The following is a 72,089-nucleotide window of genomic DNA, read 5'->3' on the forward strand; positions in this document are numbered from 1 at the left end:
CAGGTTTTAAATGCTTTAAATTAATTAAACTTGGCACTATTGGCACCTTAACAAGGGATGATTCATTCTTTGCACGTTCGGTCCTTTCCAGAACAGAAAGCTGACCATGGCTGCTTCAGTCCTTTCTCCAGGACACATAGCCTCATCTTGCAGCTCCACGATTCCGCTTATTCTTCCTGCGATACAATTTTCACTTCCCTCTTCATGAGTCCTGGCTTACTAAATTCATGATACGATTTGTCCAGCTTCTATACAATGGCAACTTCTCCTGCATTCTATTCACTACATATAGCCAGCTTCTATGATGACTTGCATTTCAGCACCTGTATCATTATTGAACAGTTGATTTTCTGCAGCACTTTGTGCACTTGTAATCTCCTTTTTCGCATTTAAAAGTCCACTTGATTCTTTACTTCGTCATAGTCTCTTCAGGATCTATACATCTTCTTCTGCCAGCATCTTGAGACTTTTTACATACTCTTTTGTGATGTCACTGCCTTCTTTTCTCTGCTCCTTCTCATACTCCTTCAGGGTTTTCCTCCCTCAAGTTGTCATCATTTCGGGGATACATTCAGTAGGGTTGTCTCAATGGGTATCTTCTCTCAAGCACATGCTGCAGTATTGGCACAACTGCTGGTGTCAAACACAGCACAATCTCAGGTGTCCAACATATGAGAGATATGGGGCAGGGCTTCCTGCAGAGGCATGCAGCTGCTCATCTACATTCCCCCCTCTGGTCGAGTCCTCGACCACCTCCTCGATCGTTTCCACATCCTGGTATTTTCTCTTAAAAAAGTGTTTCTTTGGTGTCTATATCTTCATCACCCCCCTCATGGTGCATGCTGATTTGACATGTTCATCTATAATCCAGGTCATGTTATTACATTGTCCACTTGGGGTACAATAGACCCATCTTCCCAATTACTTCCTATGATTCTTTGGGTACAGAAACTTGGTTCCTTCAGGTGCTACGATGCTAGCCTCTATGTATTTTCTAATGGCGTCATCAGTCAACTCCCTGGTGTTCGGTTCAGGTTTGACATTGATCATGATCTTCATCCCTAGCACCTTCTTTGCCGTTTTCTTGGATTGGGAAATCACCATTCTGACCATACAGAATCCAAACATTACTAACACCAGTATTACAACAAGAACCTTGAGTATATTTGCCAACCACTGTGAAATCCATGAAAACAAAGAGACAAACCAGCTGTCATCTTCAATGTCATCTGTCTCATCTTCCATCTTGGCGTGCAGGTCTATCAACAGCGTTATGGCCTATGGCCTCTATCAAGGTTCCATTGTGGTCATTGTGAGAAGGTATAAATGTGCAACATGATGGCCTGATTTTGGTGCAAACTCTCCCTTCCATTGCTGTGATCATATCAAGAACATATATATTCTGGAGGGTCATCAGTTGTATGGCCCTCATCTCTTCTTTAATAGCATTGAATCCCTTTATGGTAGCATTGATCATCTGCAAAAGCTCCCATCTGGTAATTTGCAGCCATTTGGCATTCAACACTGTTTGGATCCCAGGCATGAATACAACTGTCCTTATCATAGTAGTCTTGCTGAACAACATGAACTTCCTCAGGAATGGTATCATACGCTGTTATCGACTTGCTGAGAAATAATTTCCTTTTTTTGTCCATCAGAGAAGTTCAAACAACCTTCTTTTTCTCAAATGGTCATCCACTTTTGGAAATTCACTAATGTTTAGATCGCTCTGAGGAATCATTAATACTGGAACATGGATGAGCACCGGGGAACACACCGCCCCAATCCTTGGGCAACTTCATATAGGCTCTAGATCCACAAGCCCAATATCAATCCATAAGGATGGCTGTCCCGTCTCTCATCCCAGGAAAGTCAATTGTGGCTTTGCATTCTTTGTTATATCCCACATGGTGCTTCCCATGATTTTGGAAACATGGTGTTGCATTAATCAATGGGACTACAACTACAGGGGCTGATTCATCTTCTACCCATGGCAAAAATTTGGCCCATGACTTTAAGCATCCATCCTTCACTTTCTGCACTTCTTGTACATAGTCCGTTTTCAGAAGATGAGCTGCACAGGACACCATTCCTTATTCCCATCCTTTCTTATTATGCACTCGTCCATAGATCAACATTTTAGTTCATTCCCAACATCCAGGTGATTCTGCTATTTCTGTCACATCAGAACAATTCATTCTCTTCATTTCTTCAATGATCACCTCATCCTGTCCTGCAACAGGATATACAAGCATTTTGCTTTTCCATCCAGACTCCTTCTCCATTTGTGTGGTTTTGATATAGTCATCCTGGTATGGAAATGACCATTTTGATCTCCATCGCAAGGTCGCCCAACTTCCTTGATACTCAAGTAGTACATGCTGCAAGATGGCTTAGGCATTTCACATTGTGTGCTGAAACCTCCTTTAAAATGAAAGTCCTTACTGTATTCATGGCATAGGGGATGAGAGAGCAGACATAGCAACTCCCATCAGATGATCTTTCCCCCACCTTTTTCATGTGTTGATACCACATGTTATTTCCCAGGTGAGCTGTATTATATAGATATTTATTTATCCCTTCATTAGCTTCCTCTGCATCTCTTTTATGTCTCCCAATATACTTATAGAGATCAAGGAACCTTTCATTATTCTTTTTCATAGTTGGGAGAATCATAGGAACTCTTTCTTCGATAGAAACATTAAGATGACAGAAACTCTGAAAGATAAGGAACAAAAAGACAACAAGAACAATCATGCATATAAATTATGCATAGAAATCTGGCCAGCCATTTTTTGTGCCATCCTACTGCTTACTGAACTCGTGTTCTTTCTACAATCGTATTGTCTTCTTCATTAATCGTTTCTAATACAATCATCAAGTTTCGTTTATGTCTGTAACTGTACAATTTATTCAATTATTTTTTTTTTTTATTTTTTTTTATTGAAACACCAGTCTGACATGTCTCAATGCAAGCATTGTGACATCAGACTTTTATTACAATGTGGTCCTATGTATCCAAAAAGAAGGAAGAAGAAGAAAAAGAGAAGAGGACTTCTCCAAAACAAGCAAAGGTCCATCAGACTATTACCGTCCGCTCGAGCCACTTCTGAAAATCCTGGATGAAACGTTGTTTCAAATAAAGTTTGTGTCGAGACGTAGAGAGTCCAAGTAGTCAACTACGGCACAGCTTAATTTTATACAGTGTCCGGCTGCCGCATATGACCACCAATCTCGACTAATACAGTCCACAGGAATGAAGTCTCCCAGATGCGTCATCCGTTTGGCGGTGGTATCTTTGCATCTAGTGAGGAGATGTTCAGAAGTTTCGGTTTCACAGTGACAGAAACGACATATATTGTTACTCATTTCTTTAAAGTGACGACTCCACATCATTTCTTTCGTTTTTATGGCATTTAAACGAAACCTTAGGAACTGCTCACGATGATGATATTCAATTATAGCAATAAGGAGTCTTCTTATTACTGGGCCGTTTTTAGTATTCTCTATAAAGGTGTGAATATTATATCTTCTAACAAGAGCAGGGTAAGATTGAAGTATGAACACAAAGACAGATAGGGAGAGTGAACCCCAGAGGCGTTGCAGAGGCGTTGCTGGGGAGGGGGGCTAAGGCGGCTATAGCCCCCGGTCTTTTGGTTGTAGCCCCGGATAGAATCTGAAGGGCTACAACCAAAAGGCTAGCTAGCCCCGAGTCTATATGAATATATGTCTATATTTATACTATGTGACATTGTATGATGTCTTTTATTTGTGCAATTGTTGAATAAAATATGCCTTACCTTTGGATGACACAGAGTAGTTGTGAGATGACCTGTCTACAAAATGTCTGAATAATTTAGGCAGTAGACGGTACACTGACCAACAGAGCCCGGCAGTAGACGGTACACTGACCAACACAGCCCAGCAGAGGTTCCCGTGGAGAAAGAGGAAGCGAGCGCGCCGAGGGACAGGGCCTGCCTGACCCCGTCCCAACAAGTGCCTGACTTGCCCATGCCGGGCGCATCGCGGCACGAAAGCGAGGCTAAACCTCGTTTTCATTGCAGGAACCGCCGGCAGGCGGATCGCCGGCCAACCCAAAGGCCATCCTAAGGCCTGTTGTGTGCCACACACCCCCCCACTCCTAACATCCATCCTGAGGGGTGAGGGCAGGAGCCCCCCCAGCACCCCAGCCCAGCAGAGGTTCCCGTGGAGAAAGAGGAAGCGAGCGCGCCGAGGGACAGGGCCTGCCTGACCCCGTCCCAACAAGTGCCTGACTTGCCCATGCCGGGCGCATCGCGGCACGAAAGCGAGGCTAAACCTCGTTTTCACTGCAGGAACCGCCGGCAGGCGGATCGCCGGCCAACCCAAAGGCCATCCTAAGGCCTGTTGTGTGCCACACACCCCCCCACTCCTAACATCCATCCTGAGGGGTGAGGGCAGGAGCCCCCCCAGCACCCCAGCCCAGCAGAGGTTCCCGTGGAGAAAGAGGAAGCGAGCGCGCCGAGGGACAGGGCCTGCCTGACCCCGTCCCAACAAGTGCCTGACTTGCCCATGCCGGGCGCATCGCGGCACGAAAGCGAGGCTAAACCTCGTTTTCACTGCAGGAACCGCCGGCAGGCGGATCGCCGGCCAACCCAAAGGCCATCCTAAGGCCTGTTGTGTGCCTGTTTGGAGCCTCAGGAGCCAGGGGCCACAAACTCTGCCCGTGCTGCTCCAGGCATCACAAACACCTTGTGTAATCACCTTGTTTGCCTCCGGAGCCTCGGAGCCAGTGTCTACTCGGACCTTTAATCTTTTGTGAGTAAAGGGGATACCCTCAGTTTACACTATTGTGCTTTCTGGTATGTCTTCTGCTATTCCGCATTCATAAACATTTGAACTCGGTTTCTTTCACCTTCGATAACTGTTTGCTACATACGCTTATGCTTCCAACTCCGCCGCCTCTATGCGTTACTGCTGCCACCTCTTTAATAGTACAGTCATTTTCAGCCCCTAGTGCTTTATGCCTCAAGACTGCTATTGGCCGTGCCCTTTGGTCGCTAACGGACCACTGCACTGTATTGTGCCTTATGGTCGCCCAGAGACCACTGTATTATTGTGTAGTGCCTTATGGTCGCCCAGAGACCACTGTATTATTGTGTAGTGCCTTATGGTCGCCCAGAGACCACTGTAGTATTGTATAGTGCCTTATGGTCGCCCAGAGACCACTATATTATTGTGTAATGCCTTATGGTCGCCCAGAGACCACTGTATTATTGTGTAGTGCCTTATGGTCGCCCAGAGACCACTGTAGTATTGTATAGTGCCTTATGGTCGCCCAGAGACCACTATATTATTGTGTAATGCCTTATGGTCGCCCAGAGACCACTGTATTATTGTGTAGTGCCTTATGGTCGCCCAGAGACCACTGTAGTATTGTGTAGTGCCTTATGGTCGCCCAGAGACCACTGTAGTATTGTGTAGTGCCTTATGGTCGCCCAGAGACCACTGTAGTATTGTATAGTGCCTTATGGTCGCCCAGAGACCACTATATTATTGTGTAGTGCCTTATGGTCGCCCAGAGACCACTGTATTATTGTGTAGTGCCTTATGGTCGCCCAGAGACCACTGTAGTATTGTGTAGTGCCTTATGGTCGCCCAGAGACCACTATATTATTGTGTAGTGCCTTATGGTCGCCCAGAGACCACTGTAGCATTGTGTAGTGCCTTATGGTCGCCCAGAGACCACTGTACTATCACTCTCAGCCCAGTATCTGACCTCGGTTTTTAGACCTACATCTGACCGTCGCACTTAGCCCAGTATCTGACTGCTACTCTTAGACTAGTACGTCACTGCTGCATTAATCTCGCCAAGTATTTGAGAACTGTACTCTGCCAACTCTGCCCCGTATCCATCCACGGCAACTAATTCCAGCCCACCTAGCTCAGCTAGTAGTAACAGTATGTACTTCCACATGCCCAACCCAGTTCACCTTGCACAATTCTCCAAACTGACAATTATCCTTACCATCATCTACACGACCATGCCTACAGTTCTGCCTACAGAGGGCCTTGGTGCCCACATACAACTCATCTCTAAACCCTGCAACTTAGAACAAAGGAAGCTTAGACTCCGGGCTCGACTACCTAAAATATTCGAACCTATTACTAAATATAACATTAACCTAGAACACCTCCGACCCAAAATATGCCGACCACTGGTAACCACCGCCCCTCTCAGACACCAACCACACCATAAAATCAATAAACTTATAGCCAAACCCCCGCTCACAGCACAGCTAGAACCTGAACTAAAAGCTGCTCTAATCAATGCCAGATCATTAGTCGCCCATGCCACTGACATAGCAGATATCATACGGGATAATAGCCTTGACTTCATTGCCATTACTGAATCTTGGCTCCACGATGCAGCAGGTCCGGCTCTCACTCTGGCAGTCCCAGAGAATTATACCATTCTCAGAGCTGACAGACCAGACTCGCGCGGTGGAGGAATTGCAATTATCGCCAAATCTAATCTCTCTATGAGAATCACACCCACACCCTCCCTCAAATCCTGCGAGCTTCTCTCTATCAAATTACCGACTGCAAACTCCCAAACACTAAATATCCACCTTATCTATAGACCCCCTGGCCCCGTCAGCACCTTCACTGAAGACATCACCACTGTTATCTCTGAGAAGCTAAAAGAATCCTCCCAAACACTAGTACTAGGAGATTTCAATCTAGGGCTCAACGATATCAACGACCATCATGCTACTGCCACAGGCAATACTCTGTCAGTGCTAGGCTTCACGCAGTTCGTGAATACTTCCACACATATCAAGGGAAGAACACTAGACTGGATTGCCAGTCACAACTGCTACCCCTCTATAACAGCCATCACCCCCCAAATATGGTCTGACCATTACCTTATCTCTTTCACCCTCAACACCAAAAGACCCATAGTCTTAACACCCACGCCAGCCACACCCACCTTAACGAGAAACAAGAAAAACATTACAGCCGACAATATTCTGCCCCACATCCTACCCAAACTAAATTCCCTACCTGACCACTCTGACCCAGGCATCCTAGTGGATGCATTCAACGCAGCCATGTGCTCTGCTCTTGACAGTATTGCTCCATTTAAACTTCGGATCAGTAAACCCAAAAAGCATTTGAACTCATGGTTTACACCCCACCTAAAAAACTTAAGACTACAGAAGAGAAAATGCGAAACAGCTTGGAACCGACTTCCGACCGCTGAAAATAAAACTAACTTAATTAACATCTCCTCGCAATACAAAAGAGACATCATCCTGGCCAAACAAGAAACCTATAATAATAGGATCTCCCAATCCAACTCCAGCATGAAGGAGCTATTCTCCATCCTAAAGGAACTGGAAACCCCTATCACAGTACAGGATGACTCCATCAAAGACAAAACTTGGTGCACAGACATACAACTGGCACTAACCAACAAAGTATCCAACCTCCAAACAAAAATTGCCCTAAAGAAAGCCTCTCTGCCAACTCAACCTCTGATAGTCAAAATTCCCACATCCAACAACCCAGAATCCACCCAATTCCGTTTCTCCAAGGTCTCAGTAATTGAGGTAGAGAAGACCATTTTGACTCTCAAACCTTCTAATTGCAAAGGCGACCAATGCCCCGCACAACTGATCAAGGATGCGGCTAGGGATTTAGCCCCCTTTATCACAAAACTTATCAATGCCTCCTTTACTACGGGCACCATCCCCCGCAACCTAAAGGAATCTTGGGTACTCCCCCTCCTAAAAAAGCAAACATTGGACCCCAACATTCCTACTAACTACAGGCCCATCACCACGGTTCCCTTCCTACTAAAAATATTAGACAAGGTAGCATACACCCAAATCCAGAACTTCCTTGAGATGAACCATCTCCTCGGCACCCGCCAATCCGGTTTCCATCCGCAACACAGCACAGAGACTGCCCTTATCGACCTAAAAGCCCAAATAGATTCACTCAGAGACGAGGGAAAACTAGCTCTCCTCCTCCTTCTAGACCTCTCAGCCGCCTTTGATCTGGTGGATCATAAAGTCCTATGTAATCACCTGGACTCGGCTGCCCACTTCTCAGAGGAGGCTATAGTCTGGATTCAATCATTTCTCAGTGACAGGACTATGAGGGTGTTCTCCCCCGCAGCGGCAGCAGACCCTATCCCAATCACCTGCGGAGTGCCCCAGGGATCCTGCGTCTCGCCGACACTCTATAACATCTTCACCAAGCCACTCTTTGACGATCTTGATAATCTGGGTCTCACCTACACTAACTATGCAGATGATACTCAGATTCTCTTACCACTTACTGGGGATTACGTCGAAGATCTGGCTCTGGTGAATAGAGTCTATAGCATCGTTCAGGCATGGATGGCCAACCATGGCCTATGCTTGAACGATGACAAAACAGAGCTCATCATCCTGGGCACGGCAGCCCGTATCTCCAAACTTAACCAAAACTACTCCGCCTTCATCATCGATGGTAACACTATCAAGGTCGCCAGAGAAGTAAAAACCCTAGGTTTTTACCTTGATGCGACACTATCTTTCACCAAACAGGTGAACTCACTGTCATCATCCACTGCCTATACATGCAAGTTAATACGAGCTGGGAAACCATTCCTTTCAGAGGACAGCTGTCTTATTCTAGCTAGAGCCCTCATTTTATCGAAATTAGATTATTGCAACGCCCTCTACATAGGGACTACCAAACAAATCATCCACAGAATCCAAGTGCTCCAAAACAATGCACTTAGAGCGGCCCTAAGTATCCCCAGAAGTGCACACATTTCAGAAATAAGACGAAAACACAAATGGCTTTCCACCCAAGAAAAAATCAACCTTAAATCTGCGTCCCTTATCCACAAATGCCTAAACAACAAAGCTCCCCGATACCTCTCAGAACGCTTCAACAGGAAAAATCCAACGAGACTCACAAGGACAGCCAGCCCCAACTGCCTCCTAGTGCCCAGATTCAAACTAGCCACCATTGGAGGTTCCAGCTTCCCAGTTAAGGCAGCACAGTTATGGAACTCCCTACCCCGTGCACTCAGATCTGACCAAACCTTCAATAACTTCAGAAAGAACACCATAAAATGGCTTATTGAGAATGCGACATAGCGTATGTCACTTTATACGTAACGTCTTCTTATAATGTTTGTACTAACCTGCTTTTACTGTTTGATCGCCATAGATTTGACTGTTTAGCTACGCCTTATCTGCACTTGCACTTGCCCTACCCTGCAGATTCGAAATGTCCACTATGCCTGTAACCTGTAACGTTAACTAATCTGTAACCTGTAAACGTTAACTAAGCTGTAAACCTCCTTGTTCTCTTGCGCCCTGCTACCCTAGGGTCTGGTGCGCACAATAAATAAATAAACAAACAAACAAACAAACAAGTTGAATCAAGAGTGGGGTAACTGCCTTTCATGTTCGCTCTCCCTATCTGTTTCTAACCCTACGAAATGCTGTACCCCAAAAACAAAAAATAGGGTCTACCCATTCATGCCTAACTGAACACAAAGACAGCAACCACAAGCCGATGAACATCACTGTCGGCAGGTATCATGCGTTTTTATTACTTAAAACAAATATTCTCCACTAAATGAATCTGGATACTGATCTCTTTTCCAATTTATGATCAGGAACTAACGTTTAGGCATGACTCTGGTGCATTATTTCCTGCTTCAATATTTTTCTAAAAGTTATTTTCAAACTTTGGAATTCTCTTCAAGTCCTTGCACTCTCTGCTAATATATATATAAGGAGTGTCTATTGAATTCCAGTCCAAATAAAGTATGTGTTAATCACTCGTTGCTTTATCGTCCTTCTTCTTAGTCATCGGTCGGGTCTGCACACCCAGAAATTCTTCTTCTTGTCTTACTTCTGGATCAGCAACGGTGAGAGGTAGGGTCTCACCTTTATAAATCTTCACGTCATTTAGATGCAACCAAGCTCTTCTTCCTTGAACCTTAACAGCTAAAGGGGACAATTCTTCAACACAGAATGGGCCATTAAAGCGAGGCTCATGTCACTTCCGGGTAAAGTTCTTGATCAGGATCAGGTCCCCAACATATCATTTAGTTGGTGGTAATAGTTCACTTGGATTGATTGCCGAATGATCTTCTTCCGTGTTCCTAGACCGGCCCCCGATGCTTGACTTATTGGTAGTCATACATGTCAAATAATCATGCATTTCATCACCTAAAGTTTTTGCTACACTCTGGGCATCACTCTTAATCCTAGACCGAGGTGTAAGGGGTGTTTTCATTCGATACCCTGTTACTAGCTCATGCGGGGTAAGGTGGTGGTCCGACCCTGGCTGATTCAGAAGGGCATATAAGGCTGGGGATAGGCAATACAGCCATCCCTTTTCAAAGTCAATTTAATCTTGGCAATCCTCTATTTGAGGAGGCTGTTGAGTCTCTCACATATCCCGTTCGCTTGTGGGTGATATGCAGAAGAGAACTTGTGCTTTATACTAAATAAAAGCCCTATTTGTTCGAACAGCTCATTGACAAATGTGGCCCATTATCATATCTTAGTACTTCACGCACACCCCTGTCATGATGCATACCCCCGGGCATTCAGACCACGTCCATCAGCCCCGGGAGCAGGCATCATGTTGCCTTGAGAAAACCCAGCAACCCCTGTTAGGGGCTGTCTGGGTTCAGTCCTGGCGCCTATGGCGCCAGGCTCATATGGGACATCAGTCCTGGTGCCACAGGCGCCAGGCTCATAGGTGCACACTTACCTGATGCAGACCATGCTGCAAGAAGATCCAAACCCATGTGAGGCTTAGAAGGGACTACTTTACCTTAGGGACTATTTTGTTACTCGGCTGTGGTCATGGAGGAATACCTACCTGGGACTACTTTGGAGGCTATTTAAACCACGCCCGAAGAGCAGCACACGCTTTGCGTTATTCTGCATCCAGCAGCATAAGGTTCACCGTGCCAGCAGCAGCATCCAGCCTTCTGCCACGCCCGCCTCGAACCTGGAGCACCTTGAAAGAGGGAAGAAGCAAAGGTTAGAACAAGAGTATTACCTGATTTCTTACCTGATTCCGGATTCATTGCATCTTCAAACCAGAGGAAAGACTTTGTTTTAAAAGCGTCGCATCGCAGCAGCAGCGCCGCACCATACTCACCGTTCCACGCAGCATTTCTTCGAATCGGCGCAGTCTCCATCTTTACATCGCCGAATCCCGGCACCTAAGGGGGACAAGAAACAACAAGGTGAGCAGAGAGAACAGACAGAGACAATCTCTTTAGCTGCCATATGCTTACCTGATTTTACCGCGGGAGGTATTATTCATCAGCACGCCACATCTTTTTATGCCGCACCTGTAAGAAAAGGAGAAAGCAGCAAGTTTAACCCTTGGCCTTATTTACCGGACAGTGTTGGGTAACACAGACTTTTACCGGAGCGCTTTCAGCAGTCAGTCTTCTTATTGGGTCAAAGTTGCAAGATAAAAGAAGAATTGGGCAGGAGTGAATTCCAGACATTTTGAACTCTTACGAACTATACACTTACGGCTCTTCACCAGGACCTTTTGGAGTCAGGATTCATCTACAACTCTTCCAATATCTTCAGGCCAGTGAAGTAACTGGTCATCAACGCGCCCCTGCGTGCTTCACAGGATGGAGGGCTCATCCTTCAAGAATATAAGGTGAGATTGCTGAGAGGGCACAGAGGTGATTAGTGGGGAGGACAGTGGGGGAGACATCACTTGAATCCACAAGTGGCTAAATCCATCTCTCCACTTGTAGGAGAATATTTCTATGGGTCAAGCAGACAAGATTAGGAGGGCAGATCCAGTCAGTCATCGCTGCACTACGCATCACGTGGGTGGAGGCCGCAGCAGTCCGGGTCTGACCGACGCCCCTGTGGGAGCCAGGTGAGCGTAACAACCCCACCTCGGAAATACTTTGCGCACTAAAAACTTTAGCATCAGGGTGTGTACACGGACCCACCTCGATCCACCTAGAAAAGGAGCACACCATCAGCAATAGATACCTATATCCATTACATGTCTGCAGCATATTGACATAGTCGATATGTAAATGCTGAAACAGATTATTCAGTCAAGGTATTACTCCTCTAATAGTTCTCGGTGTATGCCCAGCAGTAATCTTTTGACACATGATGCAATACACCATAAACAGTGCAACGTGTTCCAGCAAATTAGGAATAAACCAGTCCTCTGCAATACTGGCAGCAAGACGTTCTCTAGTTACATGCGCGGGGTAATGCAGTTGTTCAAGTCCAACTTTCAATAAAGTTACTGGCATCACTGGCTTTCCGGTTGCCATAAAGCTTTCATGGGGGATAAAGAACATCCCCTTCATTTCCACAGTTCTTGCTCTTCCTGTGGTGCACTTCCCTGGATCTCTATTAATTGGGTTATCGACAGTATATTAAACCCTTCCTGTACCAACATGGTTGTAGCTGAATTTTCTTTAATATCTTCAGTATCAAAACTCAAAATTTCTGGAGCAAATGCAATCCTTTTGGCTTCTACATCTGTGGCTTCATTCCCGCAAGAGATCAAATCTGTTCATTTAGTATGCGCTGCACATTTTATGACTGCTATGGCTACTTGGAGTTTTAGGGGGTCATTACGAGATTTGCGGTAAAAATCAGTTTTTACCAGCATGGAGGCAATACCGGGTCTGGGTAGCAATGACGCTGCTAACAGCGGCCTATTACGAATATGCGTGCACGCGTGTAGCGGCATGCTGGTATCGACAGTACCGGCATTCCGCTAAAGTCCCTAAAACATCCCTTAGCGGCATCATTGAAAGCGCTGACAGCCCTTCCGCCTCCGCCCACCTCTAAATAACAGGCCCGGCATTAGCGTGCCCGCTAATAACAGGCCTGCTAATAGCAGGCCCGCTAATACCAGAACCGGAAGTAATGTCATTGCGCCGGAACGGGAAATGGGACGGCGGCCATCTTGAAAAACACAATCCATTGGCATCCTCGATACACAGGACCTGGAGGCACTAACCAGCTCTCAGAGCATCTACTACACCACCAGCACCATGCCAAAGGCTATTAAGAAAGGGGCATCCCGACAGTGGAAGGAGCAGTTCTCTGAGGATGAACGGAACATGCCTGCTAACACTCTGGCTGAGCATGCAGAGGTGGTCTTTGCCTCTGACCTCAGAAGAGCAGCACAGCTCAAGAAGAAGGAGATCTGGGAGCTAGTGGTCTAGAAAGTCAATGCGGTTGGCACCACCCCCCGCACAGTTAAGGACGTCAGAAACCATTGGGACGACCTGCGCCTCAGAGTGCGCAATATCTTGTCTGCGAACCGCAGCCAGGGCCTGGCTACTGGCGGTGCCTCTAATTCACCAATCAAACTGAGCCGCTGGGAAGAAACCTACGCAAGCACAGTTGTTATGGTGTGCATAGAAGGTGTTGGAGTAATGGAACATGGAGCCACGTCATCGGCAGATGGAGGTGTGTGTCCTAATAAAACACTGTATTGCAAAGTAAGGTGACATTCCACCAATGTGACCGTGTCATGAGGCAATGCATGGCCCATTACACACACATGGACACATTCTTGCCTAGATGCCATCCCCAGCACTGACACATCCACATGCATGGAGCATGCCTATGGCATACCTGAGACACACACCACAGACAGGGAAAGGGCATGTGTCACACTGCACGCATTCCACAACACAAAGCCATGTCACACAGCAGACACCACCTCGCACATGTGTGAACCTAACGTATGCCTGAGAAACCCCAGAAAAATGGCAGATAACCTGTGTGCCACAACAGTAGGACACCAAGTCATGAAATGTATACAACTGCACTAATACCATTGTATGCATGATGCATGTACAAGCATCACAGATGCCGTCCGTTTTATGGTCCCCAACAGACCATGATACCAACAGCAATGCAGAGGACTCTGCAGCACAGGCCACCACTCCTACCAAGAGGAGGCTGTTGAGTCTCTCACATATCCCGTTCGCTTGTGGGTGATACACAGAAAAGAACTTGTGCTTTATACTAAATAAAAGCCCTATTTGTTCGAACAGCTCATTGACAAATGTGGCCCATTATCGTATCTTAGTACTTCACGCACACCCCTGTCATGATGCATACCCCCGGGCATCCAGACCACGTCCATCAGCCCCAGGAGCAGGCATCATGTTGCCTTGAGAAAACCCAGCAACCCCTGTTAGGGGCTGTCTGGGTTCAGTCCTGGCACCTATGGCACCAGGCTCATATGGGACATCAGTGCTGGCGCCATAGGCGCCAGGCTCATAAGTGCACACTTACCTGATGCAGACCATGCTGCAAGAAGATCCAAACCCATTTGGGGCCTAGAAGGGACTACTTTACCTTAGGGACTATTTTGTTACTCGGGTGTGGTCGTGGAGGAATACCTACCTGGGACTACTTTTGAGGCTATTTAAACCACGCCCGAAGAACAGCACACGCTTCGTGTTATTCTGCATCCAGCAGCGTAACGTTCACCGTGCCAGCAGCAGCATCCAGCCTTCTGCCACGCCCGCCTCGACACTGGAGCACCTTGCAAGAAGGAAAGAAGCAAAGGTTAGAACAAGAGTATTACCTGATTTCTTACCTGATTCCGGATTCATCGCATCTTCAAACCAGAGGAAATACTTTGTTTTAACAACGTCGCATCGCAGCAGCAGCGCCGCGCCATACTCACCGTTCCACGCAGCATTTCTTCAATCCGGCGCTGTCTCCATCTTTACATCGCCGAATCCCGCCACCTAAGGGGGAAAAGAAACAACAAGGTGAGCAGAGAGAACAGACAGAGAAAATCTCTTTAGCCGCCATATGTTTACCTGATTTTTCCGCCGTAGGTATTATTCATCAGCACGCCACATCTTCTTATGCCGCACCTGTAAGAAAAGGAGAAAGCAGCAAGTTTAACCCTTGGCATTATTTACCGGACAGTGTTGGGTAACACAGACTTTTACCGGAGCGCTTTCAGCAGTCAGTCTTCTTATTGGGTCAAAGTTTCAAGATAAAAGAGGAATTGGCCAGGAGTGAATTCCAGACATTTTGAACTCTTACGAACTATACACTTACGGCTCTTCGCCAGGACCTTTTGGAGTCAGGATTCGTCTACAACTCTTCCAATATCTTCAGGCCAGTGAAGTAACTGGTCATCAACGTGCCCCTGCGTGCTTCGCAGGATGGAGGGCTCATCCTTCAAGAATATACAGTGAGATTGCTGAAAGGGCACAGAGGTGATTAGTGGGGAGGACAGTGGGGGAGCTATCACTTGAATCCACAAGTGGCTAAATCCATCTCTCCACTTGTAGGAGAATATTTCTACGGGTCAAGCAGACAAGATTAGGAGGGCAGATCCAGTCAGTCATCGCAGCACTACGCATCACGTGGGTGGAGGCCGCAGCAGTCCGGGTCCGACCGATGCCCCTGTGGGAGCCAGGTGAGCGTAACAGAACACGAAGCCTACCAAAAAAAAAACCCACCCGGGCGTTATGGAAACCTCTGAAACCGATCAACTAGCCCAACTGCTAGGGGAACTTAGGGCAGAGGTGCACTCTGCAATGCCCTTAGGAGAGAACTTATTTTGTCAAAGGAACGCACTGATGATCTTGCTAGACAACTGCTGCAAAGCCAAGCTGGCCAAACACCACTACCTGGACTCGGAGGGAATCCAACTCCTATTTCTTCGAACAATCCTGTGCAAGTGGTTCTACCAGGTAGCATTCCTTTAGCTCCACCCGAACGTTTTGCTGGGGACCCGAAAAGGTTTGCCGTGTTCATGAACCAGTGCCGCTTGCACTTTCTATGTAGACCAGGAGCTTTCCCAAACGACCAAGCCAAAGTAGCCTTTGTACTATCGTACCTTAGTGGCAGCGCAGCAGATTGGTCAATCCCGCTGGTCAACCAGGATGACCCTCTTCTTCGCGATTTTCAAGGTTTTCAATTGAGCATGGAAAAACTATTTGCCAGACATTCACAGGGTCAGGCCCTGGATAACGAACTTTTATCCCTACGACAAGGCACTCAGGATCTGCTAACCTATATCGCAACCTTCAACAGGTTAGTGGTGGAAACCGGCTGGCCAGAGGAGAAAATAATTACTTTATTTCACCGTGGGCTTCGGGGTGAACTCAAAGATGTTTTGGCCCAAGTGGTGAACCCACCCCAAGATTGCAAAAAATTTATAGATTTAGTAGTCCAGTTAGACCACCGACTCCAGAAACGAAAGGCTGATCGAGCTAAATTCGAGAATTGAGTACTGGTCAAACCACATGTTACCTCCAAAGGAACTGACACATCAGAACCCATGCAGATCGGGGGGGTTAAGGGACCCTTAACGCAAAAAGAGAGAGAAAGAAGAAAACAAATGCAATTGTGCCTTTATTGTGGGGCTTCAGGACATTTTCTAAGGGATTGCCCTATTATACCATCCAAGAAAGTAGCCAGAGTAGCTGTTAGAAATCAAACAGAGCCTGAATCGGGAAACGACCATGCCCGACAAGCGTAGAGGTCCGCTTGCCGAGCTTGAAGAAGGACACTCAGACCTCGCATCTAATCATACCAATGGTCCTCATTGATCCAAGACTCCCATCACGTATGTACGCAGCAAGGGCATATATCGATAGCGGGCCGTAGGAAACTATATGGACCATAAATTGGCTTCTAGGATGAATCTATCTCTCTGCAAAAAGACCGCTCCGGATGTCGTCACCACAGTCGATGGAACTGAAATTGCCTCAGGGCCTGTAACTCATTCCACTACAGAGATGACATTGCTGGGTCAGGACGGGCATCGAGAGACTATTGTGTTTCACTTAATCAAAGCCCCACAGTTCCAAATAATACTGGGGATACCTTGGTTAGAAACACATAATCCTTGTATTGATTGGCGAGAGAAGAGAATAACCTTCCCGGATTGTGCACACACCTGCTACCCGGAAAAACCCTTGAACAAAGGCCTGGCCACAGTCACTACTCCAGTCGTGCAGTTACCCCAGGAATACCAAGAATTCCAGGACGTTTTCCAAAAAGAACAGGCAAATACCTTACCGCCACACAGATCATACGATTGTCAAATCGACCTCATCCCCGGTGCACAACCCCCATGTAGCAGAATCTAGGCCCTCACGGAACCTGAAAACCTGCACCTACGACAATATTTAGACCAATACCTTGCTAATGGTTTCATTCGTCCATCCAAGTCCCCTGTTTCCTCAGCTTTGTTCTTCGTGCCAAAAAAAGAAGGTGACCTTAGAACGTGCATAGACTACCGCGCACTAAATCAGATTACGGTAAAAACCCGGTACCCATTGCCTCTGATCCCCGAATTACTAGACCAAGTATAGGATGCTTGTATCTACACTAAGTTGGATCTCCAAGGGCATATCATCTGGTACGTGTAAAGAAAGGTGACGAATGGAAGACGGCCTTTCGCACTAAGTATGGATTATTCGAGTATCAGGTGATGCCCTTCGGGTTGTGCAATGCACCAGCAGCCTTCCAGTATTTTATGAACAATGACTTTCGTGAACTCATTGACATCTGTGTTGTCGTATACATAGACGATATCCTTGTGTACTCCTCCTCAGAATCAGACCATGTTAAGCACGTACGTGCAGTCCTTGAGAAACTACGCCAGCACAAGTTATATGCATAATTGGAAAAATGTGTTTTTCATGCTACGGAAGTTGAATTCCTTGGATTTATCTTGACTCCAAAAGGAGTCCTAATGGACTCACGAAAGGTGGACGCAATTCTCAAGTGGCCATCACCTAGTTCAGTTAAAGGGGTACAAAGCATGCTCGGATTTGCCAATTTCTACCGCAGATTCATTCCGGACTTCTCACATGTTGTACATCCCAGCACAGCACTTTTGCGAAAGAAGAAACGTTTCTTGTGGCCCGAAGAGGCTGAAAAGGCCTTCCAAGAGCTGAAAGCGAAATTCACGTCTGCGCCTGTCTTAAAGCATCCACGCCCAGAGCTTCCATACATAGTGGAAACTGATGCATCCAGTTTAGCCATGGGAGCTGTCCTGTCCCAGAAGGATCCTGAAACTGGTCAACTTCACCCCGTGGCATTTTGGTCCAGAAAGTTCTCGGCATCCGAGTTAAACTATGCGATTACCGATAAAGAGTTATTAGCCATCAAATCCGCCTTTAAGGCTTGGCGACACTATCTTCTCGGTGCCAGGCATACCATTACTGTAATCACCGATCACCGGAACTTGCAGTATCTAAAAACAGCCAAAGCCCAGTCATCGCGCCAACTTCGATGGGCATTGTTCTTTGCCGAATTCGATTGTGTGATTACTTATCGACCAGGCTGTAAAAATGGCAAGGCAGATGCCTTATCCTGAATAGGAATGGAAGAAGCATATGCGAACCCGGAGCCGGTGCCTATAATTTCTGAACAAAGAATTCTTGGCATAACTACTTTACAGACACTAGAAGAAATTCATTTAAAAATCCAACAACTCTTCGATCCAGCAGCCCAGCAGGACTGGGTAAAGAAAGGCCCGGATTACTCAGTCATCAATGATCTACCCTACTATCAAGGACGACTATTTTTACCACACAAGGAATTACAGGAACTTGTCATCTCCAATTATCATGATACCCTGATGGAAGGTCACACAGGTATCGCCGAAGCTAAAATTAAAAGACAATTCTGGTGGCCCACATGGTGAAAAGATATAAAGTCATTTGTGATGTCTTGCGGCATTTGCGCCCAAAACAAAATCAGAAGAAAAAACCAGCTGGTCTTTTACAACCTTTGGATATTCCACCTACACCATGGCCCACCTTATCTTTACACTTTATTACTGATCTGCCTCCATGTAATGGATTTAACACCATTCTAGTTATCGTGGATTTTTTTTCCAAGATGGCCCACTTTATTCCTTTGAAGGGATTACCTTCTGCTTCAATTCTGGCCAAGGAGTTCCTCGAAAACATCGTTCGAATACACGGGTTTCCTACCGCATTGGTCTCTGACCGAGGTAGTGAATTCATTTCACATTTTTGGAAGAAATGTTGCCAATTGGCGCAAATCGACGTAAGGTTATCAACCAGTCACCATCCCCAAACCGATGGTCAGACGGAAAGGACCAACCAGACCCTTGAACAGTCCCTACGTTGCATGCTTCACCAAACCGAAAGTAATTGGAAAGATATTTTATGGATTTCCGAATATGCATACAATAACTCTGTACATTCAGAACCGGACAAAGCCCCTTTTACACCATATATGGACACCACCCTCGAACCTCAGAACTCGATTTGCCTCAGCACTTAGAAATGCCTGCAGTTAGTCATTTACATTCTACTATTACACAAGCCTTCAAGAAAGCAACAGAACATTTAAAGCAAGCAAAAGAGAAATACAAGAAACATGCTGATCTACATAGAAGTGAAACTCCACAGTACCAAATTGGAGATCAGGTTTGGCTAGCTACAAAACACATACCTCTGAAAGGAACTCAGACTTTTAATCCTAGATATTTGGGACCTTACACCATTAAGGCCATTATCAACCCGGTGGCCGTCAAACTGGAATTACCCTCCAATATGCGAATTCATCCTGTCTTTCATGTTTCACTTTTAAAACCAGTTCAACCAGGAACAAGACTAACCAAACCTCCAGATCCTATCTTGATAGATGGAGAACCTGAATTCGAGGTGAAAAACATCCTGGACTCCAAGGTGATTAAATCAAAACTTTTTTACTTAATCTATTGGAAAGGTTACGGGCCACAGGAAAGGTCATGGGAGCCTAGTGACCACGTTCATGCACCACGATTAGTGAAGAGATTCCACCGGGACTTCCCAGACAACGAGGACCAAGGGGAGAAACGACTTTAGGAGGGGCCTTGAGGGGGAGTGCTGTCATGATGCATACCCCCGGGCATCCAGACCACGTCCATCAGCCCCGGGAGCAGGCATCATGTTGCCTTGAGAAAACCCAGCAACCCCTGTTAGGGGCTGTCTGGGTTCAGTCCTGGCGCCTATGGCGCCAGGCTCATATGGGACATCAGTCCTGGCACCATAGGCGCCAGGCTCATAGGTGCACACTTACCTGATGCAGACAATGCTGCAAGAAGATCCAAACCCATGTGAGGCCTAGAAGGTACTACTTTACCTTAGGGACTATTTTGTTACTCTGAGTGGTCGTGGAGGAATACCTACCTGGGACTACTTTGGTGGCTACTTAAACCACGCCCGAAGTGCAGCACACACTTCGTGTTATTCTGCATCCAGCAGCGTAATGTTCATCGTGCCAGCAGCAGCATCCAGCCTTCTGCCACGCCCGCCTCGAACCTGGAGCACCTTGAAAGAAGGAAAGAAGCAAAGGTTAGAACAAGAGTATTACCTGATTTCTTACCTGATTCCGGATTCATCGCATCTTCAAACCAGAGGAAAGACTTTGTTTTAACAAAGTCGCATCGCAGCAGCAGCACTGCGCCATACTCACAGTTCCACGCAGCATTTCTTCGATCCGGCGCTGTCTCCATCTTTACATCGCCAAATCCCGGCACCTAACGGGGACAAGAAACAACAAGGTGAGCAGAGAGAACAGACAGAGACAATCTCTTTAGCCGCCATATGCTTACCTGATTTTACCGCCGGAAGTATTATTCATCAGCACGCCACATCTTCTTATGCCGCACCTGTAAGAAAAGGAGAAAGCAGCAAGTTTAACCCTTGGCATTATTTACCTCACAGTGTGGGTAACACAGACTTTTACCGGAGCGCTTTCAGCAGTCAGTCTTCTTATTGGGTCAAAGTTGCAAGATAAAAGAGGAATTGGGCAGGAGTGAATTCCAGACATTTTGAACTCTTACGAACTATACACTTACGGCTCTTCGCCAGGACCTTTTGGAGTCAGGATTCGTCTACAACTCTTCCAATATCTTCAGGCCAGTGAAGTAACTGGTCATCAACGCGTCCCTGCGTGCTTCGCAGCATGGAGGGCTCATCCTTCAAGAATATAAGGTGAGATTGCTGAGAGGGCACAGAGGTGATAAGAGGGGAAGACAGTGGGGGAGCTATCACTTGAATCCACAAGTGGCTAAATCCATCTCTCCACTTGTAGGAGAATATTTCTACGGGTCAAACAGACAAGATTAGGAGGGCAGATCCAGTCAGTCATCGCTGCACTACGCATCACGTGGGTGGAGGCCGCAGCAGTCCGGGTCCGACCGACGCCCCTGTGGGAGTCAGGTGAGCGTAACAACCCCACCTCGGAAATACTTTGCACACTAAAAACTTTGGCATCAGGGTGTGTACACGGACCCGCCTCGATCCACCTAGAAAAGGAGCACACCATCAGTAATAGATACCTATATCCATTACATGTCTGCAGCATATTGACATAGTCGATATGTAAATGCTGAAACAGATTATTCAGTCAAGGTATTACTCCTCTAATCGTTCTCAGTGTATGCCCAGCAGTAATCTTTTGACACATGATGCAATACACCATAAACAGTGCAACGTGTTCCAGCAAATTAGGAATAAACCAGTCCTCTGCAATATTGGCAGCAAGGCGTTCTCTAGTTACATGCGCGGGGTAATGCAGCTGTTCAAGTCCGACTTTCACTAAAGTTACTGGCATCACTGGCTTTCCTGTTGCCATAAAGCTTTCATGGGGGATAAAGAACATCCCCTTCATTTCCACAGTTCTTGCTCTTCCTGTGGTGCACTTCCCTGGATCTCTATTAATTGGGTTATCAACAGTATATTAAACCCTTCCTGTACCAACATGGTTGTAGCTGAATTTTCTTTAATATCTTCAGTATCAAAACTCAAAATTTCTGGAGCAAATGCAATCCTATTGGCTTCTACATCTGTGGCTTCATTCCCGCAAGAGATCAAATCTGTTCATTTAGTATGCGCTGCACATTTTATGACTGCTATGACTACTGGGAGTTTTAGGGGGTCATTACGAGATTTGCGGTAAAAATCAGTTTTTACCGGCATGGAGGCAATACCGGGTCCGGGTAGCAATGACGCTGCTAACAGCGGTCTATTACGAATATGCGTGCACACGCGTAGCGGCATGCTGGTATCGACAGTACCGGCATTCCGCTAAAGTCCCTAAAACATCCCTTAGCGGCATCATTGAAAGCGCTGACAGCCCTTCCTCCTCCGCCCACCTCTAAATTACAGGCCCGGCATTAGCGTGCCCGCTAATAACAGGCCTGCTAATAGCGGGCCCTCTAATAGTGGGCCCGCTAATACCAGAACCGGAAGTAACGTCATTGCGCCGGAACGGGAAATGGGACGGCGGCCATCTTGAAAAACACAATCCATTGGCATCCTCGATACACAGGACCTGGAGGCACTAACCAGCTCTCAGAGCATCTACTACACCACCAGCACCATGCCAAAGGCTATTAAGAAAGGGGCATCCCGGCAGTGGAAGGAGCGGTTCTCTGAGGATGAACTGAACATGCTTGCTGACACTCTGGCTGAGCATGCCGAGGTGGTCTTTGCCTCTGACCTCAGAAGAGCAGCACAGCTCAAGAAGAAGGAGATCTGGGAGCTAGTGGTCTAGAAAGTCAATGCGGTTGGCACCACCCTCGCACAGTTAAGGACGTCAGAAAACATTGGTACGACCTGCGCCTCAGAGTGCGCAATATCTTGTCTGCGAACCGCAGCCAGGGCCTGGCTACTGGCGGTGGCTCTAATTCACCAATCAAACTGAGCCGCTGGGAAGAAACCTACGCGAGCACTATTGGTATGGTGTGCATAGAAGGTGTTGGAGTAATGGAACATGGAGCCACGTCATCGGCAGATGGAGGTGAGTGTCCTAATAAAACACTGTATTGCAAAGTAAGGTGACATTCCACCAATGTGACCGTGCCATGAGGCAATGCATGGCCCATTACACACACATGGACACATTCCTGCCTAGATGCCATCCCCAGCACTGACACATCCACATGCATGGAGCATGCCTATGGCATACCTGAGACACACACCACAGACAGGGAAAGGGCAGGTGTCACACTGCACGCATTCCACAACACGCATGTCACACAGCAGACACCACCTCACACATGTGTGAACCTAACGTATGCCTGAGCATCCCCACAAAATGGCAGATAACCTGTGTGCCACAACAGTAGGACAGCAAGTCATGAAATGTATACAACTGCACTAATATCATTGTATGCTTGATGCATGTACAAGCATCACATATGCCGTCCGTTTTATGGTCCCCATCAGACCATGATACCAACAGCGATGCAGAGGACTCTGCAGCACAGGCCACCACTCCTACCAAGAGGGCCAGGTCCAGGGAAGACACCAACACGCCTTCCACCTCCAAGGGCACTGGCAAGGCAACAAAGCAGCCGAGACAAAGGCACCACTGGATGCCAGGGAACAGGCCCGTCATAGGTCATCCACTACTCCACAAGTAGCAACACTTGTGGAATCCGCAGCTGTAGAGCCAGTGGCAGACGGGACCCTCTCTGCAGCTACCAGTTTGGTTGGGGAGGCAGCTGCCACTGCGCCACAGAGTGGCGACAAGGTCCTCTCCCAAGGCGAGGTCTGTGTCCCGGAGGAGGACATCTGTTTCATGGGTTTCCATGGCACACCCAGCCCCACCCAAGAACACCAGTTCACACCCATCAGCCCACCCGATGGCACCTCTCATGTCCAGTCGGGAGGAGAGGCTAAAACAGAGGCCTAGAGCCCCACACAGGACGCACCAGATTTGGACCCCTTGCCACACCTGCGATCCACCTCCACAGGGGTCCGGGACGGGGAGTTCAGGATGTCACAGATGGAGGCACGTCAGCAGGGGCTGACCGGCCTGGTGAAGCAATATGTCACTGAGGGTGATGTGACTGTAGAGGAGGTCCCAGAGATGGCCTGCACCCTAGCCCCCCATTTTGGGGTGCCAGAAACATACTCGCCAAGATATGCGACTTATGAGGAACAAATAAACCAACAGAGAGCTGCACTTGGACTCTGCCCAGTGCCCATCAGAAGAGCAATACCTGTTGAAGTGCCTATAACCAGACAACCATGGGCAGCCCGGTACCCACTGAGACAACCGTACCAGCAATTTACACGAAATGAAGACTACTTGCAAACGGTCCCAAAGAGACCCAAAGAGCCTTAATGGAAGGCAAATGGTGATGACATAAGAGCCCGGACAGACGTACAGATGAACATAAACGAAAGTTGAAAGAGGACACACAAGGACAAAATGTAAAGAATAATGATGTAATGGACTTGTAAGATGAAACGATGTTGATATATAAAGAACGTAACCATGAACAAAGGATGAAAATATGCAACTAGCTAATTGCCTGTAAATAGGCTTGGAACGCAAGAAGCTAAGAAAACGGTACTGCTTGCAAGGCTTAGTAGAAGAATAGAGCGGCAAGCGCCTATTATATGTCTACCTCAAAGAAGCACATTATACAAGTGCGACTCCATTTTGTAAGTCATATTCCAGCTAAAGCCAGAAGGGAAGAGCAGAATCGAAACTCAGTAAAAAGTAGCTCATGCCTGGGAATTCGAGGTCAAACTAAGGAAGGGAGGAGAGCGGCAACTTCGAAGAATCAAAACTTCAGAGCATAGCAGCCAGCCAGTGAAGGTCGAGATAAGGAAGCCCCAGGCAGGTGGTGAGGCTAAAGAAAGAATCAAATACACGAAAAGAAGGAAAATGAAGCAGATTCACGGTGAACAGACATGTGACCAGCCGAGCACGAAGAGGTACCAACGTCTGATTTCACCCCCAACCCGAGGATGCCATAACTTTTCCTGATAAGAAGCTACAGTTTCGAGGCCATCCTCAGCCAACTAATTGACACATAGCCCTAAAGTACTGATTGATGGAAGGGAGGCAGGGTGAATCTTGGGGCACAAGGCACCTGGGTCTCCATTCTGCGTGCTGCTAATTAAAGTGGAGATTTATGTCTAGGGGTGTAACCTACCCAATCACAAAGGACCAAATAATCTAGGGTCCTATAGCTATTAGAACTAATAAGACGTCGTACTTGTAGTGACGTCTATCATGAGTGATGTAGAGGGATGGGCGTAGACGCCCACCCAATAAGAGTTATCCAATCCTCACGCTCTGTTACCATATACAGATATAACATCTATTCTTAAGTTACCTTTTGAAACCAATAGAATTGCATGACATTTTTGGAGTGTAACACGTCAATGATGACGAGAATGTACTATAACTATTGCTTTCTGAATTAAGAATTTGGGAGTTGAAGCGAGACAGGCGATCGCATCACTGTTGATTTCCATTTGTTTCCCCGTTTTTTGTACTTGTCATTAAACAGACTTTCCTTTGCCAAACAATTGACTTGTCCTTATTGATTTGTGTTGGAGTAAGAGAATCCTGCACCCCATCCTCCTCAAGGTGCAGCTATCTCGTCTTAAAAGTACTTGAGGGTGAGCTCTGATCCCATGGGCCCATCAGAGGTCGCTCTGCCCTCCTGTACACTTGGTAGCAGAGGATGGTTTTGACCATCAATTAGTGAATATCTATTATTGATAAGACACCTATTGACCGCCAACACGAAGTAACTCTAGTTCTTCGGCAATATCACGAGTCCTTCGCCATTCGGCTGAGTAGACTGAGAAGCTTCCCATGGACAATGATAGTGTAAGTCCATAAAAAACTGCAGTGGGTCTGAAGGAACCTGCCTTACAGAGCATAACCCTTCTCATTCCTACGGGCAGCCGATCGGACGAAAAGACCGAAGGAGGCGGTAAATGAGGGGCGGTGATCGCGAGAATCCAGAGAGGATCCATGCGAGCGGTCAGTGAACCAAAAAATGCAATACTTTGGCAAATGTCTTATAGGCATTAGAACAAGTAAGGGAAAAGGTAACGGAGGGTGGCGGAGAAAACAAAATAGTCCGAAGTAGAGAAGACTGTAAATATATAAGGGGATAATGACTCTAGAATAATTGAGAAACCAGAGGTTACCAGGATAGACACCCGAGAGAAAACTGAGGTTACCGGGATAGACACCCGAGAGAAAACAGAGGTTACCGGGATAGACACCCGAGAGAAAACAGAGGGTACCGGTACCGGGATAGTCACCCGAGAGAAAAGCAGAGGATACCAGGGAGGAAACCTGTGATAAAAGTGAGAGGATTCGTCTTGTTCCTGCGCTTTAATATAGCGGTCAGAAGAAACGTGAACTCGTAGCCCACAGAATAGGGGACAATTAGGATACGACCTCGTTTAAAGACATTGTTAAGGGAGTTTGTTTACACCCCATGTCGGGATATTGATCAGAAGGCGGAGATATATGTGTCCAGTTGGTGTCTGTCTAGTCTGTGAAGTGTCTATTGTACGTGTTCTGTTGTATGTCACATGTAAAGAATTGTGTATCATTGATTGTTTGAAACGAAGTTTGGGTTTTAGTGATTCTGTAGTTGAGAGGGAATTGCACACGGATTGATGTGCTTGAGAAAATTGATGATATAAAAAATTTGGCGGGAAAGATTGGATTGGAGCTTGCGGTATTTGGTGCTCGCTCGTATTGTTGGGAGTGGTGAAATTGCATGAAATTATTGTTAGAAACAGAGTTCAAGCATGGAGGAGATTACTCCACTCGCTCACTTATGTAAACAACTGCCTAAGCATGCACCCAAGCTTAAGAAATATAGCACCGAGTGGGTTAAAGGTACCACCCACAAGATGTTTATGCCGTGGCCACAGAACAAGTCCTTATCCAAAGCTGTCTTACAACATATGACGACCTACTTGTATGCCACATATACAGGCAAGAAATTAGAAAAAGTCTTGCTGTTCTGGAACTTTGGAAAATGTTCGAACAGCCGAAGGAGGAAGAGCCTCCCGCAGACTGGATATTAAACGTATGCACAGAGGGGGATGAGATGCCTACCGTGCCACCAGCCCCGCCTGAGCCAGAAATAGAGGGAAGTAAGTCAGAGGGACTCTACCCACTAAGAGAGCTAAAGGCAGCTACGGGGTATAGTAGCCTCGCATATGAGTCACCTATGTACAGTAGTGATGAAATTAAGGGGAAGGATCAGGAAATTAATCTTGCCTCTGCAATCCTGAGGGACAAGGAGAGACGCGATGATGAAAGGAAGGATCAGGCACAGACTAGTGCACCTCTCCATAAAGAGAGAGAGGGAAAGAAATGGAAAGGAAGTGAATACAGAACTGATGAGATAGCATTCGCAAAAGACGAATGGATAGGAGGACAGATATTGTTGAAACTCGATGGTAAAGGAAGTGATGATTTGAGACTGAGAGAGAAATCTGATGAGGCACAGAGAAGGGAAAAGGATAAGGAAATAAGGGATGAGAGAATAAAAAGGAAAGATAGGCTGAGGCGAGAACAGCTATATCGCGAAGAGCAAGGAAAACCGCTCAGTCGCAAACAGTGCGCAGCCTATGATCAGTACAGACAGAACCTGCAAAGGTTGGAAGAAGAGCAAAGAGTATGTGAAAAGAGAATAAAGAGACAGGAAGATGAGGAAATTAGAAGGGCAAATGAACATAAAAATGAAAGAAGAAGGGAAGAAGATAAGACTAGAGAAGAAGCGAGGAAGCGCAAGGAAGTCGATGATGATATAGAACGTAAGCGTAGACAGAGGGCTCGGGATCTCGAATATTTGGAGCAGGAAGTTAAAAAAACCAATCCTGTTATAGAATGGGAAGACATTGAAGAATTCTTTCCTGCGTACGACTCAGTACCAGGCACGAGTGGGACGAATATCGAAGAAGACTTCGACACCAGAAGCATCGGGGAAACGATCGAAAAAATATATGATGAAATGGGGTTGGAGCCAACATCCTACGGGGAAGGGAAGACGAGCGCTTGGAAAATACTCAGCTGTATGACACAGAGGATGTCGCCCGAAGTAGTGGGAGCAGGGGACTGTCCCTGGACAGGCTAGAAATTAGTAAGAATGACGAAGATGCAAGGAGCTGCGTGAATTGGGAACAATCAGTGTCCGACTCCGGGGAGGAGATGGAGGACGAGACAAATGAAGAAGGGAGACGGCACGGAAAGTGACTCCCAAGGGACAAAGGGGTACGATGGTCAGACGCTAGCGAAGTCTGCCGCGCAGCCTGACCGACATGTAGGAACACCCCACGGTCAGAGGGGGGTTTCAGCACCCGCCTATGTAGACAGATTGAGGACATTGCCAGGTAGACGGTGATGCAGGAATGTTACCCCGGTGATAGACAGGAGAGCCATGGGGAAAGAGAAGGAAGAATGCGCATTCCAATTCCCGATACTAGAAAAAGGGGGAGTAAGACCACAATATATTCCATGGCCACACATGGATCGAGAGAACCTGAAAAACAAGCTTCCAATGCTGACATCGGGAGCTGGGAAGTGGATACACGAGTTAGAAAAGATGACAGGGGGTGTTACGTTAGCTATAGGGGACATTAAGGGCCTCCTAATCGCTATACTTGATGAGAGAGCAGACGATGTGTGGAAACAGGCATGGTACCCTGGTGTAACCATAATTAACACTAGCCATGACGGAGCACCATTTAATAACTGTAGAGCAGCATTATGGAAAGCGCTATGAGTGCTGTACCCAGACAATTCCCATATGGGAGCTATAATGACTCGAAAAATGAAGGAGTCAGAAGATCCATTGATTTATATCCAGAATTTCCAAGACGCGTGGGTGCTCGAAACGCATGAATCTTGGATGCAATTTATCCATGTATTCTACCATATATTGTGCCAAGGGTTGCCAGAACCGGTGCAGAAACAGCTCAAGACATTGGTAGGAGTAGAAGCTAAACCGTGGCCCGAAATACAGTTGACTATTGCACATTACTGTAGATTGTTGCAAGAAAAGAATCGAAAAAAGGAGGCAACTCGTAAGGGTGAGGAAGTGAAACAGGTGCAAAAGAAATGATCAAAGTATGCTCCCGAAGGAGCCATGCTGACAAGCCCAGCTGAACCGAACGTACAATAGGCGACTAATCTGCCTCAGAACAACCAGGGTAATGTGGGATTTTACCCGAGGGAAGGGGATTTAGAGGGAGAGGATGGCAGAGTAATCAGGGAGGGTTTCAAAGTAATCAGGGGGGTTTCCAGACTAACCAAGGAGGCTTTCAAAACGTGCAGATGGGCAATCCAGATATGTCGAATGGACAAATAGCCTGACCACCGCCAGTGTGTTGGCTGTGTGGAATGACAGGGCATGTGGTGCGCTTGTGCAGAAGCCAAGGCACGTGGCAAAATGGACAAGGAATGGGAGCAGGCATGGTGAATCCGACTGCTATCCCACAACAGGGCGGTTCACAGAATCACACAGTGCAGCAGCAAGCACCAGGCTTGCAGCAAAGTGCGCAACAAGGGGTACAACCCCCGAGCATGGGGAACCTGCCATGAGGGCAATCCCAAAAGGCACCACCGCAAATGTCTCAGGGCATAAACTCCGGAAGGGGAGGCAATCCTGGGAATGGAGAAAATCCACAAGTATACAGTGGACCAAATTTATATATGAACTAGGACAGCTCACTGGGAACCCTGATGTGCTCTAACCTATCAGTGACACCAGACCCTAACAGGGAACCAAGGGTGAATGTCGTCATAGGGGGGAAAGAATATTCCTTCTTAGTTGACACGGGTGCAACACGTCAGACCCCAGTGAACATTTTGGGTCGAGACTTAATGACAAAATGGAATATGACCATCTCATTCACGGAGGAGGGCATAGTATGCTCCACTCCAGGAATGCATTATTCAAACGTGTGCGAAATGATCAGAGCATACTCCAGATGCATAGCCATGAGAGCTATACCGTTAGAACCAGAAGTCTTCACATATGGCATACGTGTGCTTATGGCAGGATTGCCAGGCCTTGCAGAGAGGACCATGAGAACCCCTGATGAGTTTCTATTCAGACCAAGAATACCTATGCATGAAGAAGGGTACAAGTATTTCCCTTAACAATACTAACTGCAGCAGTGTGAGGGAAAGTAGCATTGGTCGAAGGGTATGATGACGAAGGCAGGCAATGGTGCGAGATTATGGCCATTGAAGAAGGGTATCAAGTGACTGATGTCACTGATGATGATCTGTTCGAAGAACACCCTGACTTAAGAAGAGACGAGGGTGGAAGTAAGTCTCATATTCTGGGTCAAAATGATCAAACGAGAAATGCCTCAGAGAATAATGTTTGCACTGAAGCGTCTGGAATATTTTGATAACGACATGGCCCAAGTGCCTGTCTCAGTATGGACATAGGCCTCCTGAAGGGCGACGGAGAAGTGAAAATTAAACTGAAACCAGGAGCAATTTTACCAAGAGCGTGACAATATCCCATGTCCAGAGAAGCGGATGAAGGGATTGCGAAGACAATTTCCGCCATGATGGATCAGGGCATCCTAGTGATGTCAGAGTCACCCTGTAACATGGTTATCTATCCTGTCAAGAAATAAAAAGGAGGGTCTTGGCGTTTAATCCAAGATTTAAGAGCATTAAACGATATTGTTGAAGCCGAGTTCCCTCTGGTCCCTAATCCATCTACGATCCTGTGTAACATACCGATCGAGGCAAAATATTTCACGGTGATTGACTTGAAAAATGCTTTTTTTCTCAATCCCGTTGCACCGTGACTCACAAGATCTAACGGCATTTGCTTTCGGACAAATGCATCTGAAAAGCACGAGGTTGCCACAGGGGTATTGTGAATCCCGTCCATTTTCAACAGAGTCCTGCAAATGGACCTAAGCAATATTGCAGTAAACAGTGTTGTTCTGCAGTATGTGGATGACATTCTGATCTGCAGCACTACTGAAGAGTAATGCAGGCGCAATTCTGTCCAGCTACTGACTATACTGGCTGAGAAAGGATATAAGGTTGACAAGGAAAAGTTGCAATACTGTCAAGAAGAGGTGCTGTACATAGGCCAGTTAATTTCGCATGAGCGGAAAAAGGTAATCCCAGAAAGGGCTGAAACTATCATGAGCACGGCTATGCCGCTCATGATAAAGCAAATGCAGAGCTTCTTGGGCCTGTGCAACTATGTTAGAGCATGGGTTTTCGATTACAGCAGTTATACCAAGCCCTTGCTCCAGGCCCCAAAGAAGGCCCAGACGACAAAGGAAAAAATTGAATGGACTGAGACAATGGAAAAGGGGTTCACAGAACTCAAGAGAGCGATTTGTACAGTTCCAGTTCTCGGGATTCCTAATTATGCGTAGGAATTCTACCTGTTTTCATACACAAATTGCAGCGTTATGTCGGCAGTCCTCGCCCAAAGAACCTCATTGGGGTACAAGCCCCTGGCGGATTACAGTGGGAATCTGGACCCAGTAATGAGAGGCCAGTTCCATTGCAAACAAAGCACTGCTGCAGCGTTCACCATAGAGAAGATGACAACCATTGTAATGGGATGCTCCATGATGTTATACGTCGAGCACTCATTATTTGCCATCTTAGAGAAACCAAAAGGCACATTGACATCTCAGAGAGCTTCTGCATATGAAGTGATCATATCTAATCCATCGATCAAAATAGTTTGATGTAAAACAGTAAACCCAGCTACGTTCATAGCTGAGCCAGTCACTGAAGGCGAGCCGATACATGACTGGGCGAACTACGAAGAATTCTATGATGAAATCCCCTGGGTATAAGAAAATGCCCTGGTGGGAGGTGAGATCGTCTTTATTGACGGGCCTTCGAGAATCGACCAAGAAGACAGACAAAGATATACAGGTGTGGTCGTAAATAAAACACATAGCAAACAGAGAATTTCAAGTACTCGTCAGTGCACGAATACCATCTCATTATTCAGCACAGGCTGCTGAACTATTGGCGTTGATACTCGCCATCGAGAATCATGCAGACCAGGAAGTAACAGTATACAGTGACTCTGCCTATGTGACGTCCACAGTGCACGCAGGCTTAGCTGGAAAAGGAGGGGCTACCTCTGAGCAGACGGCACGCCAGTGCAACATGCAGCCTTATTGGACAGGCTGATAAAGGCACTACAGCTCCCAGTGGGTATAGCGATTGTGAAATGCGCCACCCACACCAAAGGGACAGATTTCGTGTCACGCGGAAACCACAAAGCAGACACGGAAGCCAAGCGTATGGCATCCAAAAGTAAAACTATCATGGAAGTAGAAGTGGCGCGTACCCATGAACATATGATGGTAGCACGAGCCACACCAGAGGCTTATAGTAATATGGGGCAGATTCAATTGATGGAGCTCCAAGGGGAGGCACCTCAGGATGAAAAGAACCTATGGAGGCATCGAGGGTGTTCCTTAAACCCCTCTGATGGATTGTGGCGGCAAGACAGCACTGGTAAACCAGTAATGCCTGTAGCCCTACTAAAAATAGCATTGGAACAATTGCATTACCCATTTCACATATCAAAAGAGAATCTAGCAGCAACGCTCGCAGAAGACTGGTTTATACCAAATTTAGCTGAGCATGTTGCATTCTTTATGGTGACTGCATTATCTGCCAGCAATTCACCGCTGGGCACACATTAAAAGTAGTGAGAGGAATTATTCCCTGGCCAAATGGGCCTTTTCAACACTTACATATCGACTACGTCGACATGATTCAAGTGTGTAACGGGTACAGGTACTTAATTGTGGTGGTGTGTCCATTCTCTAGATGGATAGAAGCAGGTCCCTGTACACACCCAGACTCAACCTGTGCTGCTAAGTTCCTAGTAAGGGAAGTGTTCCCCAGGTGGGGGGGTGTGTGAGGTGATGAGATCAGATAACGGGGCTCATTTTGTTAACGCAGTCTTTGAGCAGATCAGCTTGCTGCTTGGTACAATGCACAAGTTCTCGTCAGCGTATCATCCGGAAGGTAATGGTATTTGTGAGAGGCTCAACAGCTTGTTAAAGGAAATGATAGCCAAGTTGAAGCTTACTCTAAAGAGGGGATGGTTGCACCATCTACCACTGGCATTGTATGCTCTTCGGAACCAACCAGGCTCCGACCATCATCTTACGCCGCACAAGATAGTCACAGGGATGAGAATGAACACCTCCCTCAACCCCAGAGACAGAGCTAGATGTGATGCCCAGTCAACCCGAGAGGTCTTGGGAACCGAGCTGCAGGAATACCTGAACTACATGACATCAAGCCTTACTGTCATTTCAGACCAAATACTGCGATGACGAAAAGGTTGCAGCGCAGCACAAAACGCAGCAGGAGATGCTGAAACAGACTCAGTTCAAGGTCTATGCATGCCACTCATCTTCCCTGGAGATGCCGTGTTGGTAAAAAACCACACGAGGAAAAGGTGGGAAAAGCTAAGATTCAATGGTCCTTTTATCGTAGAGGATTGCACTCCGTCAGCGGTCAAACTGCAAGGCAGGCGAGCATGGATCTTTCTAAATGACATTAAACCCTATATCGGAGAGATCCCTCTAGTTGCACCCCACCGCGAAGAAATCACAGACAACGGGGAAGAACCTCAGCACATGCAGACGAGATCCATGACGAGGAAGAAAGACGCATGAGCAGCAAAACCAAGACAAAAGAACCCGTTTGCAAGTTGTGGCTTAAACTGGACATTTCCTCTAAGCAAAAAAGGGGATAAGAATATAACGGACACTCTGTGCATCATAGTTGCAGGGTGAAGAAGAGAATTGCGCATCTAAGCCACAACACATGGATAATGCGAACTTTGAACCAAGCCACACCTAAGCATTGCTGGAAAACAAGACTTTGATAGACTGTGAGCAAAGACTTTCTTTTAAGAGCTTAACACAGTGTCCTGAAGCAACCAACACCAAGACTTTGTTTCGCAGAACTTATGGTATCTCCCAGCAGAAATCTCACAAGGGATGTACTCACCTACTTCCAGTTAGTAGTAATCTCATGTCCATCACTTGTAGGGAGAGTAACCTGTGTCACAGACTTTGTACAATACCCTGCCAACTAGAAAATAATCTGGCAACTGCTGACTGTCATCGCGGAAGCCTTCACTGTGTTACCCGAATACAGTGATAAGGACACTAATGCTTCCACCACAGGCGATTATAGATTAACTCACTTATACGCTTTTCTTTCATATCATAGAGGAGTGCCCAGCACTTGTCGGGAGAACAACGGACACGCTTACATACATTAGAGATCCAAGAAACACTGAACATTTGAACCAGCTGTGGGTCAAGCTCAACTACGTGGTCGCAATCCACGCAGCAGGAAAGTGCAGAGACTGTTCACGTCAAAAGAAAGGCCTGTGATACAGAACCCAGCAAAGCAGGACAAAGGTCCCTGTCTCCCGAGGACAGCCGACTGGTGCACAACTTCCTGTTTCGTCTAGTCACTGACTTTCCTGAAATGGTGGGGAGACCTGCTGAGGTTGACATCATCACCTTCATCAGAGATCCAGCTAATGTTGCGCATATGGGAAAGCTCCTCCATGGAATAATGCTCCAAGTGGAACTGTCCAAATTCCAAAGAGAGTATTTCAGGAGATTCCAGTGAGACATTCCGCCGAGGGACAGATCAAGGAAGCCAAGGCAGCTCTTCATCTTTCTGCCGAGGGACAGATCAAGGAAGACATAGACAAAACACTTCATCTTTCCACCGAGGGACAGATCAAGGAAGACAGAGACAAAACACTTCATCTTTCCGCCGAGGGTCAGATCGAGAGAGCTGAGACGAGAAGTTCACCGTCTTATTTTTCTTATTTTTATTTTTATTTTTTTACTTTGATTGTAATTTATTGCTATTTTTTCCATTTTTACATTGAACAGGATCCAGCATGTCTTCAGCGCTGAAGCAAATTCGGGGGGTGGACTGGGAATTGACCTATTTTGAATATGCATAATGAACGTGCCTTACCAAAGGTGTTAGTCTAATCTTTTTCCATAGTCTAGCAAAGGAACTGTATCTCGTAACCAGAGACAATCGTCACCCGCAAGAGGGGGACACTTACAAAGCACAAGACACTTTATGGTACAATCTTTCTGAGAGACAATAATGGAGTAAGTGAAAAGAATAGAACTTTAACAGTTGATATGATTGAAATGGGGGCCCAGAACAGTAACCTGGTCCTCCCAAAAACAGAGGGGCTCCCCTGCTTCCCTGGGAGGAAATACTGCCAACTTTCATACCGCTCGATTATGTGTATATGCATAGTGATTATCATTGTTTTTCTGTCTTTAACAATCAGAACTGCATTCTTTATTGGCGCACGAAGCGTTCCAATTTCAGTGCACCCACCAGATAATGTACGCATGGGTCCCACAAAGGCACCCAGGCCCTATATAGTTATTCCGGTTCCAAGAAAACCTGATGGTAAGGTAAACAAACTAAAATTGAATGTAGTTAGTATAGATTCATACACACTTGAGGTAACAAATGAAGAGAAAAGCTGCAGACAGGGTCAGCGCGGAATGAATGAAAACGTGGCACTGACTACTACAGGCACACACACACTGAATGCACACGAACAAGGGCAAGTGTCAATGGCTACAGAACCTCGAATGAAGACAACAGAAGGTACGAGAGTGCCTACCGAACAACCAGTCCCAGAAAATAGTAAAGGTGACCGAAAAGAATCAAATGAAAGGCCGACTAAAGAAGATATAGCAAAAGCCCTCAAGAAGACAGAAGCGGCTACGGGAGAATTCACTTCAAGGACGCAAATGCTGATGAATCATTTATTCCCGTTTATAGCTAGAGCAAGGAAACTACATGAGGAACTGAAAAATAGAAGCGCAGAGACTGCAGTGATAAGCACACCAGTTCCAACACAAATAACAAGCACCAGGCCCACGATGCGGCCTTACGTTGGGCTGATGTCAGACGGATGGTGGATAAAGGCACTCTACGAAAGAATACAAGAGGAGAGGAAGAGAAATGCAAAACCGCCTCTTAGCACATCGATGCAGATGAAGAAAACTGCTTCACCGACCAGAATGCCCGAGAGTCCTCCAGCAAGGAAAAGTCACACAGACGCATTTAGAGATGTGGTTATTGCTAACTACAGAAAGACACTAAGAATCAAGAGAAGCCCACACAATGATAGCAATGAACTAAATGATTACCTGGACAGCACGGCACATCTAGGAAACAACATTTGGTACCAACACATGAAGGAGGTCGGAAGAAGAAAATCAGAAGGAGAATGCTTCGTCTGTGCACTTCTACCCTACAGCATGGGAAAATCCAAGATCTTTGTGGCTGTAGAAATGTATGTTCCAACAGCCCACTGTATGTCACACGTGGCAATGTGCAACACCAGAGGACAGTTTATGGGGAGGGACGCCTCATTGATATGGGCAACTGAAACGGATTACCCAGATGAAGACGGCTATGTCCAAGACATCAAGCCAAGAAATAAAGCTCATACTAGGAATCACGTGATCAAGTATGAGAAGCCTGAAGTTAAAGGATCAGGAACAAGATGGGAGATAAACCCGGGGCTGAACGTCCAAGGAAAGACCTCCAGAAGAGGTTCAAATTTGGAAGAACAGAGGCCAAATGCAGATCTGGGGGACAGTGGTTTCCCCAAACGGATGGGAAGAAGGAGTGGTGATCTGCCGAGCTTGGTTGGTCCTTGGAGCCTGCCAAGAAGCAATAGAGAGCTCACAGAGGTTATGCAAACCTCTATGGCCAAAATTGGTAAAGTTACTAACCTGGGTCGAAGACAGAGGAGGACCCTTGCAGATAGTACCACTGGAAAGCCCAAAATTGTGCTTCACGAACAATGGCACAAGGAAGATGGGAGAGAATCAAAACTGCAGACGAATCTTTGAAGCTCCCGGAATGACTCAGGGAACCGCAGTAATTATGGATCATTACTGGGCGTGTGGATCCAAGGCATACATAAGACTGACGAAAAACTGGGGAGGCATATGTACAATAGTGAACGTCCACGTTCCCGCACTTGTGATCCTGAAAAGTGACCTGAATATTGACAGTTTCCCGAAGGCAGATGCTCACCTAAGGAAGAGGAGGTCTGTGGAACTGGTATCCCGAATGAAGAGAAAGAATTACTTTTCTGCCAAATCAGGAGAAGCATTTCATGCAATCCCATATGAACACAGACTGTTTAGCCTCACCTCATCAGTATTCACAATGATTTTCATGCCACACATCCAAGTTGTAGTAAATACGAAATGGTTGCAGATAACGAGATGGGAGTTATTGCAGACCATCAACACTACCATAAAGGGATTCAATGCTATTAAAGAAGAACTAAGAGCAATCCGATTGATGACCCTCCAGAACAGATATGTACTTGACATGATCACCGCGATGGATGGAGGTGTTTGCGCAAAAATCGGAGAATCAAGTTGCACATTTATACCTTCACATGATGAAGAAAATGGAACCTTGACAGAAGCCATAAGAATGCTGACAAATCTACAGAACCAGATGATTGATGAAACTGACGAAGTAGATGATGACAGCTGGTTTGGAGCATTATTCTCATGGGTCCCACAATGGATGGTAGACATGTTCAAGTTTCTGGGAGCCCTGCTATTGATACTACTACTAGGATTTTGTGTTGTCAAGATAATCATCACACAATGTCAGAAAACTGCGAAGAAAGCCATTGGGATGAAGATCATGATCGATGTCGAACCAGGCTGGAAGCCAAGAGACCTGACAGATGAAGAAATAAGAGACTTTGTGAAGGCCAGTGAATTTGCTCCAGAAGGAACAAAGTTTGTGTATCCCAGAAAACGAAGAAAATATGAAGGAAAGTGGATGTACTGCAGCCCAAATGGACAATGCCAGTTAATGACCTGGAACAAAGACGAACAAGTAAAAACAGCAGGAAGTCTGAAAGGAGTGATACAAATATGGACTCCAAAGAAACACACGTTCACACCATCAGACACAAACCATGTACAAACCCAGAAGACGATGAACGAGATGTAGAAGAATCAAGTAAGACGAATCCAAAGGAAGAAGCAGAAGTGGTCGATGAACCGACCAGAGGGGGGAGTGTAGAGGAGATCCCAGACATGGCCTGCACCCTAGCACCCCATTTTGAGGTGCAAGGAACATACTCGCCAAGATATGTGACGTATGTGGAACAAATAAACCAACAGAGAGCTGCACTTGGACTCTGCCCAGTGCCCATCAGAAGAGCAATACCTGTTGAAGTGCCTATAACCAGACAACCCAAAGAGCCTTAATGGAAGGCAAATGGTGATGACATAAGAGCCCGGACAGACGTACAGATGAACATAAACGAAAGTTGAAAGAGGACACACAAGGACGAAATGTAAAGAATAATGATGTACTGGACTTGTAAGACGAAACGATGTTGATATATAAAGAACGTAACCATGAACGAAGGATGAAAATATGCAACTAGCTAATTGCCTGTAAATAGGCTTGGAACGCAAGAAGCTAAGAAAACGGTACTGCTTGCAAGGCTTAGCAAAAGAATAGAGCGGCAAGCGCCGATTATATGTCTACCTCAACGAAGCACATTATACAAGTGCGACTCCAGTTTGTAAAAGCAGAATTAAGCCCAGTCTGCAAGGGGTAAAACAGGCCGAGAGTCATATTCCAGCTAAAGCCAGAAGGAAAGAGCGGAATCGAAACTCAGTAAGAAGTAGCTCATGCCTGAATTCGAGGTCAACCTAAGGAAGGGAGGAGAGCGGCAACTTCGAAGAATCGAAACTTCAGAGCATAGCAGCCAGCCAGTGAAGGTCAAGATAAGGAGGCCCCAGGCAGGTGGCGAAGCTAAAGAAAGAATCAAATACACGAAAAGAAGGAAAATGAAGCAGATTCACGGTGAACAGACACGTGACCAGCCGAGCACGAAGAGGTACCAGCATCTGATGTCACCCCCAACCCGAGGATGCCATAACTTTTCCTGATAAAGGAGGCCATCGTCAGCCAACTAATTGACATATAGCCCTAAATTACTGATTAATGGAAGGGAGGCAGGGTGAATCTTGGGGCACAAGGCAACTGGGTGTCCATTCTGCATGCTGCTAATTAAAGTGGAGATTTATGTCTAGGGGTGTAACCTACCCAATCACAATGGACCAAATAATCTAGGGTCCTATAGCTAGAAGAACCAATAAGACGTTGTACTTGTAGTGGCGTCTATCACAAGTGATTTAGAGGGATGGGCGTAGACACCCACCCGATAAGAGTTATCCAATCCTCATGCTCTGTTACCATATACAGATAAAACACTTATACTTAAGTTACCTTTTCCAACCAATAAAATTGCATGACATTTTTGGAGTGTAACACGTCAATGATGACGAGAATGTACTATAACTATTGCTGTTTGAATGAAGAATTTGGGAGTTGAAGCGAGACAGGCAATCGCATCACTGTTGATTTCCATTTGTTTCCCCATTTTTTGTACTTGTCATTAAACGGACTTCCCTTTGCCAAACCATTGACTTGTCCTATTGATTTGTGTTGGAGTAAGAGACTCCCGCACCCCATCCTCCTCAAGTTGCATCTATCTCACTTAAAAGTACTTGAGGGTGAGCTCTGATCCCATGGGCCCATTAGAGGTCGCTCCACCCTCCTGTACATGAAAGGGGCCATAGAGGCAAGCACCCAAAGGATCTGTGAGGAGCTGTCGGCAGTGCGACAGGTCCTTGGCAGGATTGCAGATGCCATGGAGGCGCTGCGTCCTGTCCAGACCATCGAGAATGCGCCCACAGGGTCTTCATCAAGCTCCACGCAGACAAGCCCCCTGCGTAGGTCTGTGCGCACCATGCACTGCTCCAGCATGCCACCCCCGGAGTCAGACACGGGACATTAGTTGCAGTGCAACCTATGCAGACACGAGTGGCAACACATTGCACGCCATGTGTGGGGGGTTGTGTGATGAGGGGGAGGGGTTTTATGTGGGGGGGGTTGTGTGGGGGAGTTGTGGGGGAGGGGAGCGGGTGTGTGTGAGGTGGAGGGTATGAGCACTTTTTACTTTTTACTTTTTCCTGTTGAATACACCCGTTGGGTACCTGAAAAAATACTTGACTGGGCATTCCTTACTGTGTATGTGTCATTTATTGGTTTACAGTGCATTGTGTCCATGTACCCTCACACCCAGTGCCCTCAGTCCCACATTCATGGCACCCTCTGCACCCATGTGTTTTAGAAGTATTGGCCTATCACTGACTGGCGCACAGCACGTCCCTCCTGTCCATCTCCACCTTGATGATGTACAACCCCATTTTCTTCATCTTCTTCATCCTCACCTGGTGGTTGCTGTTCAATGTCAGGGGGCAGAGGCACGTTCCATCGAATGCACATGTTGTGCAGCATGACACATGCCATGATGATTTTGGCCACCTTCTCATGCCTGTACAGGAGTGCCTCACCCGACAGGCTAAGACAGCGAAAACGTGCCTTCAACATGCCAAAGGTCTGCTCTGTCACCACACGGGTACGCGTATGGGAACGATTGTAGTCCTTTTCGTGACTGTTCTGCGGGTTTCGGACAGGGGTGAGGAGCCACGTCTTCAAGGGATAGCCACTATCACCTGCATGGGTGCAAAATAAGGTATGTGTAAGTCAATTCCTGATAGACACCTGTACTTATCACACATGACTGCAGATATTTGTTGTTCACATGCACATGTCCCTGGTTGTATGCACACATTTTACTTTGCCACAATGTGTGTTGGTCCATGGTCTTATGGTGTGGGTTGGGTCTTCCAGATGATACAGGGTGTACACTCCCTTGCTGTTCTACATTCAGTGTGGATGCATGCCACTGTGTTTGTTATCATTATGTGATGTGTAGTGATTAGTATGATTTTGTTACTGGCAGCGTTGGCAATAGTCTCAGCATTTTTTATCATTCTGCGCTTATTATTCCTATGGTGACATGCAGCGCTACTGTGGTGGTGGCCCTGTGACAAGCAGTGTATTCCCTTGGTGGGATTGGTTTGTGCACTATCATGGATGATTTTCCTGTGTTGTGATTTGCTGCGGACATTTACATTGTGCATACTCACAGCATGTTGCTGGATTGTGTTTTACGAAGGGTGAGGTCAGATGATTGGTGGTGGACGAGTTATGGAATGTGGGCTGGTTGAAAGTACGGCATGTTGTAATTGGTGTGCAGCTTCCATCATTGCTGTGGGTATTGGTTGTCATGTTTAGTTTGGGATGCTTTAAGGCATATTGCTTTGCGATGTGGACATTGTGCTGTCACCACAACAATGACGCCATGGTGGTGTGTGCATCTCTCCCCCCATTACACTGCCATGTGCCTGTCATGCGACTTACCAAGCAGCCAGGCACGTCGCCCTGCATGTCGATCCATGTAGCGTGGTAGCGTGGAGTTCCGCGGAAACATTGAGTCATTAGTTGATCCAGGAAATCGGGCACAACAATGTGTGATGATCTTGCTGGAATCACAAACTATCTGTACATTGATGGAGTGGTATAGTTTATGATTGTGGTACACAACCTCCGTGGCATGCAGGACCACCAATTCAACATGGGTGCAGTCAAGTGCACCAATACAATTTGGCATGCCCGCCAGTGCATGGAAGCCAACTTTCGTGTCAAAGATCTCCTGGGCAGTCCGTGGTAGGGTTATGTAGTTCCTTGTGTGCTTCAGGAGGGCATCCAGTACTTGGTACAGCATGCGAGAAAATAAGGGTTGTGATATGCCATGCAGGTGCCCCACTGTGTGCTGGTAGGTGCCTGTGGGCAGGAAGTGGAGCACAGACACTACCTTCAGTAGAGTGGGGATGGCGGTGCGTATTTCAATCAGGCTGACAATGTCGTCATGTATCATGTCCACAATGGTGGTGATGGTGTCCCGGTCCACAAGGTACAGGGTGTGGATTTGCTCAAGGGTTAGGTTGAATGGACTGGCTCTGATGCGAGGGATTGGGGCTGCCTGTGTGGTACCACTGGCTGCACTGGTGGGGCTTGCTGGGCCTGTCTCACCCTCCTTCTCCTCCTGAGTCTCCTCTTTGGTGCCTGTTGTTGTTGCTGGTGTAGCAATGCAAGTACGTCCTCCAGCCCCAATATTACTACTACAAGTGGAATCATTGTGGTGTCGGAAGGGGTGTGGTGTGTGGGTGTGCTCCTTTTGTGCTGGTCCAGACTCCATTGCCTCCACCTGTGCTGATTGTGTGCACCTGTGGCAGTTGGGAACACTGCACATTGCTGTTTGCGGGTGGTTCACGATGCTGGTGATGCCGGCATCCCAGTATCCCTTATTACCGCCTTCATGATGCCGGTATTTGCATGTCCGCATGACTTCTAATGTCCTCCTGTTAGCGCCATCCCGGTATTGCCAGGCTGAAGGGCTGCATGCCCGCGCGCATGCCCGTACGGGGTGCAAGAGTATCAGCGGTGACGCTAATACCGGGTTGTTTAGTCGTAATAGCCCGGAGCGGTATGCGGTGCCGGTAATCCCTTACCGGCATCGTTTTTCCATTACTGCCAACCTCGTAATGACCCCCTTAGTGCCTTAATAAGTCTCTCCAATAAGGATGGATGTTGCACTGGAGAGCCGTCTGCGTGGAGGTAGCTCCTCCTCTTCTAACATGACAATCCAGCCTGTACGGTTGATGTCACCTAGGCGCAGTCACTATACACTGTCACCTTCGACAATAAGCGCTACTAATTCTGCTGCTTGTGCTGAAAAATGAGACGGTAGCCTTTCACTTGCTACCATCTCGAAACCCCCATTTAATCTGTGTCTTACCACTGTAGTGCATGAATGCCGTTCCCCACTATTCTGATCAGTTTTCAAAGAACCATCAATAAACATAATCTCCCCTCCTGCTAAAGCATTCTCCTTTACATGGGGTATATCATCATAGAATTCAACATAATTGGCACAGTCAAGCACATGATCACATTCTTCTATGGGTTCAGATATAAATGTGGCTGGGTTCACTATTTTACATCTCACAATTTTAATCGCTGGGTTAGAAATCATTACCTCATGAGCTGAAGCTCTTTGGGATGTCAATGTGCCCTTAGGTTTCTCTAGAATGGCAAATACAGCATGCTCTACGTAAAGGGTCATAGAGCAGCCCATGACAATACTTGTGGACTTCTCAACTGCAAACGTAGCAGCTGCCAAAGATTGTTTCGCAAGGGAAGTGTCATATCATAAGTGGATCTAAAATCCCAATGGAATATGCCAAAGGTGTATTCCTTAATGTGGTGCTTTGTGTAAGCACTGCTGTAATTACTGGCCCATTTGTGTGAGAAAACAAATAAAATTCCTCGCCATAATTGGGAATTCCTAAAACTGGGGCTGTACAAATAGCTTTTTTCAAATCCGCAAATCCTTCCTCCATTTCTTCGGTCCGTTCTAGTTTTGTTTTATCAACTTGTGCTTTCTTTAATACTTGCAGAAGTGGCCTTGCTTACGTACTATGATCAAACCCCCAGGCTCAAACGTATTTGCACAAACCCAGAAACTGTTGCATCTGTCTCACTGTGTTCGGTTTTGATGTTTTCATGATTGCCTCAGTTCTCTCAGGTGGCACTTTCTTTACATCATTCAAAATCAACTGACCTATGTATAACCCCTCTTCTTCACAGTACTTTAACTTCTACTTGTCCACCTTATATTCCTTACCTGCTAAAATAGACATTAATCAGATGGAGTCCTATCTGCACTCATCCTCTGTTTTACTGCAAATCAATAGATCATCTCTGTACTGTATCACCACACTTTCGAGATAGATATTGCATAGATCCATCTGTAGGACTTGATGGGGACTCACAGTAACCTTAAGGTAAACGAGTATGTTTTAGTCTCTTTTGGTGAAACGTAAACGAAGTCAAGCCTTGGGAGTCCTTATACAACGGGATCAAGAAAAAAGCATTTTTCAAATCGATCACCATTAAGTATCAAGCTTTTACTGGGATACTACATAATATTGTCATCGGATTAGGAACTAAGGGAAATTCACCATCTACAATCTGGTTAAGAGGTCTAAAATCCTGGATAAACCTCAACAGCCCTCCTTTAGATTTTTTAATCGGTTGCACCACAGTATTACATAATGAATCTGATGGCACCAAAATCACCTGATTCATCAGTGCTGAAATAGTCTGAAATATACCTTCATCAGCTTCTCGAGACATGGGGTACTGTTTTCCTTGGGGTAAGATTGCTCCTGGATTAAGCTTTATTTTAACCTCTCCTATCCCCTTCAATAAACCTATGTCCATAGGTGCCTGTGGTCCATAGGGCACGCTGCACTTTTTAAAGATCCTCCTGATAAAATGCTGGTCGCTGCCGCATTATCATCATTCTTTGTGGGACTTCCCTTTTCTCTATCCTTATCCAATATGCAATTCTCAAGAAGAACACCACTTTATCATCGCTTCAGTCTTCCCTAAACATATCATCATCAGTTATGTCAGTCAGTCTGTACCCCTCTTCAAGAGCTATCACTGTTCTCCACGGTCTACCCTCATCATCTATCCCTTTGAGCATTGCCATTTCTTTTCATATTATAGCTGCTTCCAACTCTATAGGAATAGTCTGTCCACCCTCCTCATCCATAGGTATTTGTTGTCTAAATAACAACTCATCAGTTATCCTCAGAGTCTTTCCTACCAGGCCATTTAGCCATGTCAGTAAAATGCTTACCCCATATAGAAAACTCTCTGGACCTACTGGAACACCTCGCAGAGCCACTTGCCCTGTGAACGCTAGTATGAACTCTTCCACATTTAAATAGTGTATTCCTGGAGTGAAGCACAATATTCCTTGATCAGTAAATGAAATCTTAAGTTTCATCATTAAATCTCTTCCTAAAATGTTAACTGGTGTCTGTCGTGAATATAACAGAGGAACGGACATGTCACATTCTCCTATGGAGACTGGTAATTTATCAGTAAAAGGAACTCGACTCGTAGCTCCAGAGAGCCCGTGAGCATTCATGGCAATACTTGACATTTGATATTTCCCCTCTCGTATACCTGAACGAGTTGCTCCAGTTTCTACAAGAAAAGAAAAGGATTTGCCTGCTGTCGTCACATCGACCCTTGGTTCCTCTTAGGGGTGTGGTGTCACAGATAGTACTGAACACATAAAGTCACCCTGTGAGCTGTCCTATTGTGGATACAAACTCATCCCTGCCCTGTGAAAGGATTTCCTCCTGCCACAGTGACACCTCCTATTCTAGGTGTCAATAATTGTCCCGTATTTGCATACTGCTGTGTCTGCGTAGGGGCTTGTTACGACTGCCCTTGGGGTGGGTTAATGTGTGCTTGTCCCTGCTGTTGCGGATGCTGTACTTGCAGTGCTTGTGTCTGATAAGATGTGTGATCTTGGGCAAATCCCTCTCTGGTCTGTGTGCAGTATGTACAGTATGGCGGAGGATAAGCTGTCCACCCTCTGGAAAATTGGCCATTTTCTACATTCCATTGGCTCCCACATACGTGCGCTATATGTTGGTATTAGCTTTTTGACCTAAAACATTTGACCAAATTGACCTTTTTTTGCATCTGTTCCAAATTGACTTTTTTTTTTAGGTCAAATAGGCTAATACCACTTACCTAGTTACCTGAACATGAGGGGTGGAGGTTGCAGGGGTGTCCCCTGCTCCTCATGTTCATGTAAGTAGGTCAAAAGGAAGTTGCGGGGGTGTCCCCCGCATCCTTAACAATGGAGGCGGGGAGCACAAATAGAAATAATTATTTATGTGTGTAATATAATTGCACCTATTTATGTTTATGTGCTTGAAATTGTGTGCAGGAAAACGCTTTCATTTTTTTTCCGGCACACAATTTCAAACACATAAACATAAATAGTTGCTGCAATTGTATTACACGCATAAAATACACATCCATTCTAATTGCACACAGCCAAACATACCCAAACCCACGAGAGAGCCCAATTAAAGGAACTGAAAGAATTGCTATGAATACAACCATTGTTGAGAAAGGAATGTTGACCCAGTACATGAAAGCATTATTTCTTGGATACAAAAGAGAGTGAATGGTGAACAGAAAAGCCCTGGCAGGAGAGTGAACTAGGCAAACAACGATTCTGTGACTCACACCCATGAAGGGATATTAAAATAAGCCCTGGCAGGAGAGTAAACCGGTGTCTCTTATTTGATTTTTGGGGGCCACAATCCCTCTATAACCCTCATGTGCCAAATCCACAACCTGTTGTCTCGGTTCAAATGGGATGATCAGTCAGTTACCTCGCTTTATTAACCCTTCCGCTGATATGCACAGTTCATCTTTTACTTGCTTGAAGGCACACAGCTCCAGTGTGGACCCGCCTCTGTCCTGTGATCCTTCAGGAAACACAGATCTCCATCTCTGGGATCTGATCAGTTCTCTCACTTCATTGATTGTGGTGTTGCGTATACTGCACTCTTTTATGGTTTCTAGTCCTATCAAATTGGGCAGTCCACTTAGCGTGAGAAAATTGACATATTCCTCTGCCATAGAAAGGTTGGTCAATGGATCTGGGAGAGGGTGTCAGGACATGAAGTCGGCAGGGTTATATTCTTTTCCAGGCTTCAGCACAATCGAGAAGTTAAAATCCTGCAGCCGCAAACCCCATCTTTCTATTTGTGGCAGCATTTTACAATGAGGATTTCCATATATGTCACCTTCCTTCTTTCTCAGGTTGAGAGTATCATTTCTCCACATCCAACAGACATTTGCTGCATATGCTAACTGTGGGGTACATTTAAGGCCCACAACAAAAATCCATTTACCCCAAAACCGCATGAAAATATTGCGGAAAAATAGCTGCACTTTCCTTTCCATGGCGCATATGTGTGGCGAGCACTGAATACAAGAAATGCCACAAAAAGAAGTGCTCTGCAATTTTTTACCTCCATTTAAACAAGCTGCACACATGACATCCAAGGCGGCTTTGCAATTTGCTCTTGATTTCATTTTAAAACATCACAATGTTGTGCTCTTCATGAAAACCCACCCTGGCATGCTGTACTTCTGCTGAGTACCAAGAAGTGAGGCAATGCATTTCCAGACAGCTGATGTACTGGGAAATCACTTTAAAGGCAAAGAATAAGGATTTCCACCTAAACACGGCCTGTGTTTTCATTTGCTATAAACCATTGCGCACAAACTGCAGTAAATGAAAGGAATAACGCAGTCTTTCTTTTTCTCATGTCAATTTCAAGAACATGCTTGGCAGTATATCTCCCTGTTTCCAGAAACTGACCATATATGTAAAAGCACTCCAGAAGGTTAATTAACAAGAAACAGTGTGCTGCAGAAACCGCATTGGGAAACTCAAAATGAACTGAAAAAAACACACGTGTGAATTTACTCTTCTGAAAATCAGGAAAAATGTCATTTAAAGTTAAATGTCAAATATTTCACTGTTGCTTGCAGAAGAAATATTATTGCACTTGAGGGTGGGGGACTGCAAAGCCATGTACATTATGCTTTTTCCCCCCACAAAGACTTTAACCAGCCTGGCTGAGGCCCAGGAATTTCAGTCAAGCCAGTGTGGACGAAAGCTTGCCTCCCATTTTTTCGCACCTACCAGTGAACTGATGCTGCAAGGACATGTGCTATGTTCTTCTTGGACTGAGGGTGTGATCATTACTGGTTTCGGAGACTGGCCGGCAGGAATGCCATCCAATACAAAGGAAGGGAGTGAAGCCCTGTGTTTAACTTAAAGGTGCAATTTCCTTCAAACACCCTCTCACAGGAGGTCGTTTGTGCAAGCCAAGCTTGGCAGAAGACATCTGGCTGTGGGGGGTTGAGGACCGCCCACATATGTTACAAATTCACCCTGTTGACTTTAAAAAACTGTTTTACATTAAGATATTTGTTTCAGAACTCTAAATAAGCAACAATTCGATATTATGCCAGTATTTCATGTGATTTCTAAACAAGCAAAATGAGACCCAGGGCATCTTGCTGGCACGTGGGGAACTGGAATGGCAGGAAAAATGCATTTCTGGGTGAAGCATAAATGGCACAGACATTAGACTTGGGGAAAATATGTCAAATACTAGTAGGCATCTGTGCAGCCATTTGCAGAATTTTATGTATTATGCTGGGTATAACAATGGTGAAATTGTGCCCAGAAGTGATGCTACTTTGCACAGAGTTGGCGATCGGACTGTCTGATTCCCTGTGAAATAAGGAATATGCATTTCTGTTTCTCATGATGGTGACTAGTATAGATTTGAAGTTGTGCTCCCTAACTTATTTTTGATAAAAGTAACTGTGGTGAGACAAAGCAAGTCATAAAACCCACAAACATAAACTAATGTCACTTCCCCTGAACCAATCAGCCCAGAGGGAAGACGGGATATCCATAGCTTAGCCTATCCCATTCGAGGGTTAAGTCCAGGGTACTTCCGCCCAGATCGCAAAATTCTATGATATCACTTTGCCTATATAAGGGGGAGACAGGGAGACACAAGGGACATTCAACATTGAAGATTCCAAGACTCCAAAACCAGAACCAGAGGCAGCTGATTCCATCCAGGCAGGACCATCTAGATCCAGGCAGAACCACTCATCTAGATCCGGGCGTACCCAATAATCCAGGGAGAAAAGAGGAGAGGCTGCTGATCCCCTTTAGGAGAATCCAGTGGCCAGACCCTTAGCCCAGCTGACCCATCCCGCTGTCCACAGTGACCAGACCTTGCCCAGCTGTTCCCATCGCGGAGAGCCCCACTGGCCCAGTAACCAAATCTATTGACCCTGCTGCCCAGTGACCATATACTTGGCCCGCTGTCCAGAGACCTTGCTGGCTGTCCAAATGACCAACTGAAGTGTACTTTGTAAGTATCACATCACCCAGTATCCAAAAACTGCATATCCCGCTCTTTTACCTTGCATCCTGTTCATATACTATTAAAATCCCATAAAAACCCTAGTCATTTCCCAAATTGCCAGTATCCTCTGTTTACCCTTTCCTTAGAAGAATCTGTGTTAGTCCACATCTGTTTGTGTATTCCTTTTTATAATCATTTCAGATATCTCTGGAAGTCCCTAGTATCATTTGAAATAATTAATTAATTCCCCTATAAAGAGATTTACGGTGAGCTGGTTGCAATTTGAACCCAACCACCTCATGTCAAGTGCCTTTCTTTAAGAATTATAGTCCTTAAACATAGGGCCTCATTATACGTTTGCCGGTCCGGGAACTACAATACCAGTAAGCATGCCGGTACCGTAGTTCCCAGACCGGCAAACTACGAGTTGTGCTCGCGGGTGCCTTTCTGCCTCGGACCTGGCGGCAGAAAGGCACCCGCGAGCACAGCATGTCGGATGCACCGGCACCGTTATAAACGGTTCCGGGTGCATCCGACCTCCCCATTCCCATTCGGCCCTATGGGGCCGAATGGGAATGGGGAGCATCTTTTTTCCGCTGCCCGCAAATGGGCAATTACCGGGTCCGGCAGGGCCATAATGACCCGGTAATTGCCCATTCGCGGGCACCGGAAAAAAAAGATACCAGCGGCAGCCATGGCTGTGTTACAGGCACAGCTACCGCTGATGTCATAATGAGGCCAGTAGTCTCAGTAGAACTAGTCATTGTGCTAACAAAACCGAATTTGCCCATGTATTTTGCTTTTCTTTAAAATCCGATTTCCATTTCCCCATAAAAACCTACACTATCTTCCTATAAAGAGTCTTCCCTTCCCCTCAGTATCCTATCTGTTCTGTGCCTTTATTTCCCATCCCAAAAAACGATTTCCGAGTTTGACTGCTAAGCCAATTTTCTTAGCTGTTTGCCTGTTTAAAGCCTTTGTAAAATAAGGAATTGCAATTCTGCCGCGTGTGATTTCTGCTGCATTGTTTTCCTTCCCAAAATCGATTTTCTCGCCTGTTTTCACGTTGCTTTAGTGCCTTGCTCAGTAGCCTGTAAGCTTCCTTGTCTCTGTAGTGCAGCCAAACGAATTTCTGTCCTAGCTATCGTACCACAAGTGTAAACTGATCTATAAGTAACCACTAAAATCCAAGTATGCTATTTTGCTCATTTTGAGGGTTTTCATTTTTCGTTTTTGGCCTCCCATTCTGGAGTGGTGGGCTGAATTTTCAATCTGATTTGTCCTTCTTCTTTCTGACGTTGAATTAACTGTGTTATAAGGTTTTGCATTTGTATTGCCACACTGTGGTGGCTGTTGCCCTAAATTTTGTTTTGCTCTGATTTTTCATTTGAATTCTAAAAATAAATAAATATTTCAGTGTTACACACCGGCCCAGTTCATGGTCCATGGCGATACAGGGTATTTGTTAAGGTGGGTGTGATACGAGTTGGGTGTGCCTTCTCAAAAAAGAACCCAAGGTTCAAATAAAAATAAAAGGGTGTGTTTTATTGTGCGCCACCTTCAGTGTCAGTGGAAGAAGTCCCTGGCTGGAGTGTGCCGTGTCATAAAATCTGTTACATAACGCAACCCTTGAGGATTCCTGCCCCGGGTTGTGCTGAGCCAGGATTGCTCCTAATCCGATGGGACTGGTGTCTACCGTTAACTAGGTGTGCATGATTGGGTCAAAATGTGCAATGTGTTCTGTTGACGGGATTTCTCTCTTGATTTAGCTTAATGATTCATCAAATTCATAGGTCCTTTGGAATGTCATTCCTTGCTTGGTGAGTTCTTTGAGCAGTGCACTGGCGGTGACAAAATCACAGAGGTACCTACTGTAGTAGGAATTATTGAACGTCACTGGCATCTTCAGGTGGTGGTATTATAGAGATGGCTGCAACGTTGCCTGGGTCAGGACTCATCCCTTTGTGCGAGAAGAAATGTCCAAAACGGTTTAGATGCGCCTTGTGGAATATTAATTTTCGGCATTGAGGGTCAAACTGGCTTCCTTTAGTGAAGTGCATACTTGTATCAGAGCCTAATCATGCTGTTTGACAAAGGTGCAAATATGAAAATACTGTCACTATAATTAAATCAATTTCTCCTGTGTTGAATCACTCTCCATATGCTCTCTTGAAATATCTTGGCCACCAATGATATGCCAAAACTGGGTCTTTTATATTGCAATAATCCGTCCGATATGTGTGGTAAATGTGATGTATTTGGAATGCACGTCTATCTTTATCTGGTGCTAGCCCTTGTTTAAGTCGAGCTTTGTAAATACTTTGGCTCCATTGAGGAGACTGATAATGTCGTCCAGGTCCATTACAGGGTGCCTTTCTCGCTCACTTGCTTTATTGGCTTGCCTCATGTCCACACATATGCAACTTTTATCAGTTGCCCTTTTCTTAGGTACTGCTACAATATGAGAAACCCACAGTGTTGGACTACTAGCCTGTTCGATGTTTTTCTTTTTCTAATTGTGTTTGTAGGTGGTTTGGGTATGCTCTGAGGGTTTTGAACCACAGGAGTTATCGTTTTGTCAATGTGTAGAGTTAGCATATCTCCTTTGAGGCAGCCAATACCCTTAAATAGTGATGGAATCTCTGTCACTGGGATTTCATGCTGCAACGTACACATTATGGCTGCAATGTTCATCTCAATCGCAGTGGGTGCCTCCTAGTAAGTTACTCCACGGTACTTCCCATTGGAGGACATCGAGCTCGGTGGATGCCTGTTTGACTTTGTAGGGGAACGTTGTGAAGAATTTCCTGTGATTTATCACAGGGCCTTTCACAGTCCATTGAAATACCTTCAGCTCAGATGGCATCAGTCGTGGAGAGCGAGCCATCTTGCGAAATTCTGCAAGCACATGATGGTTAGCGTAGCTCCCGTGTTGGTTACAAAAATGTCAACGTCACTAGCAGGTGGCGTTATCAGCTTGGTCATCACGTACGCAAAGTCGTTCTCATCTGTTGCTCTGAATAATGGGGGTGAAGGAGATCTCCCTGTTACTTACCTGATATTACTTACAAGCTCCCTTGTTGCGCTTGCATCTCTTGTGGTTGGCACAAAGTTGTGCATGCAGGTGTCTTGTCTGGTCGGTGTGTAATTACTATCATGTGGTCAACTTGATAATGAGTTGCAGACAACAACCACAACCAGATGATTTTCTCAGCCACAGTTGCTGTATTTTTGCCCCCAAGAAGGGCATTTAATTCCTTCCTCATGAGGGAATGGTAGTCTGCATCCGTAACATGAACCTGACGATGAGTATCTCTTTGGGGAGCTGCCCCTTTGCATGTCCTTTGGAGGTCTCTATCTGGGATGCTTGGGCATCTGCTCTGGCTCCCATTCTGGCCATCAGCAGGATCGTGGTTAGAGTGAGCAGTTCTCGTAGTAGGTTATTTTGGAATGTTGAAGATAGACATACATTAATGGTTCAGAGTCTGATGGCCTCTTTATTTGTGAATGTATGCAAGTCACAGTGGGCCACTAGCTTGCATAAGGACGTTGCGAAAGCGTCCATAGATTCCTGTTATCTGGCATGTGGTGTTACATGTATGACGCTCACGATCAATGTTTCTCTAAGGACTTCGTTTCCTACCAGGTTAATCAGCAGTCTTCTGGAGAACATGTCAGACCGCTGTACATCATTTGCAGTCAGGTCATTCTCAAACCTCCTAATCCATCATTTCCAGCGTGGACCCAGTGACTGCTGGTCATTCATATCAAATATGATGGGCTGGTGAAAAGCTGCTGCATTGATTGCATTCTCTTCAGTATGATCTTCCGACATCGTGGATACCTGCTTGTGTGTTCGCATAAAGTTGGGAGCACAGCGTCTTGCAATGGCACTAATGTGTCAAATCGAGGGATGCTGAGTAAAATGCGGATTGAAATGATGTTGATTACTTCAATCCCACCTTTGTTGCCATTATCCTGACCCCTGATGCATGTGGGAGCAGAGAGGAAGGATGTGTATTGAGTCCAAGCCCAGAAATACACGGTACATAAATAAATGCACTGAGCTTTATGTAAAGAGAACTGCGCTGGCAACTACTGAGCATGATAAAACCATCCATGCATGCACGTAGCAATGCGCTCTGATTCAGCACATCCCAGCGTGATGAGCCGGCACTTGTTGAAAGTTAACTGTGTCCTTCACAGGACAGCACATCAGCCACCCCAATTCCTGCACATGAATCTTGGACAGCTACAACTCTCTATCTAGAGCGGGTATAGCATCAGTGGATTCTGGCTAATGCCCACATGAGTGCACTGTGCAGAGCCCGAAAAACTGAGTTGGAGGTCAGGAAAACAGTACTGGTCAAGAGCGTCACCCTCGAGTGAAGCCAGATGTGGGTTTTGAAGGCCCCATCAAGGAACATTAGTGGTTACTACCAATGAGCAATAGGCTGTGATCATGGTTCAAGGCCCATTCCGAGAATCAAGGATAGATTAAACACTCGACACAGTGGCCCATCCCGCCTCCTGACTGTAGCCCCTCAGAAAGAAATCCCGATCCTTTACTGCTACTGAATTACGAACACTGGCCCATCCCCCCAGAGCAACTGCCCTCCTCAGCAGGGCGAAGGAGGACAAACGGCTCGCTATGAGCTACGAAGAGAATGGCGCATCCCTTGCCAGCTAAAAGATTATGATCTCAGTAAATGAAGTGTTGCTACGTTTGTGAGTTGATCATTCACAGCTGACCTGGAACATTAGGTTTAAACTTTGGGGCAGGGGATGTTATGTATGAAGTTAGGACCAGGACAGCCTGACTCGCGCATGAGTCAGACCTCTCTCACACACACACACACCCAACCCCATTCATGGGAAGGCAATGCCACGCACCAATGCTTGAAAATAACAGCATCCACGACCTGTGCTCGGGCGGGCAGATTATCCTGCAGGAGAACACTGGTAATACCACAACTCTCAAATATTTCCGTCCCCAAGGCAGGTAAAAACACACGATTTCAACTTTGGCTGGGTGAGAGTCGACTGAAGTGTATGGAATGATAAGGGGCTTATTCCATGGCGGGTGGCACCTATCAAAAGCATGTGAGTTGAGAGGAACAGGTAACGCGTCTCCAGTGTGTGTCCTTGCTTGGTGTGCTCGACCCAGCGACAGCATACAACACTGCCCTTCTGTGGCTTGTTAGCAGGTAGCTCTGACCCACTTATAGCCCTGTCTCTGGGATAAATAGTTGCACACATAATGTCTTTCCCGCTCTCGTATACACTCTCTAGATCACTTACCACCACCCATCCACATGACAGTGTGACAGGTGTTAGGGACACACAGGCATACTAGCACCTCCTCAAATTCTTCCCATACTAGACTACGGTCCCCCCCCCCCCCAAAACGCCCCCCCCCCCCTCATGGCATTCAACCTACAGCCTGTCCCTACCATACTAATGGTGAAAGGCGCTATACAAATGACACATTACATTACATTTGTAACACTTTTAGGCATCCAAGTCAAACCTCGCAACATTTTCAGTCGGCAGGGAGGGTGAAAACAGAAGATTTTCTTTTAGTCAGGTGAGAGCCATTGAATTAAATAGACGGATTAATAATAGTTTGGCGGGTGAGTGAACGAATTACTGGGCGGGTGACACTTGCCAAAAGCGTGCGAGTTGAGAGGTATGGAAAGTACTGCTTATCGTGAAATCCTAACAAAACCAGATTTTCCATGCAAACGTTCAGGAAAGTCATGATTCTATCATAGATATGGAGGCAAAGAATTATGCTTACTCTCTCTTTACAAAAAAGCTCGAGCAGCTGTAAAAACAAAGGCAAAACATTCAACACAACTCAAAGAAACTACAATTTTCAGTGACAATGTAGTCTTTGCAGTTTGAAAACTCTATTGCTCTCGGGTATGTCGCATGCTTTAGTCGACCAATCCTGGAGCCACAGACCTATCACCTCACAAGTCCACCTTTCGCTTGCTCCCTGCAGCTTCCTATCAAGTAATTCAGTCTCAAACCAGGTATACCAAAGAACAAAACTTGAAATGAACTATTGCATCTATGCTGTCCGCCTTCATCCCTGAGGTCTCTCAAGAGCCTGCCTGTTTAGCGTCTGCACCTGTCTGGATAGAAGAAAAAATGAAACCACAACCATGTTTGAGTTAACTGGGGGAGCCAATCGCCACTACTGCTGCCTGCCCCTGCTTCTCACGCCTGCAGCCATCCTGCATCTAGCGTTTGAACGGGTGGGATAATAATTTGCCTCCATATCTTTAATAGAATCATTACTTTCCTGAACTTTAGTATGGAAAATCTGGATTCCATGTCAAGACCGGAGGCTCGTATTATGCTTGTTTAAAGCTTACTTACCACCAAAGAGGCATCCTGATCGACCGGCATGAAATAAAAGATCTTAAAAGTAGACTCACTTGACCATTCTGCAGTCTTGAGGGTCTCTCACAGACAAACTCCGCTGGCAAAGACTTTGGATGCCATAACCCCTCACTTGGAGTGCGCACCAAAGCAGGAGGTGTCTAAGCCTGCTTCTTTCAAGACCTATTTCACCCGCCTGGCTAGGGTGGCATTGGCCACTGCCTTAAAAGGTTTTTGGAGTTCAATAAAAACTTGACTTTCGCCCGTGTCTCTGAGATGCACAATCTGTTTCTCGTACGCTTTCGGACGCCTGACCGCACATAGCTCCGGCTGCTTTGGAAAAGCAGGGAAGGTAGCCATTCTAATGGAATTTTCGTTCTCTTTTTCACATGGAACGTAACTCCTTCTGGAGAAAAAGACTTGCTATCTATCTCCAGCACTCCTACGTCCAACACTCTCTTGCAGACCACGTAATACAACAGCATTGCCAGTTTAACCGACAGAGCCATCCTAGTCAAGTCATTGTTTTGCGGCCAACTCAAAAAAAGCCGGAGCATTTTGTTCTCGTCCCACAGGCGTGAATATGTTGGTGCCGGCAGCCGGATAGTTCTTAATAAATAAATATTGGCGCTCAATAAATAGATATGACATAACATACCATTACACACTCTTAATCAGCCTGACCACTAGAGTGTGTTTGTGGATCGGAACTCTCATGCTTGTGACGCTGTGAAATGGCTGACCTGAACATATTCACTGTTCTGTAGGCATTGCCCTGAGCAGCTAGGTTTGCTAGGAAGTTTACTACATGAATCACATCCGCCTTCCAAGCTGTCCTGTAGGATTTGGCCATCGTGGGAGCCAAGAACTCTCGGATGAAGCATTCAGCCTCTCCTGATAGTCCTGGCTTTCCCCAGGTCCCCCTGAAATCACCCAAACTACCAGCTGCAGAGTTCCTAGCATGACCAGCAGGTGCTGGAGACCTGACGGATCCGACAGAATGTCTGTTGGTCTGGAAGGAGAATCAGGGTGTCACAGGTGGGTTTCAGCAGATCTGGGAGCCAGGCTTGACTCTCGCAAGCTGGTGTCACCAGAACTAAACTTGCATGCTGTTGCCTTGGGTACGGCAGGGTCCTCGCAATCATCGCAACGGGGGAAAAGGCATAATTCCTGCGCAAACCACATTGCTGTAGAAAGGTGTCTGTCGCCGCCGGCTTTGGATATGGCCTATAGCTGAAGAACCGTTCCAGCTGGCTGTTCAATCTGGACGCAAAAAGGTCTGTCTCACAAGGACCTGCCCTCTGCATCAGCTCATGAAAAATTGAGCTGTTCAGCTTCCAGTCGCTGGAATCCCTGAGGTGTCTGGAGTTCCAGTCCGCCACCTGATTGGTCACTGCTAGAAGATACTCTGCTGTAACACTCAGGCCCTTCTCCAAGCAGAAATACCGAAAATCTCAGCTAATTCCGCTAACCACTTGGACTTTGTCCCGCCTAGACGGTTGATGTACTGCACTGCCGAGACGATGTCCATTTTCAGCAAAATGCAGCATTGCACACTGTCTTGTGTTAGACACTTGATTGCAAAGGAGCCCACTAACAGTTCCAGGCAGTTGATGTGAAGCCTGGATTCCTGTATGGACCATCGCCCTCCGGTCGTTAGCTCACCGCAGCCGGCTCCCCAGCACCTGCAACTGGCATTCAACTCTATCACTAGGCCTTGAGCGGATCCAAAGATGGCTCTTCTGTTCCACACTTACATGTGCCGGAGCCACCAGGCTAGCTCCGTTCTCGCATCGGGCGACATCAACATTGTGTGCTCGTAAGACATCCCTTTCTCAGACTCTGACTCTTGAGGAGTTGGAGAGCACAGTGATCTAGGGGTCCGGGAATGATCCCTTGGATAGAGGAGGCCAAGCACCCCACTATCCTTGCTAATTCTCTCAGGAAGATCTGATTTTTGGCAAAGGCTGATCTGATCTCCTTCTTTATATTGTTCACTTTCTTCAGGGGAATACTTAGCGTCCCAAGCTCTGAGTCTATAATAAACCCCAGGAACTTTATTCTCTGCTGCAGACCTATCTCGGATTTCTCCCAATTGACGAGAAACCCCAGTCTCTCTAGGAACCCATTATCAGGGCCACCTGCTCTGGCAGTCGACTCAGGTCCTGCGCCATGAGACACAAGTCGTCAAGGTATATGATCAGTCCAAAAGCTCGGCCGAAGGGGAGGCACGTAAACTCCCACCTCTGGCCTTGCCAGAGGAATTGTAAGGATTGCTGATGTGCCAAGTGAATAGGCACTATAGAACAAAGTTTGCCAAGGGCACACCCTTCTATAATGAATGTTAAAGAGTGTCTTCTGAAGTGTCAGTAAACTACAATAGTAAAGTATAGGTACTGAGTAAATGGACGACTGTTTCTTTCTCCGCTGAGAAAGAAACAGTCCTGGCACATGAACTGTATAACAACATGAACAAGATAAAGTTCCCAACTTGGGGAACTTCCGTCCCCAGCACACTACCTGTGGCCTAAAAAAGCCAAATTGTACAATATAGGAAGTATAATTGCAATGTTGTCAGTTTAGTACACAGCCTTAAAATATGGTAGATAATCATCCAGTGTTAGAATTTAAAATTAATTTAACATCCAATTTTTTATGGAACAAAACATTTTTTATTTCTTTCCAAGAACAAATACTGAGCCCAACGTGTTTCGAGAAACAATTCTCTTCATCAGGTGTATCAATCTTTACAGGTTCTGTAAACAATCCCAGTGAGCCATTATGAACAATTACTCTTCAAATCAAATAGATAGTAAACAGCGCAGTATCTAATTTTCAATAGAGTAAAGCAGGCTTTGTCAGTCACCTCTAGTAATAACAAATTCGATCCAAATGTCGAAACTGGGACAATCTTCCTCCAAACCACTTCACAGCCTCTTGCTGGAAGCTATATCTGATCTGTGGGTACATGAAAAACTGGTATAATGGCTGTTCTACTTTTCACAAACCTAAAACATATCATGTGGGTCAGTGTCATTTTACCAGTTATCTGCTCCTTAAACCTATCAGGAGTGACAATATTCCTTGTCCCAACCATTTAAAACTCTGTGGATTTCTAGCCCTAAAAAGTGAAGATAACATCTTGTCAATCAATTAGAAAAGGAGGAAATTACCATATTAAGACACAATTAGTCCTGTAGTGAATAGGCACTGCCAGGTAGGTGTCCCTCAAGTCTATAAAGGCTATTCAGCCCCCTTTCTGCAAAATGTCTCTCGAAAGATGGATCCCTTCCATCTTGAAGTGTCGGTACATGAGGAAGACATTTAATTGTCTGAGATTGATCAATGGCCTGACCTTTTGATTCTGTTTCACTAAGAAGACATTGCTTAGGCACCATTGCGCCACCTGCTCGGCAGGCCTTATTGCCCTTTTCTTTAGACGCTCTCCTATTTCATTGTCCCTGAGGCCTTGTTCTTTCTTCGACATTGCAAACGGCAGTGTTGGTCTTACTTGTATGGGTTCCTGAAAATATTACAGACAAAACTCCTGCACAGTCACTAAGACCGAAGAGTCTGCAGTAAGCTCCTGCCAAGCGTATATATGTGCACTGCTAATCTGCCACCTATCACAGGGATTGCGCCACGTTCTGCTGTGCTGATCGTGTGCGACTGGACTCTCAGCTTTGTTTGTGACTTGCGCCCTGTTGCTGCCTCACCAGCCCCAGTCTCTGCCCATTCCAAGGGAGGTAAAGAAAGGATTCGGCCTTCTGTCTTCCGGCTGTCACCAGTTGTCTCTTCCGTAGGGCCTCTGGCCTCCTCCACGGATGATCGGCCCCTGCCTCTGCCAGCCTTGGTGAAAACGTAGGGCACAAAGACTTTTCTTAAAGATGTCTGAGCTTAGTTCGGACCGGCAAAAGTACTGACAAATCTGTACATATCTTTGACAAAAGCTTCGCCAAACAAAAGCCCTTTTGCCGTGGCTTCAGAAGATGCCAACTCTCTGAGTTTCGGATCGATCTTCACTAAGAAAGGTCATCTGCACTCTGCAACGTTTGTACAATTGGCGTTGTGTACCAGACAAACTGCCCTTTGTGTCCAACCCGCTGAAATCTGTGGATCAATGGGAGTGCACTCTTTGGCTTGTGACATTTGAAGGGTTTTGACTAAGGGACCTACGGAGTCCAGGAGCTTGTCCTGGCAAGCATTCCATGAGTGATCAATGCCCTTTTTCAGATCTTTTCTGTATTTCGCCATGAACGTTAGCATGCATGGGTCTACTTCTGGAGTCTCTACCACCCTATCCAGCAGAGAGGGCCTGGGAGATTCTGCTTTCAATTTTCTTCTGGTCTCTTTATTTAGAGGTGTGCGCAAGCACTTGCTCAAGTAACATTTGTCCTTTGCTGGGGGCTCCCACTCCGAGCATCTCGGATGGAGCAGCAAATCAGGGCCAAAGGTGTCATCCAGGGGAACTTTCCCGGCGTTTCTTGACCCTTTTCTTGCACTTCTTGCGCGGTTCGCTGTCGTGGGGAGAGTCAGAACTCACAGAGATGCGCAAGACATGCTCTCTTGCTCTTCCTCTGGGCTAAATGGCATGTCACCTTGCTGCCTCTGCCACGTCTTTCCCTTCACACGTTTGCTTTTTGCATGCACTTTACACAGTGCCGATGGCGGTTCGATAAGGCCTTCTACTAATCAGAAACTGCAGGATATTGCGGCATGAAATGGCAAATTTTGCAGCATGAAATGGCTAATTTTGAGGCACAAACCTTTATTTATTGCTGCATTTTTGCAGCACATTTTCTATTGACTGGAGGGTGTAAGATTGGCACATTGCAGCAAAGAGGCAGTGTACAAGGATAAACGAGAGCCATGGTGTCATTATTAGCACATTTTGTATCAATTTAAAGTCCCAGATATCTCTGGCTAGGTAGAACAGTGTTTGTTTTGGCTGTGGTTTTGGTTTAGTATGCATGCTTATTTAATATTATTGACAGTATTGATCATTATCCATTGTAATGCTATGTTTTTGGTTTAATATGCATGCTTATTTAATATTATTGACAGTATTGATCATTATCCATTGTAATGCTGAAAATATTCCCCTTCTATGTCCTTCAATCCCCAAAACACCCACACACCTCTCTCACCAACACACCTCACAAGTCTCACCAATTCTCTATCACAACTTGCATTCTCGAAAACCCTCACTCTGAATCATACACATAAATGCTCTGGCACACGGTCAAGTCACAATTTGCACTCTCCATTCCCTGCCACACTCCATATCATACTCCCAACTCACACCTTACGCTGTGCAATTCCTCCCACAGTACACAGTCCTTCATTCTTTCATGCTACGTCTGCATTGTGTATCCTTTGTCCGATTCTATCGCACTCTTCTCTCATCCTTTCTCCCAATCTGCAGCTCAATGCCTCTTTCCGGCCAACCACGCCCTCTATGCTTTTTAGCCCACTGCTCCCCCTGAGCCCATTCTCCCTCTACTTTCTGAACTTCCGCTCCCGCTGGGATTTCTGGCTAACTGCCCCACTGCTTCCTGTCTGCTCTCTTGCCCACTGCTTCCCCCTCTGACCCACTGCTCTCCCTCTGCTTTCTTACCCCCCACTCCACATCTCACCCATCACCCTCCTCTATCTCCGGTCCCTCTCATCTATTTTTGAATTTTTAAAGTGAGACAACAGCGGTTCATAACTTTGCTGTCAGGCGTAAAAAAACAATTACAAATAATTAATCAAATTAAAATGGCTTGACTGAGTCAGGAAAGACCCTATCATGCAGTGACACCCACTGTGTGCCTATTCAAAGCAGGCGCATAGGATTGCCTACAATTTCTGCACTGGGATGCTGAACACCAGGGGGCGCACGGATGGACATCTCCTCCGAGTGAGCTCCATCCTGTGGTCCCTAAAAGTGGACAGAGCCCCCCACCACAGGACCCCCCCCCCACGCAAAAGCCCTGCAGAAATCAGTTTTGGAAGATAACCCCGACGTACTGGGAACAAACCCGAAACAAATCGGACGTGTGATGGCTGAGAAAAGACCCTTTTAACTCTGAGGGAGCCCACTACGTGATGAATCACGGGCCCACCGCCCCAACGAGCAGGCCCCTTGCCGAGGGGGAACGAAAACACAGTGAACCAAAGGAGTAAGAGAGGGACCCCCCCACACACTACGCAAACCCCCTCTACTGCCTGGGGAATAATTGGGGTGAACCGTTGAAGCCCGGCTATCCTTGGCGCCAACCCAGGAGGCATCCGGAACCGTGGAGAAACTCCTGAGAGGAACGCAGAGGGCGCAGCAGAGATCCAAGGAGCGGCATCATATGCCCAACTGTAACAACCGATCCTGCACCCCCGGAAACAACTTTGGGTGCAAACCGGAGCCGATATCCCTAGAGCGCGACCTCAGAAACTCGGCCCTCCGGAACCAAAGATGGCGGCCACGACCCAGCTCTGAGCATCGGGAGGAGGAGGGGCCGCGCGAAGAGCTAAGCAGCACCCTGTGATCCGGAGCGGGGGGCCTCGGCAGTGACCGTGGTTCGGCCCTGGAACCCCAGCGCCAGCACCTCTCTGCCCCCCTGGGACCCTGGTGAGCCTCATCCACCCAGAATTTGCTGCCGGCACACGGCGTGCCGGGGACGGAGGGGCCGGAGACCCGGACTGCCGAGAACCCTCTGCGCGAGCTGAATGCGCCGAGCGGGGGAGCATCGACACACCCGCAGATCCAAGCGCACTGTCGGGATCAGGCTCCCTGCGCAATCAGAGGGCCCCAACAACAACTCAGGCTGCCTCCTCTCCTGGCTCGCACTGGGCTCGCCCTCCAATCAGCCCAGCGAGGCGGCCCTCTAGGCTTGGTCCCACAAGTATCTACATGACTACGGCCCGCCTGTCTGAGACCTGGCTCTGTCATTCCATAGCTGCTGATCACCCACAACACTGAAGCCACCAGATCTTTCACTGGCTCTGCAGACAGAATCACCGCACCACGGAAGTTCCCATACGTAACACGAGCTCGGCACAGCCTAAATGGGGGCACCATGTGGACTACATGAGCAGCAACAGGACCTGGTAAGCTGAACATATATAATCGCTGAATCCTTACAGAGACCAAGGAGCCCTGCAGTGCTGTGGGGTGTAATCTGAGACTTGGCGGCTTGGAGCCTCCGCCACCAGCCCCCGCTTCGTACTCGCCTCAGCAGCACAACTGACTTGTGGAGCCCGATTCCTGGGCTGCACGCATCTGGGACGTGGCGGTCTCCAGACTGTTTGGACTCCTGCCCAGCGGAAGATCCTTTCTTCCTTTCCCCGCCAGCCGATGCCAAGATCCAACAATTTGCCGGTGGAGCCAAGGTCCGGGCCTTCCTATGGGATCCGGGAGCATTGCAACATCTGAGACAACCCCCCACCGCCTGCGACCTACGCCTGCTGACGTAGGAGGAAATGAAGACCAGCTGTGCAGGGAGGTAAGGAGGGGGTGGAATCAGCGCTGCTCCCCTAAAGCGGGGCCACCCTTGGCACCCCCTTTAGCCCCCACGCGCATAGACCTATGAGGCGGAGCCGCCCGGAGCCCCAAGGGAGAAAGCCCCCCCACTCACGCCAGGGTACGGGGGCCTACGGAGCGCTGAGGCTCCGACACCGCCACGACCAGCGGGGAGGCAGCCGCAACCGCTCTGTGCCCCACACAGGGCTCCACCTCAGCCTCAGGAACGCACAACTGGCCTGTTTAATCCCAACAAAGCCAGACATAGCAGCATTTGAAGGCAGAGAGGGAGTGGGCCCGGCCACGAGGAGGGCCCCCTCCACTATTAGAATCTCTTCCACAACACGCTGACCCACAACTGGGACCCGGACATAATTTCAAATCGGCTAGCGACGAAAAACGACCTGGGAACCCCCGGCTGGGTCGTCACCCCCCCGAGGGAAGGAGAGGTTATCAGATCAATGCCCACCCCGAGCTAGATTTAGCCCCCACACCAAGTAACCACAGGGCAGCTCCGATTGTGAGTATGCTACCCCAATAGCGACTCCGCAGTACAAAAGGCCCTCCTATCATTTAACAGTACCTCTACTCCAGAAAGATTACAATACCGAGCATGCGAGCTGACGCATACAAGTATCCACGTATATATAAGGTTCAACTTGGGTCTTCTACATTAAAGGCGCATCTATCTGGGAGTACCCCACATCCTGTGACTGGTGCCCCTTACACCCCGCTGACCAGCCCCAGATTGGTGTTTGGAGTTACTATCATACCCAATCACACGGAATCCCACTAGAAAACCTAATCAGGTGGAGACCCACGAAAACAAGTGTTAGGAGGCCCACACAGAGTCTCAACGAGGAGTGAACCTGATGCCTGGGATTAAAGGGAAAACTCCCCACACAAGAACCAAAACACCGGCGAAAAACCAAACTCGTCTGCTAGAAAGCTGCTGGAACACAACACAACAAAGCGCCCCCCAAGAACCTCCGGACCAGGGAGAATCAACAACGCCTAACAATTCTGACATGGCTATAAATAAGGAAGAACTACTTGACTGCCTTAGGGGCATGGAATCCAGGATAACAAACACGCTCCAGACCCAACTGGAAACAATGAAAGAAGAGCTGAAGACGTCCCTGAAAGAAGTACGACAAGAGATAGACGATCTTGGAGGCAGAGTGGACACACTTGAAAATTGACTCTCACATATGGCAGAGGAAGCAAAGCAATACAATGGCCTACTAGACCAAGTTGCCAGAGCTACAAATAACCTAGAGATCCAAACCGAAGATTTGGAAAATCGCTCACGAAGATCCAACATCCGGGTCAAGGGCCTCCCAGAAACGATCCAGGATAAAGACCTATGGGACACCATGCAACACTGCTTCAGCAGCATCCTGAACGACGCCTCCCCCCCAGAGAGATTCAAATTTGACAGAATCCACCGAGTGGGCCCAAAAAGGAATGAACCAGGAGTGAGACCTAGAGATGTTCTTATCGCCATGACCTCTTATAGCCTGAAAGAGGACATCTTGGGAGCCGCACATACCCACAAAGAACTAACAATCAATGGAGGGCGAATCCAACTGTACAAAGACCTAGCGTTGATCACCCTACATAAGAGGAAGCTTATGCAACCAATCACAAAAGCACTACAATCTGAACAAATCGCATACAGATGGACATTCCCCTTTGGACTAGCCTTCCCCTGGAAACGGAAACAAAGAAGGATCAGTACATGCGAGGAAGGCCTGTCATTACTACAAATTGAGGAAGAACAAAGCCAAACCGGAACTAGCCCACAAAATAGCGCACCCAGCAGCCAAAACAACCAATGGGAATGGTCCTCCGAAAGGAAAAGAAGACCTAACAGAGAAAAGAAACTGGCAGGCCCCTTCAAATATCACGAACGAAACACCCTGAAGAAGACACTAAATAAAGAAGCAACTCGAAGAGACACAGAGGAAACACCTGACCACGGCAGGTGGGCCACCCCAAACTAACCCAAAACAAGACACACTAAGAGACAGAAGCAACAAACATATCCCATACAAAAATGGCAGAGACACTGATCGTCTCGCTAAATGTACAAGGGCTGAACTCCCCAGGGAAACGACGAGCGATTCTTAACAGGCTTGAGAAGTTGCCTGCAAAGGTAGCTATCCTGCAAGAAACCCACCTCTTGAAAACGGATGAAAAAAGAATGCGTAACAAGGCATTCCCACAACAATACTTCGCCTCCAGCGGCTCGAAAACAAAAAGGGTCACAATACTGTTGGCTAAGGGACTGAACTTCCGAAAACAACAGATAATTAGTGATACTGAAGAGAGATACCTGGGAATCAAAGGAACTATCAAAGGGAAGACCTACACGATCCTGGCGATATACGCTCCTAACGACAAACTAGACCGATACAGAGCACACATGGAAGAAACTATAAACAACGGCGAGGTTGACTGGAAAACAGTCTGTGATGCGGGGAAAGCTGTATTCCGAGGAGAATTCATGGCCCAGGCGGCGGTATACTGTAGGGGACGGGCAATACTAACCCAGAGGATGGAACAAGCCCTAAAAGATGCAGAGAAAAACCACAAGTCCCGACAAACGCAGAAATCCTGGCGAGAATTAAAGAAGATTCGTGCAAAACTAGAAGGCCACACTGCAGATGCGGTAGCACAGACGTTGCTTAACACTAAGCAATCATACTATGTCCACAGAGGCAAGGCAAACAAATTCCTAGCGGCCAAATTAAACAAACAGAAATCCCGTAACTATATAGCTGCCCTAAGAAATGAAAAAGGGGATGTGATCACAAAAGAGGAAGAGAAACTGGAAATAATGGTCTGGTTCCATGAAGAACTACTACAGGGAGCAAACCTAAATGCGACAAACCAAAAATCTTATCTACTGGCTACCCATCTACCCCAAATCCCAGACAAGGACACGGAAATCCTGGGGAGGCCATTCACAGCTCAAGAAATCAACGAAGCTATCTCTTCATTACCAAGGAACAAGACCCCAGGCCCAGATGGCTTTGGAAATGCGTGCTACAAAACATTCCGAGCACAACTACTGGGCCCCCTCACCCGAATTTTCACACACTGGATCGATCTCCCCAGATATGGCAAGATCATCAACAATCCTTGTGCTGAAACCAAACAAGGATCCCGCCGAATGTTCAAGTTACCGCCGATAGCACTCCTAAACACGGATGCAAAGCTATACACAAAGATACTAGCGAATAGGCTATCGCAGATCCTCCCAGATATCATCCACAAAGATCAAGCGGGTTTTGTTAAGGGACGTCACACCCAAGATAACGTTAGAAGAGCCATAAATGTAATCGAATGGGGGAGACGTACAAAGCAGAAATTTGCAATAGCGGCCCTAGATGCTTCACGCGCTTTCGACAGCTTGGACTGGGAATACCTGCGGATGATCCTGGAGAAATTTTAATGCGGGACACAATTCAGCAGGATGATCCTGGCAAATTTTCAACGCCCATCTACATCATTCCGGATAAACACCCGCAACTCAAAACAAGTGGAGATACGGAGGGGTATGCGCCAGGGCTGCCCCCTATCCCCACTAATATTTGCAATGGCTATGGAGCCGCTAGCACCGCGGTACAGAGGAGACCCCGATATAAAAGCAGTGCAAATCAAGGAGACCCTGCAGAAAATAGCATTATACGCTGACGATGTGATGCTCTATTCTACATGGGAGACACTAAGAACACACTACCGAGAGCCGTTGAGACACTGGAAGAATTTGCCTCCATATCCTGATTCACAATCAACTACAATAAATCAAAGGCACTAAACATAATGGAGGACGCAAATACAATAAACTGCATGAAGCAGAGATTCCCCCTGAGATGGGAGGAAAACACTCTAGAATACCTGGGAGTTCACCTGGCAAGGAAATTCGAGGACTTATATAAATCAAACATCCCCCCTCTCTGGAAACAATTAAAGGCGGACCTGCTGAGATGGGATAACCAGGAACTATCGTGATTTGCCAGAATAGCAGCGGTAAAGATGACCCTACTGCCCCGCCTAATATATGTGACCAGTTCAATACCCGCGGAGATCCTGCCACAGACAATCAAAGAGCTTCAAAACGCAGTATTTAGATTCATATGGGCAAAAAAGAGACCCAGATTACAGAGACGCATACTGACCCGTCCTCCTCTCCTGGGAGGCCTGGGGGTTCTAGACTTGGGCAGATACATCATGGCAGCGCACTTGGCCCCCATACTGCAGTGGGCTAACCCAGCCAACACCAAAGGATGGAGAGCCATAGAACAAGCATCCACACAGATCCCGATAACAGCGCTCCTAGCACTGAACCCCAAGGCCCGCGAAACAGAAGGAAAACTACTAGGAGCTACTAAAACAGCCCTAAGTAACTGGGACAGAGCCATGCAGATGAAAAAGATCAAACGAGGGTTGGGCCCATTATCCCCAATAGCACATAACATCAACTTCACCCCAGGCTTGAAGAAGAATTTCTGGGTAGGATGGAAAGGCGCAGACATTCTAACATTGCAGGACATGTACCAAAACGGTGACCCAATCCCTTTCTTAGAATGCAAAAAGAAATTCGATCTGGGGGAAAATGAAAGGTTCAGATATATGCAAGTACGACACTGGATCTCCACCCGTCAGTGAAAAGAGCGGGTACAAGAATGCTAACAGGCTTGGAACTAACAATGCAAGAGGGGAAACCAGGGAGAGGGGTATCTATAATTTACAGACTGCTCGATGGAGCACAACCAACGGACAACCTAAGATATAAAGAGAATTGGGAAAAAGATGTAGGAGAGCCGATAACGGAAAGAGAGTGGGACCAGATATGGACAAGAGCTCATAGATCCTCCAAATGTACAGCAATTAAAGAAGCTCATATAAATTATGCTACAGATGGTACATGTCCCCCCACAGATTACACAGAATATCCCCCGAACTGTTGGAGACAATGTGGAGGGAGAGGAGATCTGTTCCACATGTGGTGGGCATGCCCCAAGGCGATTACCTATTGGAAGGAGATACTGGGACACATTAAAGACATTACTGGCAGAGAGTTAGCACTATCACCTAAAGTGATCCTGCTGGGAGCGGAGGCAGAGGGTATATACGCGGCATCGGGGCATATATCCACTCTAATAACACACTTACTATCAGTGGCACGAATGACATTGGCACAAAGGTGGAAAACGCTAGAGGGCCCAACAACACCATGGTGGTGGGTGAAAATATGGGGGGTAATGGCAATGGAGAAGGTAACTGCCATAAGAACAGAGACTTATAGAGATACTTGTCCATATGGTCCCCTTTTAGAGACTTTGTCGGAGACAGGGAAGCCCATTTCTATAAACCACGAACCCTCAGAAATATATCGATCACCTAACAACCCAGAACAGAGAAAGAGAGAAAGAATCAGCACGACGAGAAAAGGGAACAAGGCGAAAAGTAAAGGAGGGAGGGAGTTAACTGTCTAAGTGTTACACTCAAGAACCTAGGTATGAAAGAAATGAACACTGCAGAGACTCTAGCCTACTGGGTCCCCCTTACGAAACTTTGTCGAAAAAAGAGAAGCCTATTTCTTCAAACCTCAGATTCTCAAAACGTTTATACCTCCTGACAGCCAGGAACACAAAAGAAGTGGGATCCTCATATGGGGACGTTTTAGCAGAAAGGTCAAAAGACTCTGGAACCTAGAGATAAAGGACCTGGGTGGGGGGTGGGGAAGAAAGTTAAGAATGAATCGATAAAACTGGGAAATTTCTGTTGTATAGCAGCAGACAACGAAGTTATGACGCGGACTTATATTGTCAAAAGTTATACTCTTATACATTTGTTGAAAGTAAAATGCTCCTTCCTCTGCAAGAAAATAAAATTGTTTTTAAAATTTTAAAAAGGACAGTGGGGAGGGTAGTGGAATAATAATTTATAATTTAAAAATTGGAGGCAATTTACACATCGGGTGACATTAACCCTGAATGAAAATTTGGTTTTATGCATTGTGTTAACAAAGTATAATGATTATATGTTGTAATTGATTATGCCTCTATCGAAAAATAAAAATGGTAAAAAAATAAAATTTGTGATGCACTTTAAAATGTGCAGAAACACCCCCTGATTTGCACAAAGGAGTGAAAAGGGCCATCTGAATGTGCACATTTCAGGTGCCATAGTGAATTGGGTTGCTCTTTTTTTGGCACAAGTGATGAGATGTGCTTGCGCATTTCATTTCTTGTGTCCCAAAAAGTTTGGATAACCTTGCCCCTTGTGTCTTTTTTCTTAACGGTTGTTTTTGCAAAAACAGCCGGTTTTGCACTTTATTTAAGACTGCTGTTTTCCTGGCATTTTGCGGGATCGCAAAATCGCTATAAACTGGAGGGTATGACTAATCTTGCCACTGTCTCTTGCGGGACTTGGAGACGTAAAGCTCTCGGGCCTTGTGCCTTGTTCTGGCAAAAATCCAGTTTATGAGATAAAGGCCCTAGGCCTGCCCACGCTGTCTTCTCCATCAACTGGCCCAGTGTGATGTCTTGCAGCGGGTTAGAAGGCTCCCCTTTGAGCGAGTCGCTATCTGAGGATTCTACTCCTGTGAAGGCCATAGTGATTACGTGCAAGAGAAGACACTGACCTATGCCATGGGAAGTGACAAACAGGCTTACTTGGACCCTGTACCCATGCAGTATAGATTTTCTTGGGCTCTCACCTGTAATATTCTTGCAGGCTCACACTGAGCTTGTGCCTGTGTAGTCATAGCAGGGCCATCCCCTACTATGCCCCCCCATTTCCCCAGGGTCCAAGACATAGATGCAATGTTTACATTATTCATAATAATCACACTGACAACTTGTATAGAATTTGGAAACACAAGATCACATTTATTGGAGTCAATACATAATTTGGGGGCGGTCCCAGCCCTAAGTGAAGCAATCCCCTTAGACTTCTAAAGTGGCCCTTTAGAGTTTTACCCGGGCTTGCAATCATTTTTAATGTCCCGGGTGACACTTGCCACTTCCGGTTTTGCAGAGTAGCGGACATCTGCCTCAGGTTATCAACTGCCAAGCAGTCATTTCCCGGGACCACTGAATCTCGTTGACGAGGAGTCTCAACTGTCCATAATGAACTCAGTGCCTGTTGTCGGAATTTGCGGCTGTTGTTAACTGCCCACGGCCGAAACCGCAGCGTCAAACTTCTCCACGGCTAGGGCCGCCCCATAACTCTGCCACGCTTTGGGGGTGCCCCCCGCCACCCCAAATGCCCCCAAAAACGTACCAACCATATCTACCTGCTTCTATACTCTCTGCCTCTCATTAGCATATGTGGCCCATTTTAGAGCTGTGAGCACAACCCTGAGGAAACTTTAGCCTTATGCTGTCTGAATGCCAGGTTAGTCCTTCCCATAACCTTTGTATGGATCACTCATGTTTCTGTTCTCGTGAGGACAGCCCACCTCTGGTGTCTGACCACGAGGTCAGGACTTCCTCAACATTGGCCCCAGGGTTTTTGGCCAATATACTCACTATTCCCCCTTTCGGGTTTCCATTCCGCGGTGTGTAAAGCCTGAAAACAATTATTTGGTCATAACAAGTTTATGCTTTTGGTCTGTGTACTTTCCAGGCTTGTGTTGTGTTATTTCAATATTCTTATGTCTGTATGTAAAGTACTTCACCCAGGCTTCGCTTGGCCTACTTTATTTCATACTTCTAATTGTAAGCTTGTCTCTGCCATATTTGGATTACTATCCAATCTTACTGCTGAGCCTGTAACCCGTGGGAGTATCTCACACCTTACCAAATCTTTGGGCCCTTCAGCAGTGCCCCTGGCCATACTCTGGAGACAAACCTGAGGCGGACCTCGTCGTCCTCAGAAATCTCCATTCCTATGACAGCACAGGACCATAAACATAAACCATTAGTATGCACACCGCAGGTATGCAAGTATGCAGGACAATAAAAACCCTTAAATCGTAACTCACACTCTTTGTCCTTTGGAAACAATTTTTAGAAGTCCTGCCGCACCATTTTACCCACTGGGGAGGGTCCTTTTTACATATTGATCTATTGAGCACTTTTGTGTTGCCCTCTGCTCCTGCCCTCCCCCTTGCAATTGAAGCATCTTGCAACTTGGTAACCCCCCTTACGCTTTGAGCAATGATGTGAAAATCGGCACCTTGCACCCCAACTTGCCTGATCATTTTGCCTCTGTGCTGTGGGGCCTTGATGAAAGAGCCGAACGTCATCTCTATGGTTGGGCTCAACCTTACCGTGAGCCGGCTTCTGCGTCTCCTTTGACACATCAACAGTTGCCTTACTGGCCCTGTCCTTACCACCCATAAATGAAACCCAGCCCTCCATGTCCTTCAGGTCCCATATCATATCTGGCACCATTGACATCTTGGATCTAAAATCCCTGTCGTAATCTGTCCATCCCGTGGAGCCATACTTCCTTTGCTCATTCACAATAGTATCGCTCTACTTCCATAAAGGTGGCCCCTGCTCTGGGTATCTCTGCATCAATACTGCTGCTAATAAAGAGAATGCCTTGTTCCAGTTTACTATGTTCTCCTCGGGCCTATTTCTTTTTTGCTTCTTCTTGTCCTCCTCTTTTCTAACCGTAACATCCGGCCCTGCAGTCTCTACCGATAATAATGCGAGTATGTAGAAATGTTCCCTTTCCCAAATCCTCTCTTTCGCCTAGTAATATGCCATGCTAATGTGGACCTGCAGACAGTAAAGTTGCAATGATTACTAAGAGGGTACCCCCCACCTCCTCTAAAGCCAATGCTGGTGCTGCTACCCCTTTTCACCTTGTCCCTGTGCAATTCAGTCACCCAGACCTGTGCCCCCCTACTGGTGTACTGGTGCCGCAAAGTGGTCACAGACACCCTCCCAGCTTCCAGGGAGGGCCGGGACCCCATACCCCGCACGATTGGCAGGCTCTGAGGGGCCCTCCCAAACTCTTCTTGGGGTCTCACTGCTGGCCCCTTGCCTGGGTAGCTGCACCACTCCTCGCAATCATCTCAGCATTTCTTCTAATGCCTTACTAATGTAATCATTCTCAGAATCATTACCTGCCGGTAGCTCACTTACCGCCCCACTGTCCAAGTGGTTGCCTGTTTGTGAGATCACAGCACCACCTATCCCTGCAAACGCACCTATTCTTGGCAGAACCGCCTTCTGCCCTTCAGCAGAGTGCCCGGCAGGATCAGCTGCCACCTGTAATAACAATGCTTCTTGTGACCCGACAGTTACAACCTTACACCTTGCTTTACACATTGCCCTTTTCCTTTTTGGTGGTGCTTTAGTGGGGGGGGGGTGGTGTCCAAAGTTAAAGGCGAGAAGATCTGGCCTGAACAACCTGCTAGTGAGTCGGCACCTCCTGCCTCTCCTCCAACATCTTTTTTTGCCTAATTTGTACCCTTACTGCGCATTCCTTCCTGGAATAGAG

Source organism: Ambystoma mexicanum, chromosome 10, assembly GCF_040938575.1.
Source record: "Ambystoma mexicanum isolate Mex_15411 chromosome 10, UKY_AmexF1_1, whole genome shotgun sequence".
Classification (NCBI taxonomy): Eukaryota; Metazoa; Chordata; class Amphibia; order Caudata; family Ambystomatidae; genus Ambystoma; species Ambystoma mexicanum.